Source organism: Colossoma macropomum, unplaced genomic scaffold (genome assembly GCF_904425465.1).
Source record: "Colossoma macropomum unplaced genomic scaffold, Colossoma_macropomum, whole genome shotgun sequence".
Classification (NCBI taxonomy): Eukaryota; Metazoa; Chordata; class Actinopteri; order Characiformes; family Serrasalmidae; genus Colossoma; species Colossoma macropomum.
Window position 1 is genome coordinate 191,279 of NW_023494817.1, and position 71,837 is coordinate 263,115.

At 40.3% G+C, this 71,837-nt stretch overlaps 1 protein-coding gene across 1 annotated transcript; it reads left to right on the forward strand.

Annotated features, from left to right (window-relative positions):
* The first annotated feature begins 36,926 nt into the window (after window positions 1-36,926).
* LOC118800139 lies at window positions 36,927-43,719 on the forward strand. Its single transcript, XM_036560297.1, has 5 exons — window positions 36,927-36,981; window positions 38,290-38,640; window positions 39,520-39,687; window positions 43,067-43,116; window positions 43,249-43,719. Exons 1-5 carry the CDS (start codon window positions 36,939-36,941, stop codon window positions 43,384-43,386), a joined length of 750 nt encoding a protein of 249 aa, XP_036416190.1. The 5' UTR covers window positions 36,927-36,938; the 3' UTR covers window positions 43,387-43,719.
* The last annotated feature ends 28,118 nt before the right edge of the window (window positions 43,720-71,837 follow it).

Genomic DNA, 71,837 nt, shown 5'->3' on the forward strand with positions numbered 1-71,837 from the left:
AGCACATCAGAGCAGCTGCGTGCACAATGCACACATTTTAAAACACTAAAAATATTATCCTGCATTGTGTTAAATTAAAGGGGACTGCGTAAAACTAGTGTTTGTTATGTTATGTGTTATGTTATGCAGTATCTGTAGTGCAGCGTTGAATCCCTCAGCTTGAACTCAGTTTGACAGAATTCACAATTTTGTATCTTTTGTGTTTTCATCCATCAGTGTTATTTCATTACGTTACCCAGCATGCACTACGCATGTACATCATACAACCATAGACCACTGTAGTCGTGCGTCAATCTGTTGTGCTCGTTATGCCCATATTAGGAACTCCGGGTCGGAGCTCCATTTCTCTATGGCCAGAATGAATAGGGCTTTTGAAAAATTGCCTCTATCGCCCCCTGTGTTAAATAAAAATGTTCAGAACCCGATACGTTTCATCCTGTGTACATTTTTCTCCTGAAAACCACTGGATCCTCTGAGGATTGTTAAAGAGGTTGTTAAAGAGCTATAATACTAATATTGCTACATGCGAGCTAAAGCTACTGCGCATCAATTTGATGTCACTAAGCTACACGGAACTAAGGCGGGCTGTGCCGGTGCTCTGACGAGCTGTGCTACCTTATCAAAATGTTCTACTGTAGTGCATATTCACAGGTATACCTGTAAATAAAACCTCTAGGTAGGATATTTTGGTAAAGACTAAAACTACTTATCAAAAATACTACCAGCATTAAAACTACAAGGCTGAATTTAGCTTCTTTTTCACAGCTTCTTGTTTGAATGTTCCTGTTCCACCTTAAATGGTGCAGCAGCTGTGACTAGTGGTTAGAACATTAGCAATCGAGACAAAATACTGACCTGTCGGTTCTGTGAAACAGCAAAAATAAGTTAATGTTACTCAGCTGTTCAACGAAAATAGAGAAACCTCCTCATATCAGGCCTTTCAACCCTCCCTGAAGCTTAAGTCAGCTTCTTTTTTGCCGGCTGCTTGTTCAAATTTCCCCGTTCCACCTTAAATGGTGCATCAGTTCAGAACATGGTGTGAAAAGTCGAACAAAAAGCTGGCGAATGTCCTGAGAAAATGTCCTCAGAGCAATGTTACCAGTATTAAAATAATAATTAGGATATTTTGAGAGCCTAAATCAGTTTATTAGGGTGAGCAGTGATATTGAGCTGAGTCTGTACCGGATCAGCCTGAGTGCAGAAACGTTTTTAGAACCAAGCTAAAAGAAAAGGTCTATCGTGTTTCAGTGAGTATCAGGTGAAGAACAAAGAACTGCAGGGAAACCTGCTGATGTTGTTCTGACTTCTTTTCATTTCCTCTCAGTCTGTACATGGAAATGTACACTGACAAAACCTGCTTAAGGAGGCTGCCAGTCTAATAATGTGAATTCAGTGTGCAGTAGCTTCAGCTCACATGTAGCAATATTCATATTTCAACTCTTTAACGACCTCGTAATTTAGAGGATCCAGTGGTATTCGGGAGAAGAATGTTCACAGGACAAAACGTATCAGGTTCTGAACATCGTTATTTAACACAGGGGGCGCTAGAGGTGATTTTTCAAAAATCCTATTCATTCTGGCCATAGAGAAATGGAGCTCAGACCCGGAGTTCCTAATATGGGCGTAAGAGCATGGCGTAGACTACAAAATGACCACACGACTACAGTGGTCTATTGGCAATCTCTGTTTGGTAGGGCTGGAGTGGGACTTGTTTTCAGATCGGGAATTATATGATGCAGTCCAGCCCACCCCAAACTCTACACACACTCACTGCATTGCCTTCATGCAAAATAACATTATTTTTAAAAACAGTGTGTGGCCACGACTTAGTAAGCATGGAAACAAGATAAATAAATTGTGGACACGACTTAATAAGGCATGGGAACGAGATCCTAAGGCGTGTCCATGACTTAGTAAGGCATGGTCTCGTTCCCATGCCTTACTAAGTCGTGGTCACAACTTCATTATCTAATTCCCATGCATTACTAAGTTGTTGCCATACATTAGGATCTTGTTTCCATGCGTTAATAAGGCATGTCCATGCATTATTTTTCATTTATATGGGGTGTCACCAGCAAGCTCTGTATTTTTTAAATTTTTACTTATTATTTATTATTTATACGCTACACTGAGATAACTAAGGTGCAAGACTCAGCTACAGTCAGCAAACTGGGGCTGTGTGGCGTCAGGTGGGAGCTACTGTTTTAACCCCTACGTTACTACAGATATACATATGCATGTAACATTTATAGTTTGCCTAAGCATTTTTTGCATACATGAGTTTATAGATTAGCTTATAGGTACGTTAGCCCACCAGGAATTGTCCCCACTCTGATTACCCGCTGTGCTACTGCTGCATGGTGATAAAGAAATCATGACTGCTGGCAGAACCACTGATGTAGAGGGTAATAAATGCCTGTGATGTGATATTAGGCTTCCTAGCTGTTACATCATCCTCCCACCTTCAAGATACATCAGGTTTTCCTAGGATTTGTAAATTTTGCCCTGAATGACCCTTTAGAGTTTGAAATTGTTAAAATGAGTCAGAAATGCCTTTGTGTTCTTCGTCTGTTGAACAAGACTGCAGGTTCTGCCTGAGTGAGATGCTGAATTAATATCTATGAATGACTTTTCAGGTTCTTTTTGGGCTTCTCTGTTGGTCTGAAGAAATTCTCTTCTTGTTCTTCTCCCTCTTTCAGGAACCTTTAGACTGTGTCTCCTTCAGAGAACTTCGACTGACCTCAGATCTGTCCATCCTGGAGAAAACATCACCCTGAACTGTGACATCACTGCAGATTATGAGATATCATGGTATCACCAGAGCTCAGAAGAGATGAAGCTGAAGATGTTGATAACTGCTGAAAGAGGGGAACTGGACAGGTCCTTTTCTCTCAGTCATAATGTGGATGAGGGTCACTATGAGGGAACTGAGGACACCAGTTCAGTCAGTTTAGTGATTATTGGAGTTAATCAGACTGATTTGGGTCTGTATTACTGTGGAGGACGAAATGAAACAACACTCATTCAGTTTGGAAAAGGGATCAGACTGACGTTTGGAGGTTTGTGATCTGTTAAATTTAGGCTACTTTGCTCTTATTTGATTTTTACACCTGCTCAGCTATAGATTTATATCTTTATTTTTCAGCCTTTACTTTATTAATTACCTACTCAATTTATTCCTTTGACGAAATCAGCGTCTGCTGTTTGAAAACAAAACATATAATTTGAAACCCCCTTTACATACAATTTACATAAAATACACTATAATCTATGCAGGTGTAACAACAGAGAGTGAAAGAATTATGAAAGATGTAAACCAGTATAATTAAAGCTCTCAACAGGCACATGAGCCATAAATAAATAAATAAAATAAAATAAAATATTTCTCTGTCAATATATACTGTCAGATTGGAAGCACAGCACCGAGGTCTTCTAGCTCATGCCCCCACATCTGCTGTAATATTTAAGAACACCAATGTGTAGACAGGTTGTTGTTACTACTGTTACTACACTATATGACCAAAATTATGTGGACACCTGACCCTCACACCTGTATGAGGATATTGGACATCCCATTCCAAAACTATGGAAAATACACAAGCCTGTTTATTTTATTATTAATTGTGGAACAATATATTGGTTTAACAATATGCATACTTTACATTTAAGTGTAAATATCCAGTGATAAGCAGCTAATACTTATATTTTAATACACTAAGCTGTTCTGATATTCAACACACAAACAGAATAATATATCACCACAGTCAGCCAAAAACAATAGTACAGGAGAAGGAAAAACTTTCAATAGAACTTGATGGAAAAATATGTATTTCCAAGTATGTTTGGACTGTTTCTGTTGTTCAGTTTAGCATGAAATCAGCAACCAGCACTATGGTAGTAATGCCAACCAATCAGTACTCAGTAGCAGTAATGCCAACCAATCAGCATTCAGTAGCAGTAATGCAAACCAATCAGCATCAGTCAATACTCAGCAGTAATGCCAACCAATCAGCATTCAGTAGCAGTAATGCTAACTAATCAGCTCTCAGTAGCAGTAATGCTAACTAATCAGCACTCAGTAGCAGTAATGCCAACCAATCAGCATTCAGTAGCAGTAATGCTAACTAATTAGCACTCAGTAACAGTAATGCTAACTAATCAGCACTCAGTAGCAGTAATGCTAACCAATCAGCACTCAGTAGCAGTAATGCTAACCAATCAGCACTCAGTAGCAGTAATGCTAACCAATCAGCACTCAGTAACAGTAATGTCGACCAATCAGCACTCAGTAACAGTAACGCCGACCAATCAGCACTCAGTAGCAGTAATGCCGACCAATCAGCACTCAGTAACAGTAATGCCGACCAATCAGCACTCAGTAGCAGGAGAACATTTATTAAGAACTCGCTCATGATTTAATATAATAGCAGTAATAAGAAGCGCTCAGGCTCCCCTTTAACTGGTTGTTTAAAACACAAACACACCAAGGTCACATTTTAACATATTCTCAACCAAAATCTCTAAGTTCTAAGTTTCAGGTCATTTGATGCCGCAACCATTAAGAATAAAGTAATGTAAGGTTAATGTTGTGTGTTCACTGGGCTTCCTTTAAAATAACTCTCTTGACTCTGTTGCCAGTTATCAGTAGTAGAGCTCTTAAAATGTGGTAAACATGCTAAATGTGTCCCAGTTCTCAATCTTATTTTTCTACCCAGATATTTCCTTTTAGTATATAGTCACTAATCCCACATGCCTGTACAGGAAAGAACACGTTCTCATGTCTGGTTTCAGTCTTTATCACACAGAACAGACCTTCCTCAGCACCAGTGATCTGTTTTTCTGTGTTTGTGTCTTTCAGAGGGGGATTTTCAGAGTAACAGCTCTTCACCACAGTCAGATTCTGAACCTTGTCCAGATCCTGTACCTTACTGGATCATCATTATAGTCCTGACGTTTGTCTGTTTGGTCCAAATGAGCATCATCTCCTTATTTGCCGTCTGTTACAGGGTGAAAGGTGAGAACTCCCACTTAACCCTCTACTGCACAGTGTTTCCATATGGCAACAATTGCTTTATCTTAATTTTACTAAGAAGTAGTAATATAAACTCTGGGCTTTCTTATTTGTGGAAAAAGAGTTTTACTTTGAAAGGACAAATACTTCATGACATCACGTGACCAGGAATTTTTATTATGCTGTTGTTATTACCATACATTCCAAATACCAATTGAAATTGTATTCATTTCCAATATTTGTAAATATTGGTTCGTACATTTCACTGAGTATAATTTGTTTTTGTTTGTTCTTGTTTTCAGTAAAATAATAAAAGAATGTTTTTAGAGAAAAAATACATTTTATGGTGCTTTTTTTATATTTTTACGGTGCTATGGTACAACGGCGCATTGTTGCCAAATGGCAACAATTTACCAAGTAACCCACTACATTTTTAGAAATATTTTTTTCAAATATTTCCATTATTTAAGCAATTTCAAATACCAAAAACACATTAAAACATTTTATCATGTTTAAGAAATAATCCATGCAGTAGAGAGTTAAAGACACACTCAGCCAGTGTATGACTGAATCCTTACATCAGTAGATACTAAAGTCAGGAAAGATTAAATGAAATTGAAACACTGACCTGAACTCATAAACACTGCATAGAATCCAGTGCAGACTGAAGCAGCAGAATGACATACGATCTTCACTTCTAATTCAAATCAGCTTCTGCTGCGTGAAATCAAACATCTTTACAAAAGTCCTTTATTTAAATATATGAAAGTGAAACACTGATTTTCTCATACATATATACACCGATCAAGCATAACATGAAAGGGTAAAAGGGGGCTAACAAAGTATCAGAGAAACAGATGGACTACAGTCTGTAACTGTAGAACTACAAAGTGCACCTATATAGTAAGTGGATCTGATAAAATGGACAATGAGCATAGAAACAAGGAGGTGGTCATAATGTTATGCCTGATCAGTGTGTAATTTATATGAGGCAAATTTTAGTTCATGCAGGTGCTGCCCCTGGGCTTTTTCACCTCTGGGCTGTTTCAGGACTTAGGTGGTCTCAGACCTCAGTCGTGTTTTTCATAGTATATGAAACATGTCACACAAACTCAGACCCTCTGAACGGTACTTTTATGAGCAGATTTCCCCATTTAATAATACAACGTCTCTCAGATCACCCACTCAGAACTGTTCCAAAAACTGTGTAGAGAGTATATTCACAACTTCCCTTATAATTCAGTGAGTGAGATGTAAACAGAGTGATTCAGAGTGGTTTGGTGTGAAACGGTTCAGATGTCTTTACAGTGGTGGTGATAGGAACCAGTGGTCGCCATGACTACAACACAGATATAGACATTTTATTTACTATCCAGAACCTCCAGTGAACCTACACGAGTCTTCTGAGTTTATATGGTGATGGAAAATCGTCATGTCTCCCCCTCTGAGGAGACTCTACTTGGACTCTCCCTGTCTCCACCCGTTTGCACACCTGTGAATTATTCTAGATCCAATAGGCCCTTTTCTGTATTTTTTCTGCTGGAAGTGCTCGTTGCAGGGCAAGTTTATTTATATAGCACCTTTCATACAGTGCTGTCATTCAAAGAGCTTTACAAATAAGAAAGAAATGAGACTAATGTTACACTGAATGCAGTTTGTGCTTTAAAGTTGCTGCTGCAGCCGCTTTCAGAGAAACAGTTTTCATTTTCTCCCTCACAAACGATCAGCGACTGAGAAACTGAGAGCTCAGCAGGGAGTAGATGTTCGTTCATTGAAGCCGAAGTTTGTGTAAAATGTCTACAGAGGTTCTAGGGACGACGGTGACCCGGCACGACACACTGGTATGTGTGTGTCTGTTTAGTTTTTTGTCAATTAGTTTTCTGTTAGTGAGTTGTTTCAACATCTTTTAGAGGTGGACGTCTGGTTCCTATCACCACCACTGTGAACAGTTCTGACTCTAGAATGGAGCATTTCACACCAAACCACTCTGAACGACTGTTTACCTCATTGACCTCTGAATTATGTAGAAACCCTGTAAAATCAAAAGACTGTTTGGCTTAGTGCATGTTTTTCAGAAGCAGCAGAATATTATTTTTATTCTCTTTCCTTCATTGGTTTTAATATTTTAAATTTAAAAAGTTTTTTAATTACATTTTTAGTTTTTATTTGTTAATCTTATTTATAGAGTAATAAAAGAGTAGTAAAAGGCTCATATTCCTTTTATTTCTCTTTATTTTAATTAGTTATTTTATTTATCATAATAATTTATTTTAATTATGTAAAATAATTGTGCTTGTTTCAAATAATTGCGACGAGGCGACTGTGCAATAATTGTGACGGGCCTATGAGGTGGTCTTAGTACGGGCCGTTTGAGGTTTGTTTTGTGGTCCATCTGATTCATGCATTGTGAAACCAAACGGCTCTAGTCTGCTTCATATTTTGCTTTCTGGCTAAAGAACCTTGAGGTTTACTGCATGTAAACAGAGACAATCTCATACAGAGACAGCAGTGCCGGTGTACTAAAGCCGGATCATGGGCTCACGAGGCCCCTCAAACTCTAACAATCAATCAGTTAATCACTCAATAAAAACTGAAAAGCGAGATTAAACAATGGTTCACATTCACTTTGAGCATTAAAATTCATTCCCTTTTGTGTTTTGAAGATGAGTAAAATGGTCTTATTAATATACACCATTCTATTGCACCTGCATTATAACATGTTTCTGTGTGTGATTTGCATGTAAAGACAAGCATGATGTCTTCATAACAGCCATGCTGTGATGCAAAAACAAAATTAGTCTTAGCGTAAACGCCAGCATCATGATCACACAATGATCCAAAACATCACATTTGATTGGCAACAACTAACTCCTACAATGATGTAAAGCTTGATGGGCCTGAAAACAGATCCCCTTCATTTAGATCATCTTTCATTAAGTTCACTGACACTATATTTCCAAAAGTGTTCACTCACCCATCCAAATCATTGAATTCAGGTGTTCCAATCACTTCCATGGCCACAGGTGTATATAACCAAGCCCATAGGCCTGCAGACTGCTTCTACAAACATTAGTGAAAGAATGGGTCGCTCTCAGGAACTCAGTGAATTCCAGCGTGGTGCTGTGATCGGATGCCACCTGTGCAACAAGTCCAGTCGTGAAATTTCATCACTACTAAATATTCCACAGTCAACTGTCAGTGGTATTATAACAAAGTGGAAGCGATTGAGAACGACAGCAACTCAGCCACGAAGTGGTCTGCTACGTAAAATGACAGAGTGAGGTCAGCGGGTGCTGAGGCGCATAGTGCGCAGAGGTCGCCAACTTTCTGCAGAGTCAATCGCTACAGACCTCCAAACTTCATGTGGCCTTCAGATTAGCTCAAGAACAGCGTAGAGAGCTTCATGGAATGGGTTTCCATGGCTGAGCAGCTGCATCCAAGCCTTACATCACCAAGCTGGAGTGACCAATCACGCTTCTCCATCTGGCGATCCGATGGACGAGTCTGGGTTTGGCGGTTGCCAGGAGACGGTACTTGTCTGACTGCATTGTGCCAAGTGTAAAGTTTGGTGGAGGGGGATTATGGTGTGGGGTTGTTTTTCAGGAGGTGGGCTCGGCCCCTTAGTTCCAGTGAAAGGAACTCTTAATGCTTCAGCACCAAGAGGTTTTGGACAATTTCATGCTCCCAACTTTGTGGGAACAGTTTGGGGAGTTTGGCCCCTTCCTGTTCCAACATGACTGCGCACCAGTGCACAAAGCAAGGTCCATAAAGACATGGATGAGCGAGTTTGGTGTGGAAGAACTTGACTGGCCTGCACAGAGTCCTGACCTCAACCCGACAGAACACCTTTGGGATGTATTAGAGCGGAGACTGCGGACCAGGCCTTCTCATCCAACGTCAGTGTCTGACATCACAAATGCGCTTCTGGAAGAACGGTCAAAAATTCCCATAAACACTCCTAAACCTTGTGGAAAGCCTTCCCAGAAGAGTTGAAGCTGTTATAGCTGCAAAGGGTGGGCCGACATCATATTAAACCTTATGGATTAAGAATGGGATCTCACTCAAGTTCATATGCGTGTGAAGGCAGACGAGCGGATACTTTTGGCAATATAGTGTATTTAGTCACCTGTACGTATCATCGCCATGAGAACCAAACCATGTACCTCCGTTTGGTTCACCCAGTTTGAAATGTGTTAAACCTTCATGACGAACAGACCAACAGAAATGGTCCAAAATTACTTCAAATCCTGTTGCATTAACTTCTGTTTAAAGGTGGGAATGTTTTTTCCTTCTCCTGTAACATTATCATTTTAGAGGTATGGGGTTTGTTGTGACAGTGATGATATTCAAAGCTAATAATGTTAATATCTGCTGGGGATTGTCCCAAATATTGGAGCCCCCCGCCACCCCCAGCCCCATCAGATGGGTCCAAAGTTTTAATGAGCATTTCTATAACCTAAAGTTACTCCAGCCAGTTTGCACTGAAGTCATTCTAGTTACTGAGTAATAAATAAGCCTTACTGAGTAATCAGTCTGGGATTTTAGGGGGTTAATACAATAAGGAATGGGAGCCCAAGGGATTTTACTGTGGCCAGCAAGTGCTCTGGGAACCACTAAAGAGAACCAGACTGAGAGAGTCCCCTTTAACTTTCACTTACAAGATGATACTAAAAGTCATTTACAGCTGGGTCACTTAAAAAGAACCACACGGAAAAACACCCAGAGAGTCAATCAAAGAAAACCCTTCATCTCTAAGATGTTGTTTTATTGTTATTTCTGATCTTACTGATGATATAACGAATGTCTGTGATGATATTATTGCCAATCACTCGTTTCTCAAGTAACACTTTCACCACACAGTTGTGGAAATTTGTGTTCACTCATTTTACGAACAGAATTGACTGTAAAATAACTTTAGGCAAGGCAAGTTTATTTATGTAGCACCTGTCAAACACTGCTGTCATTCAAAGTGCTTTACAAACGAGAAAAAACAGAGCTGTTTAAAAAAAAAAGAAATAAGAAAATAAAATAGAAATAGAATAGAAAATAAAAACCAATTAAAACAATAGATTTAAAAGAGAAAAACATGAAAAAATGACAATTTAAATTAGGATAGTAAAATAATCAGATTAAAAAAAAATTAAATAAAATGAAAATACATACACATAAAAATAATAAAATAAGATATAAAATTAAAATAAAAATATTAAAATAAAATAATATAAATAAGATAATAAAACAAAATAAAACTTTAATGACCAAGAAAGATGAACTGGGACAGATTCAGACAGCCCCTATCTAGACTTACAAACAGCTTTACAGTAACATGTTTTCTTATCATAATTGAGCAGTACTGTGATGACAGATGTGGCGCTATGGTTATTTACCTCTTGTTCATTTCAGCCTCGCGGTTTAGAGGTTACAGTGCAGTTCTGTCCCACAGACTACTTACACTGTAAATAATGACTCATTTCTACAGTAGTGTACTGTACTGTACTTTAAGTGCAGTTTTATACAGTATTTTATACAGTATTCCATGTTGAATTCTAGAAAAACATTCACAGCACAGACAGATCGCTGTAACGTCCTGTCTTGTTCTGTCCTTGTCTTTCTCTGTTTTAGCTCTGTTTTTTCTTGTTTCCCAGTGCCGTGTGTTTTTGTTTACATTTATCATGTGCCTTTGTTTTCTTGTGCCATGTGTTTTTGTTGTTGTTTTGGTCTCTGCCTCTTTCCTGTCCTGCTCCCTTGTTATCTGTTTCACCTGTCTGTTGTCTGTAGCTCTGCCCTGTGATTAGTCCCAGGTGTTTCTTGTTTCCCCTCAGTGTATTTATACCCCTGTGTTTGCTCAGTCCCTTTGTCTTGCACTGGATATGTTACTTTGTTGCCTGTTTTCACTGGTCTTGTTGTAGGTTTTGTAATGTAGACTTGTTAAATGTAGAGTCTGTTAAATGGGATTTAAAGAAAAGCAGTTTGCACGTCCAGCCTCATCGCCTCCTACGTTACAATTATATCATACACTGCAAAAAATGGTATCTTGGCACGTGAAATTATCTTAAATCTGGATAATGTATCTAATATTTCTCATGTTGAGATTTTTTTTACTTTTTTAGCAGTATTATAAGACTATGTAACTTATTTCTGTATTTTTTACTTGTTTTTAGTAATTTTATTCAGTGAAATTATCTCACCATTTTGGCAGATTATGACTATCAAAATTACCTGCCAATACAGTGAGATCATTGTATTTGGTAAAAGTACTGAAAACAATAAAAATAAGTTAAACAACCTTATAAAATGCTTACAACAACATCAACATGAGAAATATTAGATATGTTATTAGATATTAGATTTAAGATACTCAAACACCTTATTGTATGGCTACTGTAATACTACTGTAACAATATTGTAACAGTACATCACATCATACAGCATCATCGGCTTTACTGTAAAAATAGCTTTTCTGAAGCAGCACAGGATCATCATCTTCACAGCAATTTAATTTTGTTGTTCAGTTATTGTAATGTTAGAGCTGCTGAGCTGCATTCATATCTGTAAATAAGAGTAAATCCAAGTTTACAACTAGTTATCTAACAATAGCATAGCTAACTAACACTGTAGCATGCTAGCTTACCTAAGACAACCTGTACTAATATAAAATAAAGTAGGGTATTCAGACGAATTCATGGAGTTTTTGTTTTTCATTTTTTTCATATTTGTCAATATAAAGTTGACATAATTGTAGAAACTTAAGAATCTGATTAACACGGCTACAATAATGCCAGTTTAAAACTGAAACAACAGATTATATTCTCAGGACTTTCTACTTTGTTTAAATATACTTAAGATGCAATTCAATTACAGTTATCCACAACACTTTCATCTCCTAATATGTGTTTGTGCATATCAATATTCAGAACAGAGAATATACAGCTGTCAGTGTGTAGTCTTGTATATACTACATGCTTAAAAATACAGCACATAATAATAACAATTACAACACTAATAATAATCATAATAATAATAATAATAATAATATTTATTTATATAGCCTTTCATACATTAAAAATGCAGGATTTTACTGTATGAAAGGCTTCAAAAGTGCTTCACAATATAAAGTAAAAACAACAGTAAGAAGAGAAAAAAGATCAAAAAAATCAAAGCGAAAAAGGAAAAATACAATAAAAATGAAACTAATTAGTACAGTATGTGATTACTGTACAAGCATTACAGTATGAGTGCTGTATTAATTACAGTAATTATCTGGTGACTCTGCTGTTGGTAAGCTACTGTAAAATTACAGTGATTTTTACAGTATGAAAGAAAACTTATTTTTATTACTCTTCATTGGATTTCTATGCATATTTTCTGTATATGTGTATGTTTTTGTGAGTTTTTCTTTTCCTCTCTTTCAGGCGAGCGCTGCAGTGGCCTGCACTCCACTGAGAAGGTATCAGAAACTCTTATGATAAACACTTGTGGTAAAGCTGTCGGGTCGACAATGTCAAAGGCGACATCAAAGGATGTCATAGATAAAAGAGTAAATATTCCATGAACGCTCTATGTTAGAGACTTACTTTCATTTTGGCCAGAAGGGTTGCGCTGGTCTGGTGACAAGTCCATGACAAAGCGTCAGTGGACGGCTAACAGCCATGCTAACAACAACAATAATTCTTTTCAACACAGAGAAATGGATCACAGAAGACATTCAGTGTTGGATTTTTGGTTAATGATTTATTTCATAAAGGCTGGATTACAAAGCTTCTGAAAGGGAGACAATAACAACCGAGCCCTCAGTGGAAAGCTAAACGCTACCATCCCAGGAAAAAAAGAAAAAATGTTCTAAATCTTGCAGAGTTCCTAAGAAGTTGGTTTAATCTCTATTTAAACCGCTGTATCTGTTCTGATGGTCTTTGTCTCCTCAGGAAGTCCTGCAGTACAGCCTTGACCACACAGCAGTGGCCTCTGATGGACACACAGCGTCTGCTTTGGACATTATGACTGAGAGATACCCACCCTGTACCAGCGAGCCTTTCACCGCTGTGATTTTTGAAGTTCTGAATCTGAAATGAAGATTAATGTGGATGAACAAACATAGATGAAGAGAAGAAACTGAGGTTGCGAATGAAGCATAACAATATATGAAATGCAACAATAAATCTGAAAACATACTCATGAGCAAAAGTCTTGGTGTCCTTAGTAAAATTTCAATCTTTTTCCGGAATCTGTTTTCTGTCTCAGAAGAAGAGTCGCCACGAAAGGAGAAGAAGCACAGTGATCTTTGAGGGAGGGAAGTTCACTCTGGCATCATCTAACGAGAGAGAGAGAGAGAATATAAACTGGTACTAAAATTACAGGGCAGAGTTTCATGTTTATTCCAGAATTTCTTATGAACACAAAGCTAAAATGTTCTAAGCGTTGAACAGAAAACATTTTAGAGACAGACAACTTTGTAAAAGTTAATTTTTTTACCCTGTTCTTCAGTGGGCAGGACCCCCATGGACCCTCACAGTGCAGGTACTATTGGGGTGGTGGATCATTCTCAGCACTGCAGTAACACTGACGTGGTGGTGTGTTAGTGTGTGTTGCGCTGGTCTGAGTGGATCAGTGATCTGTGACCACTGATGAAGGACTAGAGGATGACCAACACAAACTGTGCAGCAGCAGATGAGCTATCGTCTCTGACTTTACATCTACAAGGTGGACTGACAAGGTAGGAGTGTCTAATAGAGTGGACAGAGAGTGGACACAGTGTTTAAAAACTCCAGCAGCACTGCTGTCTGATCCACGCAGACCAGCGCAACACACACTAACACACCACCACCACATCAGTGTTACTGCAGTGCTGAGAATGATCCACCACCCAAATAGTACCTGCTCTGTTAGGGTCCATGGGGGTCCTGACCACTGAAGAACAGGGTAAAAGGGGGCTAACAAAGTATGCAGAGAAACAGATGGACTACAGTCTGTAACTGTAGAACTACAAAGTGCACCTATATAGTAAGTGGAGCTGGTAAAATGGACAATGATGTGCAGATATGAGGAGGTGGACTTAATGAAGTGGCCAGTCAGTGTTGATATCTTGTTACACTTACAGCATTTCCTGTACGTTTAACCTCTACAACTTATGGTTCTTAGTCTTTTAAAAGATTTGCTTGAATAAGGTGAGATCTCCACTTACCAGTTACTGTCAGATGTTCATATGTACTTTGCTGGGGTGTTTCTTTGAAAGAATGAGAAGAAGACAAATAATTAATCTAAGAAGTGTTGTGCTGTTAAAAGACTTTAAGGGGTCTAACTCAGAGTCAGTGCTGAAACTTATATTTAATTAACAGCATTCAAAAGTAAGACAGTGAGTGTCACATCTCTGAACATGATCTTTGCACACTATACGAATCAATTGTGGCCTGATTTATCTATTCCCTACATTTGGGTTTGGACCAGTGGCGTAGCATCCGGGTACACAGGATATGCACTCACATACAGGCCCATGTTTTGGGGGGCTGTCACATTCATGGCTAGAGATTCCCCTCCCCACCTGCAAAGGTCACTCTCTCTTGAGTTTTAATGGCTGACTGCTCACCTGAGGCTTGTTTCCTCGTTACTTTCTCTATATTTAGCTCGTATTTTGGCTAGAGTCTTTGCAAAGTCTTGCCAGATTATATTCTGGAACGTTAGTTTTAGAACTTAGTTTTTCATGTTCGCTGACCTTCTGCTCGTTTACAGGCTTTTTCTGATTTTTTTCTTTTTGGATTTTGTCTTTGGTTTGATTGCCTTTGTTTGTACTCCTCCCTGGCTGTAATAAGGCCAGCTTACACTTAGATCCACTTTCAAGTCTGTTCCTTGACCTTACAGGGGCCTGTGAATCACCTCTTCTTGTTACGCTCTTAATACTAGAGATGCACCGATACCACTTTTTCCCTTCTGATACCGATACCTGATGCTTTTGTATTGGCCAGTACTAAGTACCGTTACGGATACTAAATCTATGTAACCTAACTCACCTATAACTCCTTATATTTAGACATTAAAATATTAAATAAAATCTGTGTTCTGCATCACAAATAAAACACACTCAGCTTGGCTAGATGTCATTTACTTGTTGGTATATTTATTAGATGCTGGCTCAAAAACAGCTGAATGTTGTTTCACATCCAGATTTCTCAGGTCGTTTGTCTCATACAGTACATGTGTCTCGTTCACTCACGCTGCAGCTCAGCCGTTCAGATAACCGACTCTGTTAGCATGTTATTATCACCAAAAACTGTCATTACAGATTCTGCCATGAGCATTTTTACTGCTACATGTCGTCCCGCACCGGCCACAGGTTGTTAAGTTCTGTCTACTGCCACGAGTACACGCATCAGAAATTGCTTTGTCGTGTCAGTCATATGTATCAGTATCCCTATCACTGATGCCGATACTGTGTTTAAGTGCCAGTATCAATGCTGATACCGTTACACTATTGGTGTTGGTGCAACACCAATTAATACATAATTGCTATTGTTTATTAATACATAATTGCTATTGTTTATTAAAACATAATTGCTATTGACCATCACTTTGGTCAAACTTTTTGTTCCCTGCAAATGCAAGTGCAAATAAGATCTCCTTTGTTCTTCAAAGAGTGGACACAGAGCTTCACCTCTTCAATCAGAAGCTGAAACTTTGAGCGCTTCCATGTATAACTCAGATGTTTGTAGCCCAGTTTGAGCTCCATTTGATTAGCAGTCAGAGATTCTGATCCTCTAGACCAGAGGTCAGTAACATGAGGCTCTTTTACTGCCCTGTTGTGGCTCCACAGCAGAATCAGATTTGTAGGTAAAAATAAAATAATCCTCCTTTACAGTAAAATAAAGCTCTGCTGATCGTTCAACACAGTTTAACAATAAATGGTCTTAAACTCTGGAGTTAATGTAGAACTGCTAATTCACCCTTTAACCCTGAAGATCAGCACAGACTGCTGGTCACCATAGCAACACAGACAACAGTCTCGCCTAGCTAGTAGTTAACAAAATGGCAAAGAGAGAGATTTAAGATGAACATCGATAATTTGGAGATGAATGGACTTATTTGCATTCATAATCACTCCAGCTGGTTTCCTGATACGTTTAATCTGCAACGAGAAACTGACAAACATTAAAGAGTCATGAAGCTGGTGAATGAGGAGCTTCAGCCTTGTAAAAGGTTGATAGTTTAGAGACATTTTACAAGAAACTGTTCTACTTTTGAGGAAAAGTTTCCTGCTGGAGATGCGAGGAAAGCAGCTACAGCTGAGCTAAAGCTGAAAGCAGAGCAAAGTGAGTCTTTGAACATCAGCACATATTGAGACATATTTACAGCCCAGATGGTAAAATGGACATAAAATGTGGCTCCCAAGGTGATTGGATTTTTGTTAAAAGGACAAAATGTCCCTTCTTAACATTTGGGTTGCGACCCCTGGGCTAGATGTTTAGGAAGACGTTCTAGTTGCTGGTACACAGCTGATTCAGCATCGTCTTTGTTATCTTGCCAAAGCCAGGGGCAATCATGGCTGATCAGAGAGTTCATGTCGTAAGCAAAGGTTAGCAAAAACGAACAGAGGTTGAATAAAATAATGTTGAATTTTTGCTGTCCGAAAAATCTTGTTTGGTGTGGAAGATATTATCAGTCATCATTATTACCATTATCAGATATTATCATTTACTGTCATCCTAACAAATTGTAGAAATAAACTGCACTTGAGCCTGCACAAAAAATTAGCTTTATAGTATCTACTCAAACCTGCATGATTTTCAGATATTTTGCCTGGACATTTCCTGTTCTGCAGATCTTATTCTTACCATCTACTGAGAGCTCTACACTCTGGAGGAAGACTCTTTTAGAACGGAGAGATCTCTTCTTTCGTCTCACCAGCAGGAAGCTTTCATAAACTCCTGCATCCTCAGGTCTGACATTCTTCAGCACCAGTGAACAGTTCCCCTTCAGCAGGTGATCTTCAGGAACGTCCACACGGTCTTCATACCCTTCACCCTGATACAGATCCCCACCCATTCGCTCAAACACTGTCTCAGAAATGGTTCTCCACTCAACATGAGGACTTTGGCTGGACACGTTTCTCCAATCACACGGCAGAACAGCTGAGGAACCCACTCTGGCAGACATGAAGATCCGAGGGGGTGCAGGAAGAGACTCTGGAGGGACAGCATAGAAACTGAGATTAATATTACCACTCCAGTTGCCCTGTTTAAGTTTATTTAATTAATAATTCAACTATATATTTATATGTTTATTGTCAGCTGAGATTGTGTTAAAACCTGCACTAAATCAAGTGATGATCAAATCAAGGTAGTTAATATATTCTGGATTGTAATTCTGAGATAACAACTTAACTATCTTATGATCTCACAATATTAATCTATATGTTTATTTTCAGCTGAAAATATGTGTTGAAACCTACACAAAATCAAATCATTACAGAAGTCCAGAAAGGCCGCGAGGTAGTTATAAATTTATGGAATGTTGACTTGAGAAAACGACTTAACTATCTTGTGATCTCAGGATGTTTATCTATTTATTTATTTTAAGCTTAAAATATGTGTTGAAATGTACACTAAATCAAGTGATCAAATCGAGGTAGGTATACATTTCTGGACTGTTATCTTGACATAATGACTTCACTATCACCGGGTCACCGGGACCTACCCCTGGCGCCAGGCCTGGGGGTAGCATCCCTTGGCGAGCATCTAGTGGCCGGGCAGCCCACGTAACCCGGCTGGGCTCAGCCCAAAGAGGCAACATGGGACGACCATGTGGGTCCCTCTCCTACTCAGGGGTTGCACAGGGTGAGAGGTGCCGAGCAGGTGTGGGGATACTGGTGGCCATGCATTTGGAGTTTGTCCTGGTGGACAAGAGCGTCGCCTCAATGCAAATTAAAATCGCAGAGAGGAAAACTCTGACTGTTGTGTGTGCTTATGCACCAAACAGGTCGGCGTATTCAGCCTTCTTGGAGCGAGTGGGCAGGGTTCTGGAAAGGGCCCTGCCTACAGACTCCATGGTCTTACTTCAGTGCTCATTTTGGCAATGACTGAAGAGGTGTGATTGGGAAGAACGGCTTGCCCGATCTAAACCCGAATGGTGAATTGTTATTGGACTCCTGTGCCAGGCATGGATTGTCCACAACGAACACCAAGTTTGAACACAAGGATGTTCATAAGTGTACATGGTACCAGAGCTCCTTGGGTCAAAGGTCAATGATCAACTTTGTTGTCATTTCATCTGATTTGGGACCATATGTTCTGGACACTCGGGTGAAGAGAGGTGCTGAGCTGTCAACTGATCACCATCTGGTGGTGAGTTGGATCAGATGGCAGGGAAGACTGATGGTCAGACCCGGTAGGCCCAAGCGAATAGTGAATGTGTGCTGGGAACGACTGTCAGAGGCCCCTGTACAGAATGATTTTAACTCCCAGAGGAGGTAGGAGACATGGTATCTGAATGGACCCTGTTCAAAACCTCCATTGTGGAAGCTGCCAGGCATAGCTGTGGCCAAAAGCTTGTTGGTGCCTGTCAGGGCAGTAACCCAAGGACCTCCTAGTGGACACCAGTAGTGAGGGAGGCCGTCAAGCTGAAGAAAGAGGCCTTTAGGGACTGGATGGCCCGAAGGACTCCTGACTCAGCAGATAGGTACCGACAGGCAAAAAAGGTGGCAGCGGCAACAGTGGCGGAAGCAAAATCAGGGTGGACAGGGTGTCAAGGTGTAGCCAAGGTCAGGAGGGCATTATGTGTGGAGGCCGAAGGGTGGTGTCTATACTATTTGCAAATGATGTTGTTCTTTTGGCTGGATTGCATGGATGCCTCCAGTGCTCACTGGAGCGGTTTGCAGCTGAGTGTGAAGCAGTTGGTATGCGGATCAGCACCTCCAAGTCTGAGTCCATGGTCCTAGCCCGGAGAAGGATGGCATGCTGACTCCATGTAAGGGTACAGGACTTGCCCCAGGTGGAGGAGTTCAAGTATCTTGGGGTCTTGTTAATGAATGATGGGAAGAGGGAACAATGCGGTCACTGTACCGGACTGTAGTGGTGAAGAGGGAGCTGAATCATAAGGCGAAGCTCTCTGTTTACCGGTCTACATCCCGACCCTCACCTATGGTCATGAGCTGTGGGTAATGACCGAAAGAATGAGATCGCAAATACAAGTGGCGGAAATGAGCTTTCTTCGCAGGGTGGCGGGCTACACTCTACTTGATAGGGTGAGGAGCTCGGTCATCCGGGAGGAGCTTGGAGTAGAGCCGCTACTCCTCCGCACAGAGAGGAGCCAGTGGAGGTGGTTCAGGCATCTGATCTGGATGCCCCCTGGATGCCTCCCGGTGGGGGTGTACCAGGCACGGCCTACTGGGACAAGACCCTGGGGTCGTCCTAGAACCCGCTGGAGGGATTATATCTCCAAGTTGGCCTGGGAGCGGCTTGGGGTCCCCGGGAATGATTGCGGGGGAAAGTTGCAGGGGACAGGGTCGTCTGGGATTGTCTGCTCTCCCAACTGCTACCACGACCCTATCTGGACTAAGCGGTTAATGATGATGATGATGATGAATTTTAATTAATTTAATTTAAAATAATAATAATAATAATAATAATAATAAAATAAAACTTCTTAAACTACTAAGGTCCAGACCTCTGTGTTTGATGCTGTTTATTTGGTTCATTAGCTTTGTAGAAGGTGTTCAGGTGGTGACTTACTGACACAGGTGGCAAACCATAAGATGGAACAATAAAGAAGGAAAAACATGATCATCAGCTGGAGGAGTGTGGAGGACTGAAGACCCTGACAAACAAACGAAATTAGGTTATAGCAAGAACTACTAATATTCATGCACAAAAGAATATCAGGAATATATGTGGGCCAATAAATCTAAGGTAGACCTGTCCAGGAGCGTTGGCTGGACCTGTAAAGGTCTGGGACTTAGACCAGTTCACTGTTTTGAGCTGTTTTGGGATATTGTCCCCCACATTTTTTAACTAACCTACAAATGTGCAGTTGGTACTTCTTTTTTATTTACCGTGAGGATCATACACCTCATCAAAATGTGCAGTGATTCAGCAGGGCTTATTGGGCCTTATAAACAAAAGTATTTAACGCTTATGTGGTGCTGGGGTCTGCGGGACCCATTTTCAGTGTTTACCAAAATAAAAAATGATGTGATTTATTATAATTTCAACCTCAGATTCTTGGTATTGCTGATTTTCTGTGAAGAACATATTAAATAACCCATTTTCAGTGTCTTCACTCTGTTCACCCCCCACACATTTATATTACACATGTGGTGTTGGGCTGAACCTGCGGGGAGTAAAAGTGTGGAGGTGCTGTGTCCTTCACTCTGTTCTCCTCCTACATGGCCTGCTGTTAGTGTGTGTGTGTGTGTGTGTGTGTGTGTGTGTGAGGGTGAACAACATGGACAGGCTGCTGACTGGCTACAGCTGCTAACGGAGAACCCTACGCTGGACACTTGTGATATTTTAAACATCTAGTATTTTTACACAAACTGTTGTGGCTGTATTGATTTAACAAAACAATAATGTGGTGGCTCCAGCAGACCACTGAGTAACAAACACATCAACACCACACATGGGTTAATATTAAAGACTTCATCTGGGTAATTCTGTGTTCTGATCAACACTGTTAGAGCTCTGCAGCCTGAACAGTTTTTACAGTGTCAGCCCAGGTCATTTTTTATGCACTCTGTAAAAACTAATTTGGAATTTGAACAGTAACCTTTACTTAATGTAGAAATGAGTTTACACTCTGCAGCTGTTCTGTTAACTGACTGTTACATGTTCAGTCTATAAGGTAAAATCATTACTGTTTTACAGTAGAGTTCCTTTTTTTTACAGAAATATCAGGCTCACACATTTTCTCTGATCTCTCTCTCTCTAACATATTTAAATCACATATTTATATTTTTATAAATCATTATATCTTTATTCTCTTCATAATCAAACTTCTAATCAACAGAACACTGAATTTAATCAGAGCATACATTTTCTGCTGCTGATCAGAAACTCTCTCTCCCTCTCTCTCTCTCTATCGCACTGCTCACTCACTCTCTCTCTCTCTTTCTATCCCTCAGCTCTCTCTCTCTCTCTCTCTCTTTCTATCCCTCAACTCTCTCTCTCTCTCTCTCTCTCTCTCTCTCTCTTTCTCTTTCTATCCCTCAGCTCTCTCTCTCTCTCTCTCTCTCTCTTTCTCTTTCTATCCCTCAACTCTCTCTCTCTCTCTCTCTCTCTCTCTCTCTCTCTCTCTCTCTCTCTCTCTCTTTCTCTTTCTATCCCTCAGCTCTCTCTCTCTCTTACACACACAGATGGATGCTGAGAGTGTTTAATGTAGTTGGGGTGAGAAGTGTGTTAATATGTTAACGTTAAAGATATTTGGAGCTCCTGAGCCGGAAGCTGGGACAAAACTCTACTCTAGTAAACCTGTAAAAAATAAGTGTAATAAGCTGCTGAAACTCATCTGCAGGAAACTGTAAACATGAGAATGTAAGTGATGTAAATAACTGACAAAGCTGTTCATCAAGAACATCAAGAACACTGCTCGAACCTCGAGGCAGATAACTTGACAAGAGACACTACAAGTAAACATTTACAGTGTATTATTTATCATTTCATACTTTATTGGTGTTCCCAGTACATCTGAAAATATTGAGTACAATATCTGAACATGTCTTTTTGTGTATATTGTATCTAAATCATTATGTATGTTATTATTAAAATATCAGCAGTTACAGAACAATATCTGTTAGCACATCTATAAATACATAAACAGTTTATGACATTATACGAAAACTGCTGCCACGCCTTCCAGCACAATTAAAACCCTCCAGCACCACTAACTTCATTAATCTCACTAAAATCACACGAGCCCTGAGCTCACTTAAAGCAACAGTACCCGTTAATACTGAGCTTTGTAGTACACAAAATTAGCATTTTTGTACACTTGTAATGCTATTGGTCCAAAAATACACATTTGTATATAGTAATATGCAAAAGCTTTGGTGCCTGGTCAGATTACATGAGCAATTTTTTGATTTACTTATTTTTTCCCATTGTGGTCAACTCCATTAAATAGAACATGGGCACCAACATTGGCAGAAAGATGACATATTTAAGGCTGTTCCCAGTATTTTCACTGTAATTTGATCAGGCGTGTTCACACTTCTGCATATGACTGTATTAAAACTGTGTACTTTAAGAATTAGATGCTGTGATCTCACTAAATATGATAAAAAAATAATAAAAAATTAGAATTCAGAAACTACAATTTAGCAGCTAGTACATAAGAGATTCGTAAGTTGGTGTTCACTGAGCAGCAGAACAGTGAGAATGTTCTAAGACCAACTGATATTAATCATAACATCAGTAACACTGTATTTGTAGCTGTACTTACCACTGACAGGAGATGTTTGTCCTTTTGCTCTTGAGAAGGGGGCTTGTGGTTTCAGTTCTCTTCTGGGGTTAAAAAAAAGGAAGGGGTGGTGTTATGGTGGGGGGGCTGCCTGTAATTGTGAAACTGAAAGGTGCGAGTGGTGGTGGTGTAAAGCAGTGCTTTCTAAACCATGTACTGGAGGCCCACTGTCCTGCTTTAATGCACCCACTTTAACTCACATGTGTTGGCAGCAGACAGAACACTAAAAAGTGCAGAGCAGAGCTTTGAGGACCAAGGTCGAGGAACACTGGTGTAAAGCTCACTACCACTGTGGGAGTGGGAACGTGTTCTCTGGCAGTCTGATGGACAAATCTGGGTTTGGTGGATGTAGAACACTACCTAGCAAAATGCACAGTACCAACAGTAAAGAACTAGAACGGAGATTGTGAGCCAGGCCCTCTTGTCCAGCATCAGTGTCTGACCTCACAAAGGCTCTTCTGGATGAATGGGCAGAAATTCCCACAGACTCTCTCCAACATCTTGTAGAAGCTTCCCAGAAGAGTGGAAACTGTTAGAGCTGCAAAGGGGGACCAACTCCATATTAATGCCTATGGATTTAGAATGGGATTCATAAAAGCTCCTGTAGGTGAATGGTCAGGTGTCCACATACTTTTGGCCATGTAGTGCACTTTAAATAGATGAATGGCTTGTCTCTAGAAACAGAACCAGCAGCAGGATTAAATAGACAAGGGGGCCAAATAAACTAGAATAGTGTATTTCCTGAAGAAAATGCAGAGTGATAGTGTGGTTGCTAAGGCGTTGTTAGATGGCTGCTGTGATGTATTTGGGGTTGCCAAGTAGTAGCTACATGTTGTTGAAAATGAGTGGGAGAATGCAGTGACAATGCAATGCAGTTTAATGAAGTAGGACACAGTTATCATACATTACTCATCACATATGATACATATTAGTTATATTATTTCTTATCATGGAAAGTATTTGCTCAACTATGACATGCACAGTGAAAGCAGTTTGAAAGGTGGGCTTACAGGACAAAGTCAGGATGCAAAGTGTATAGCCTTATTTGGAGAGTGGCATATTTAACAGTATAAAACACTGTACTTAATAGTTATTTAGTGAAATACCTGCTAATGGGCCACCACCTACTGATTAGTCAGAAAAATGCAGCCTGGTGTTGATAAAGGAATCAAGGGTAATTTCGGCAAAGTAGACTGAGTGCGTTGCTGTGGGTGAGTACTGCCTCCCAACTGAGACCCAAGGAAAATCTAAATAACACTATAAAGTGCGGCAATATCAAATGTTAGCATAGCTATTCATGAATAACATCACTTAGAGACCAACATCTCGAAGTTGGGACTATCAGAATGAGCTATTTCAGTCATTGTTGGAGCTACACAAGGCTGTGCTTACTCTAGCTTGGTCCATTTAGACAGATAAGATGACCAAATTGCGAATTAATGCATTGCAAATGGCTGCCCTTCTCATTGCAAGCAAGCTAAAGTGCATTTTGCTGTAGTCATTGATTTATTTATTCTGCTACATGCTGTATCACTCTAATTTTACCGTCATGTGATATAGCTACAAGCTGGCTATGTGGACAGGTTGCTGTTTTTCATGTAAAATGGGAGTGAAATGTGGACGTGTTTATTTTTGTTTGTGTTCATTTTAATTCTTTTCACACAGAGAACATTGTATCTCTAGAAAAAAGACTGAGACTGAGACTGTGGACACATAAGCTGGCCAAATGACACTGCAGAGAGCATAAACTGATCAACATCCACAAGCCTGTGCACACATGTTGACGTGGCGGATACCACACGTGTGTGAATGTGAGGTGAGAGGAGCATGTTTTACTGCAGATGAATGATTTCACGGAAAGCGAAACACAGCCATCGACAATGCAGCACCACTATGAGGCCCAGCTTCCTGTCATTGTTCTCTGTTTTAACTACAGCACCTTGAAAAAGTATTTGCCCCCTCCTGATCTTCTCTAATTTAAACATGTGTCACACAGAATGGTAACAGACCTTCATACAAAATGAATGAATGAATGAATGGATGAATGAGAACATGACGAAACATAAAACACAGATTTTAAATGATTGTTTCATTTATGGAAGGAAACGCCTGAATCACCCTCCCATGTGGAAAAGTGATTTCCCCCCTAAACTCACTAAATAAATGGCTGAGCCACATTTAGCAGCAACAACTGCAATGAAAACCTTCCTTTAACTGGAGATCAGTCTTTCACCGAGGAGGAATTTTGCCTTCTCCAGGGTGCAGGTACCTGTTTTTGCCACCTTGCCCTCTTGTCTTTCTCTTTTTCATGTTCCATCTATCCTTTTACTAGGACCTGCGCTTGGAGACTTCTTTTTTTTCCCTTTTATTCCATAGTTTGAAAGAAAACAGTTACAATTAACAGTGTCAATCCCGCAATATCTTATAAACCATCTAGCCCCTCTCCACCTTCTGAATCCCTAAGTCTCCCCAACCCCCTAACCCACCCTGCTCACCCTTCCCACCCTACCCACCTAACCCTGAATACCCACCCCCCCCCCACAGTCTCTGCCTGCCTCCCTCAACTTAAAAGAAAAAAAAAAATAGGACGTTCTCTAATCTGTATTTAAATTAGATACGCGTTTAAAATAGGAGATGAGTGTTGCCAGATCCGATCAAATAAGTCTGCAGTACCTCTCAGGCTAAATTTAATCTTTTCCAAGTCCAAGAAAAACATGACATCAGTTAGCCATAGAGGGTGTGAGGGTAGGGTGGTGGATTTCCATGCCAAAAGTATCCTTCTCTTAGCTAAGAGGAGGGCAAAGACAACTGCATCAGCTTCTTGGGGATGGGAAAAGAGAGATTCTGCCGGGACCCCAAATAATGTAAGCAATGGGCAGGAGATTATGTTGCATTCAAAGGCCTCAGTTAGTGAAGTAAAAACAGCCGACCAGAACCTCTCAAACTTTGTGCAGACCCAAAACATGTGTAACAAGTTGGCACGTGTTCCACCACAGTGAGGTCATGATGGGTCTACCCCTGGGTAAATGCCTGCCAATCTAGCATTGCAAAAGTATGCTCTATGGACCAATTTGAACTGTATCAAATTCAGACGAGGGCAGGGAGAGGAATAATTTATCTTTTTTAAAGTTTTGGACCACAAGTCCTCGTTAACCTCCCCACCGAGTTCCAATTCCCACCCAGACCTATTTGTCAAGGGCTGATCAATAAGAGACAAGATGCTGTTATAGACAAGCGAGATTATCCCTCATGAATTAACGGGCAAAGTAAAAAACTTTATCCCAAACCAAATCAGGGGTCATCCAGGGAATGGAACAAAAAGGGTCTGGGCGCAGTGACGAACCTGAAAATATCAAAACATATTAGTGCATGGAAGATGAAATCTTGAACACAGTGAAGCAAAGCTAGAGAAGGTATCATTGCTATATAAGTCCCTAAAAGTGCATATTCCCAGTCTATTCCAGGCGCTAAAGGTATGATCCAGGATGGAGGGTGTGAACAGGGGGTTTCTACCTATAGGACTGAGGGTCGAGGCTGTTCTAAAGTGGAACTGTCTACGGAACTGCACCCAAATCCTCAGCGTAGCTACAACTAAAGGGTTAGTAGAATGTCGAGAGGGGAAGAATGGAAGGGAAGAAAATACTAAGGTGTTCAGAGATGTGGACTGGCATGATAGTGATTCCAAAACACACCAATTGGTGTCCGGTGATTGAATCCACAATGCGATCTTATGAATATTGGCTGAAAAATAATAAAATAGAAAATTAGGGAGGGCCAAACCCCCCTCAACTTTGGGCCACAAGAGAGTCATCTTACTGACCCGGAAGATTTTACCACTCCAGATAAAATCTATAATAACCTTGTCAAGAGTCTTGAAAAAAGACTCAGGTAAGAACACAGAAAGACACTGAAATAAGAACAGGAATTTGGGGAGAATATTCATTTTAACGCTTTGGATTCGACCTGTAAGTGAAAGGGGAAGATTGCTCCATCTCTGAAAGTCCTCCTTCATGGATGACATTAGGGGAGTATAATTAGCCTCTTGAATGGAAGATAAAGAATGAGTGATATTAATACATTATCAGATTATTGTTAAATGCATGTAAACACGCTCATTGATGAAAGGAATAAATCTTGACATTTTACTGTCTTATCTGGGTTCAAGGTGTTTGGTCTGGCGGTTGGGTTGGCCTTTGGCCTTTTTTATGTACAACCTCTTTTAAAATCCCCTAAACCTAGGAGGTTGAAACACTTTGCAGAATTCCTTTAATTCAGCCACACTGGAGGAATTTTGAGCATGAACTGCCCGTTTGAGGTCCTGCAAGAGGATCTCAATTGAAAAATGCTGTTTCTTTTGAGCCATTCAGAGGTTACATTTTTTTCTCATGCTTGTTGTCTTGCTGACAATGGCCTTTAAACTTCAGACCACAGACTGATGACTGGGCATCCGCCTGCAGGACTCTGAATGAGATCAGATGTTATGTGTTCAGTATGGCAATCATCCCACAATTCTTTCATCATTCACTGCTGCTATGAGGTTCTCGTTGTGGAATGCTGCGTCAGCTTTTCGCCAGATGTGATAGGACCCCTATCCTGGCCAAATAAAATTCCCCTTTTGACTCATCAGTCCACAGAAAATGTTTTTCCCTGTGGTTTTGGCAGTGTTTTTTTCTGGCAGCTCTCCTGTGGATATTTGGTCTCCTCTAATGGGTGAAACTATGAATGCTGACCACAGTGCTGGAAAGGTTCTGTTAAAGTGATGTTTAGATTCAACTGAGTTTGTAAGGTTTAGCTGAACCAAAGTATCACCAAAATGTGGTTAATTGAGTAATTAAGGGGGCATTTACCTTTTTACACAGGGCCCGTTAATGTTGGATAACTTTTTTTCAAGAAGTAAAATTATTTTTGTGTTTACTCAAGTTGTCTTTGTCTTTTATTAAATTTTGTTTGAAGATCTGAAACCAAAGTGTGACAAATATGCAGAAAAAAGTTTCCTAGGCTGTATTGCTGTAGTTCCAGGTTATAGGGCTATTCCAAGCTAAAGGGCTGTAGTTCCAAGTTATAGGGCTGTAGTTCCAGGTTATAGGGCTGTAGTTCCAGGCTATAGGGCTATTCCAAGCTATAGGGCTGTAGTTCCAGGTTATAGGGCTGTAGTTCCAGGCTATATAGCTCTATTCCAAGCTAAAGGGCTGTAGTTCCAGGTTATGAGACTGTAGGTCCAGGTTATAGGGCTGTAGTTCCAGGCTATAGGGCTATTCCAAGCTAAAGGGCTGTACTTCCAGGCTATGCGGCTGTAGTTCCAGGTTATAGGGCTGTAGTTCCAGGCTATGCGGCTGTAGTTCCAGGTTATAGGGCTGTAGTTCCAGGCTATGAGGCTGTACTTCCAGGCTGTATGGCTGTAGTTCCAGGTTATAGGGCTATTCCAAGCTAAAGGGCTGTAGTTCCAGGTTATAGGGCTGTAGAACCCAGGCTCAAGGGAGGAACCCATCCTCCTCTGATCGAGCCGGATGAAGAGAGAATGACACAGCTAATGAGATTTTATGACCAGATACAACAAAGAAGCTTAGAGCTTGAACATCTTTCAGGAATATTCTGATTAATCCAGGAGTAAGTGATGCAAAATTAGAACCATCTCATAGGTTCTCTGTCACAGTGAGAGAGTTTAGTGCCAGACGCTGGTGGCTCCACTGTGGTCATTCTAGTCATCCAGGCTGACGAGCAGGAGAGCATCATCAGGTCAGGCAGGAGCGACAGGTAATCAATCTACAGAGATGGAGCTCTGGTGACTCTCGCAGCTCTGGTGGCTCCAATGCGACAACTAAGGGAAACGTCACGGAGGGGGCTCAATGAAGAGAGAGAGAGATAGAGAGAGACTGATTTCAGAGATAGAGAGAGAGATTGATTAGTAGGACAGACAGGTAGAAATTGATTTAGTGCCTGTAAATCCTGGAGAATAATTCCATGATTCTGGAAGCTCCTCGGTGTTCCCAAATTATCCATCAGTATCAGACGGGGAGGACAGTCAGCAGCTCATAGGGAGAGAGAGAGAGAGAGAGAGAGAGTCAAACAATTTGTAAGTTAAGTCTGTTTATGGAGAGATATTAGAGATTAATAGTGCTACAACTGATATCAGCAAAATGCTTGTGCGAACAGATCAGTTTTGAGTCTAGTTTTAAATGTAGAACAAAGGTTGGGAGATGATTCCACAATTCTGGGGCTACGTAGGAAAAAGCTCAAGCACCTGCTGTGCTCATTCTAATTCTAGGAACCGTCAGCAGGCCGTTATTCTGTGAATGGAGCGTTCGTGTGGGTTCGTATGACTGAATTAATTCACTAAGATACTGCGGGGCCATTTAATGATTTATACGTTAAGAGAAGGATCTTATACTCCACACCACATTTAACAGGAAGCCAGTGTAATGATCACAAGATCGGGCATATATGGTCAAACTTTTTGGTCTTTGTAAGGACTCTAGCAGCTGCATTCTGGACCAGTTGGAGCTCCAGCTTTTCCGCATCGTTTAGGGCTAGAACATTACGTAATTTAGTGATGTTACGCAAGCCAAAAAATGCAGTTCTAACAATGTTGCAAATGTGTATCAAAAGAGAGGCTGGAATCGAAGATGACCCCTAGATTTTTTACAGTGGTGCTTGGAATGACAGTATGGCCTCTAAATTTAGTTCATAATTGGAGAGATCTCTCTGCTTTGGGTCCAAGTAGTAGGACGTCAGGTTTATTTGGATTAAAAAGAAGGAATTTTTTGGTCATCCTGCTTTTGATATTTTTAACACATTCTTTGTGTTAATGTACAGGCTCCAGCACCCCCCATGACCCAGGAGGATAAGCGGTTTAGATGTGTGTGTGTGTGTGTGTGTGTGTGTGTGTGTGTGTGTTCATGTTAATTAATTTTATCTATCAAGGTGAGCTCATTAATTGTTGCATATCACTGCTGTTGAAACAAAACCTCATATCTCCAAAATGGTAACTTTACAGGAGAAGGAAAAAACCTACTTTACTTTTAATGTAAGTCAATGGAACCAGACTTTTCTTCAAGTAATTTTGGGTCGTTTCTTTTGGCCCATTCATCATGAAATTTACACACAACGTAAAGAACAACAGGCTTTTTGAAATTATTTAAAAAATTGAAAAAGGTCAAAAATGGAGATACATGGTTTTCTTCCAACAACAGCGATATGATGGTGTATATACTGGCTAGTTATGTTAGCTAGCTTTTTAATGAAGGAGCACACACCGGTGTTACCGTTTAGTACTGAAACGCAGCAGCGACACTCTTAACACTGACAGTTCTCTCTGTTACAGTGAGTTACATATGGCTACAGTGGCCAGAAAAAAACCCATACTATTATGTGCATATGCAGATTTTACAGTTCTGCTATGGCAGAAACATCAGTTTTACCATAATTCCTAAAACATGAAGCTTAAACGGGTTTATTTAGAGTTTTTCTTAAATGTTGAACTAGAACACTATTCCTTCAGTGCACACTTTTCATAGACACTGATTCATTTAGTTGATTTTTAAATTTTTCTGAAAAGATGTCCTTCATCCCAGAAGGATAAGCGGTTTGGAAAATGTGTGTGAAAATATGTAATCAAGTGAGCGAAGCACATACGCATGAGCACATATACAGGAAGTTTTAGCTGCCAACCTGCTGAAGTTGAACCTCTGTATAACCTCTGTACACATAGGTGTATCTTCTGTTTCTGAAGTGTATGTGTGTGTATGTGTGTGTGAAATGCGTCCTAAGGTTGAGCTAATTCTGTGTGTAGGTGTAAAGTGCATGTGAGCTTGTTCCAGCCTGCAGAATCAGACGATGTGTCAGATGGAGCTCCTTTCAAATTGAATCCTTACGACTTTGATATATCCATCATATGCACTATCCATTTCCAACTGAAACTGAGTCCAACAGTTCGTTCAGTACTTTATTTAGAAAGACAGCCATTTATAGTAAAGCTCATTTAAAAGGAATGCCACTATTTCCTGTAAATGTAAACCAGCCAAAGCCGGTTATACTTGACCAAAGGGAAAGTCCAGAATTGTTTTTAAACTGTCTAGATAACTTAGTGATAAAGATGTAGATAAAAAAGTCTTTTTATGAATCTGTCAGTAAAGTAAAGCTTACACAGCAGTTTCTGACTGAAAATCATGTCTGGCCTGTTTAGGCGAGGTCGTCTTCTTCTGAACAGTATTCGTTATTGATCAGTTTCCTGATAAGATGCTCTGACAGACTGCTTGTAAAGTTCACACTGCACTGTTCACATTCACAATCAGCCCACATGCTCACAAATCAGATACAAGGACAAATATTCTCTATAAAGTACACTAAAAAAAGAAATGTTGAATTTACTTAACGTTATTTCACATGTTTTCACACAACCATGTTAAGTATCTTCTAGCGTGCTCGACTGAGTCACATGTCACTCTCAGCAGTGGGTTACCTGTAACTGACAGCCAACAGCAATATGGCTCAGCGGTTAACCAAAGAGTATCAGAATGACTCACACGGTGGAAGGTAGGTGAGGGAGGAAAAACGAGATGTTTTAACCCTGAGAACCTGAAGCCTGAGCTTTGGGCAGTTTGCGAGTCTTCTTAAGTCAGGAAATGGTTAACTTACAACCACGATGCACAGGGGTATTATGTCTGTACATTAACCCCTTCCTGACTTATGAAGCCTAGGATAGAGCCATGGAAACCATGAGAGCTAAGACGTACACTTAGTAGTGAAGTAATGAGTAATCAGATTCATTGTTGTAAGAAGTAATAAGTAACAGTATATCACTGTATTTTGAGAGGTAACTTAAATGGATTACATTTCTGAGTAATTACTCCAACACTGGAGCGATCTAATCCAACATTACTATGTGATACCGACATTAACACTAGCATTATGTAGGTCTGCTGAGCCTGAGCAGCGCTGTACTATCTGATAAAGTCAGCTCTGGGTGTGTAGTGGCAAACCTTTAGCTTTCCTCCCTCTTTTGTGTTTCTCTGCTGCACTTGGATCACTTTATTTTTCTCTCCCAGAACATCAGATTGAAGAGCCTCCTCTCCATAACATAGATTATCACTTTATTGCATTTTTTCAAACTAGTCTGTCTTTACAAAGCTGTGTCATCACCAAACACCATTATAACCATAACCAGGGGTGAAGTTATATTAAAATGACAGAAAATAATCATTAGAATCACAAATAATAGCCAATGGCCCCACATATATTGGCGTACGTTGGCTCTCGGGGGCCATAAGTGGCTGCCTACCTTTGCCTAGTGCAGGGGTCGGCAACCCAAATGTTAAAAGGAGTCACTCCATCTTGGAGTGTCCATTTTACTGAAGTTACATTTTTCCATCTTGGCTGTAAATGTGTCTCAGTGTGTGCTAATGTCTTAGTATGGGCTAAAAATATTATATAAACAACAATGCAGCTTTACTTTGCTCTGCTTTAAGCTTTAGCTCAGCTATAGCTCACATCTCCAGCAGGAAACTTTACCATGAAAGTGGAATAATTTTTTGGAAAATGCCTCTCGAGTCGCTTCTCAATCGCCAGCTCATTGTTTGAATTTTCCCATTTATTTATATTAAATCTTTTCTTTTCTTTTCATTAGCTACTAGCTAGGTGAGATTGTTGTCTGCTTTGCTGTATGACCAGCAGTCTGCGTGCCAACCTTCAGGGTTAAAGGTCGGAGAATTAGCAATATTGAAGACCATTTATAAATATATAAGAAGTTTAAGACCATTTACTGAAACTGTGTTGGGAATGTGTGTTAGGAAGTTTAGCAAAGCTTTATTTTACTGCAAAGTAAATTTATTTTTGCCTAAAAATAACCTCCTGCTGTTGAGTCACATGAGGGCATTAAAACAGCCACATGTAGCCTTAGAGCATGTAACCCTTGGCCTAGTGTAAAGACCACCCCTGAGAGACAGGCAGCTGCATTTTCCAGCTTAATCCTCAATGTCTAGACACTCAACAAGCAATTGAATCACATAGTCTTTTAAAACCACAGTCTCTTAAAGAGTGTGTAGTGTTTATGGTATTTTCACATGTACTATCTTCAGCAAAGATGTGACATGCAAGATCTCACGCTCACTCCCTTTAAAAAGCAAGTGCACACCAGCAGCGCAGCACAGCGAGGTTTTCCTCACAGTGGTGTTTGACTGCCTTCATAAAAATAGCTGTGTTTGAGTATTTCGGTGGATGGACTTCAAACCTCAGTGAAACGTGTGGCAGAAGCGTGCTGCATGTGTTCTCTAAGGACCTTGGAGTGGTAAAAGCATTGAGGCAAGAATGGCACCAAAGCATGGACATAAACCCAGGTTCTGCTCAGAATCGTCCAGTGTGACCTGCACCCAGACCCAGACAACAGATCAGTGTGCATCGGTGGTCACTTCACAATAACCTCAAATCTTTTTGGCATTTTTTGGCACAGTTTGGCTGCATAAAGCTGCATTGTGGATCATAACCTTGAGAGGTCAAAGTTTCTCCCCAGAACCCGTAACATTACAGCAGTTTGCCATTCCCCTTCATTAATAGTCTACATTTAGGCAAAAAACCCAAATATCTGAATCCCAAAATGACCAAAAACTGAGTACCTGATGAACAAATATCCGAACAGCCGAATGTTGGGGTCCAGCTGTACAGCAAAGCTCTCTGCTATCTGGGTTGGAGTGGAAGCTTGAAGCAAAGCTAACTCCATGCGTTACACTCCACATGTGCCTCTCTTCTCCTCCTCGACTGCCTGTCAGTGTGAACGTTTAGACGTCCTGGCTGAATCTGCGATGTCTTTCCATTTGGTCACCTCAGACCCTGATCTGAGAAACATTCCCGCTCAGAGGGCTGAAATGAGTGAGTGTGTGTGAGTTAAAGACAGACAGGATCAGTCTGGCTGCTCTGTCCCCCACCTTATGTGTTTATGTCTTTTAAATGTAGAAATTAGCCTCAAATGTAAACTACGTACTCAAATAAAAATTGAACTCAAACACACCTTTTACAAAGAGAGTGTTGTTGCGAGTTTGTATGTAAATATATTCAAATGAATCTTTTCTATTAAGTTTATAACAACAATTAGCAAGACTTAATGACAAAATATAGATTATAAAGGATTTTCAATAATAACAATCTTCTGCACTTTTCAGATTAGTAGAAATAAGCTGGAAGTTACTTTGTGCTTTCTTTAAAATCATGAGATGTTATACAAAACAGCAGAATTGATTACCTGTAAGATAAATAAAGGCTTCAGCTTTTATTGAGTTTACTTTGTACAAGTTACAGAGCAGCATTAGTTAGGCTCTTTTAAGGTCTGGATCTGGTTTTGTCAAGTTTAGGAATAAAAACTCAACTTAAGCTACAGTTTTTATGCTGTGTGGGCCCTCAAACATTCAAACCCTCCAAACACTGGAAAAAAACAGAAAGAAAAAACAAACATTACAGACCTGGTTCGACACTCGGGAACGGAGAGACCCAACATGAACTGGTTGCTTCACCCAAATGAATGAATTAAGAGATAAAGAGAAGCTCCTTATTTAGGTTTGTAATGAGGTCAAGGGGAAAACCACTCGCCATAATGCTGATGCAGCAGGTGCAATATATTGTTCCTCTGTGCATTAATGGCTGTACGTGTCTCTTTCTTATTATTGGCTGCAGTTTCTCCTCCTTTCGGTTCTCTCTGGCCTGCCCTTGGCTGCGTTTTACTAATGATTGACATATATATATATTTTAAAACTATTACACAAACTTTACTGTTTATAATGAACTTTTGTAAATAATTTTAAGGATTCAGAAGTTTTCATTTTAGACAGGGCTACAATTTTAATAACAACATTCATTCCTAATCAATGACATTGATGCACAACAGTGCTTGACTTTTTCACCAGGGTGCTGAAAATTTTAAAGGGGTGCTACACCGATGGCTGTTAGGATGGTGCAGTAGTCACCATAGTCTGGCTACACGATGAAATCAGTACGGATATGATCATCATCATCATCATCATTATTTGCTCTTCAGTGTGTGGTAGGAATAAAGTGGTGTAAATGGAAGCACATGATTGCAAAGGCCTGTGAAAACTATGTAGGCCAAAATGGTAGATACAATTTCCAAATGCACTACTTCTGCAAGTCATAACCTCAGGCTTCTACCTCTTCCTGTTGTGCTTGGCACTCAATGGTAACACAAAACTATAGCAAGACTGTGTAGAGTTTCTAGCCTTTTTCCTCTGTAATGGCACTTTTTAATCCTAATTTAACTTTTATTTATTTTTTTATTTTCAACTTGATTTTTAATTATCCTAATTTAATTTCTAATTTGATTTTTAAGTGAATGGTTTTATTTTAAATCAGTTTTAATCATGTTTTAATCATTTCTTTTCTTCTTTACATTTTTGAACAACTGTATTCTGTTATTTGTAAAGCACTTTGAATGACAGCAGTTTATGAAAGGTGCTATACAAATAAACTTGCTTTGCCTTACACATCAACCAGAATGCTAGATTCAAACACTTGTCACTACAAAGCATGCGTCCAGTCACAGACACAACTTCAGCCCAATGAGGATGATAAACCAAGTTAAACATGACAGTTAAAATCACACAGCTGAGATGCACAAAGATGAAAACAAACAGCATCTAATTTAAAACCTAAACCTAGCCAATCTAGGCTAAAGCATACTGACACAGCGAGCATGAAAAATGTCTATGGACCATTAATGTCTTACCTTAAAAGGTTTATTACATTTTAAGTTTGCAGTAAAAGAGCATTGGAAGTACCAAAATTGGCTTTGCATGTGTAGAACATGACATATCCTACTCTATCAGGGACAAGGTCTCACTTTTCCAGCTCCCTCTGGTAGCTTTACATCTTTTGACCACAGCTGGAGCTTAAATTCAGACATCATGACACTCATAATTAACAAATAGTTATGATAGTAATGGTTGCTAAGCAGTAATGGGAGGGCTGAGAAGATAGGTGGATACCATCAACATATTCCACCCAAGGCTCTATTAGGAGTCTTGGCACCATGAACAATGAACAATACTGCTAACAATGGACTGCTACCTGTCCTTACCTGATTACAGAGCTGTGCACTGGTTGTCCTGGTGTTGTGAGAAAGAAGGCTGCTGACTGCAGAACACAAGACTAAAGACAAGATTCTCTATTTGCCACTGGAGAGCCATGACTATTAGAGCTAGGCATTCAATTTGGGCCGTAAATGTCAAAACTCTGTCAAAACGTGAGGAAAATCAAAGACTTTGTTTCTCAAAATAGTACGACTTTTTTCTCGAAATATTACAACTTTTTCTTGAAATAGTATGACTTTTTTCTCAAAATATTACGACTTTTTTCTCAAAATATTCTGACTTTTTTTTCAATATATTGACTTTGTTTCTCGAAATAGTATGACTTTTTTCTTTTTTTAGGTTTGAGGTGGGGAGGGGGGGTAGTGCTTATATATAAGGGAACACATCCGAAAATAATTATACAATGAACTAAGCTCTGGATTTTTACAGGCCTAGCCAATGCCGCTGGCACGGAGAGTCTGTAGTTTCTTCTTATAACTTCAGCTAAAATCACTATAGGATGTTAGTAGCTTATTAGCACTAAGCTAACAACAATTTGCATGAATATTATTTGGCTGTTCTAGATGAAACACAGACATCTGAAGCTGCTAAAACACATTCAGTGTTTTATTTGATGCTTGTGACAGACAGATCAGCAGAGGTTTTGTCTTTCAGCAGAGAGGCCTGGTATGGAGCTGCTGCCATTCATCAGTCATTCATCAGCATCAGTGAGTAACTCAGCTTGGAAAATCACCCAAAATCCTAAATTCATTGCTCTGCTTTTAGCCTTCATGTTCCAACAAAGGCTTAAAACAGTGCCATGATTCACACATCAGATCACTCATCAGACTCTGCCTCACCATCCAGAGTGACTTCATCCACCCATGACCACCAATCAGCCAGAGATCAGCTCCAAAATCACCCACAACCGACTCACTACTGTTATATTATCTCTCTGCTTTTAGCCTTCATATTATAAACAAAGGGTTAAAATAGCAACATGATTCACACCAGAGGAACCTGACCTCACTAGCCAGAGTGAGAGAAACCAGCTCTAACATCCCACAACCCAGAAACACAGCACAAACACACAGCCAGATCACTGTAAAATCTGTTGGTAGCTCTCTGCTTTAGCCTTCACATGGCAACAAAAGGGCTAAATAGAGCAAGAAATGAATGAAAAAATGAATGAATGTGTAGATGAATGATGTTCTTATGCATGTTTCTGGGCTGGTAATAAGGCTGGGGGTTTATTGGACGCTCTAAAAGAACTGGATGCAGTGACTTTCTGTTTTCTGTCTAAAACTGATTTGAAACTCACTCTAGGAACTGAAAGTTTGTATCTGACTAAGTATCACGCCACAGTGATCAAACGTATAAACAATCTGAAACTGCCACAGATTACTGGAGGATCTCAATGAGAAATGACCAAGGTCCTGTTTGTGTTTCTGACACAGCTTCTGTTTGGTGAGTATTCGTGGATTACTGGGTAGAAAAGAATAGTGAACAGTAACTCAGTAACTGCTGTGTTTATGTTTGTTATCTGACTGCGTAACTTACAGATCACAGCATGTTAAATATCTCTGCACCTTATTCCACAACCTCATGTCCAGAAATGAGTGCTGTGTCGGTGCTGCACTGTCCTGTCTGTTTACTGTGTCTAGTGTCTGTTTAATTTATCGTATTTATTGTATTGTTTCTACCTTAATTCTTTGTTTGCACGCTCATGTCTGCACGTTTGTACTCTGTACTGTTTTGCTCCATGTTGCACCGTGTTGTTCCTGGAGGAACGTAATTTCACTCCACTGTGTACATAGATGGAATGACAATAAAAGCCTCTTGACTAGACTTGACTTGAACAGCTGTTAGAGAATGATCTCACTGTGAATAGTATTCTAGCTGTGTATTGGAGGCCTCTGGAATGTGTGGGTGGCATTGTGACATGCCATAGCAAGACATATATTCCTAAATTCTTTTAGTCTCTGAGAGCCGTATTACAGAAACTTCTTAACTCTAAAATCTCATCTGTTTAGTCACCATGACAACTTCAGTATGGACTGAATTTAGGACAGAAGTTAAGTTCATAAGCTTATCATTAACTCCAGATAAGAAAGTAAGTAAGTATTACACAAACAGCCTAATTAGACTAAATCTTCTAAATACTGTCCTAACTTCTACTGAAAAAAACAGTTTTGTACATCGGTAGCTAAATAACATTTTAACATTACTTTGGCTACAAGTTTGTGCTCCAGCTGTGAACGCATCAGCAGTTGTGATAACAGCTGTTTATCAAGTAGTGTAGTATGTCTTAATTTGAGATGAGATGCTGTAAGATATGTGTTCTTAATTAGGATTTGAAACAAATTTGTGAAAAATCTTGTCCTGACCTTGTCAGATCTTAACTCCTATCGCTAATAAAAGACAGGATGTTTCTGTAGTATGGCCTCTGGTCAGTGAGACTGAAGGAGATGCTGAATGTGTCTTCTTGGAGAAAACGCTGGCTGAGGGATTTGGAGTAGGGATGAACCGTTTATGATTTTTTTAATAAGTCTAATGAGTCTAGTGTAGTTAGACTACGACATTTTGGTTCAGGTGTAGCAGTAGCATTCAAATACGAATGCACTTACCTGCCTCACCTTACTCAGCTCATAAAACTGCCCAAATATAAATATTTCATTATTTAATCAGAAGCTCTGATCTTGGCCGATTCTGATTGTGCAGTCCTGGTTTGGAGAGTGATGAACCTGCTGTCTTACGGTTCTTTTATTGTTATAGGAACGTTCAGACTGTGTATCCTTCAGAGAACTTCATCTGACCTCAGACCTGTCCATCCTGGAGAAGACATCGCCCTGCACTGTGACATCACTGCAGATGAGATGTCATGGTATCAACAGAGCTCAGAAGAGATGAAGCTGCTGGTTTCTGCTGGAAAAGGAAAACTGAATAAATTATTTTTCCTCAATCATAATGTGGATGAAGGTCACTATGATACAACAGAAAACACCAGTTCAGTCAGTTTAGTGATTATTGGAGTTAACGAGACTGATTTGGGTCTGTATTACTGTGGAGGACGAAATGGTTCAGATCCCGTTCATTTCGGAAAAGCCATCAGGCTGAACTTTCCAGGTTAGTGCTAATATCTTTTGTAAAACAGGGCACTATATCTGTTGTGCAATCAGTTTGAAAGTTGGCTCATTAACTCTTTGTACATGCTTTTATAACAGTTTTTGTGATTATCCAATAACTGTCCACCATTTTACAGACTTAGCACTAGTCAGTCATCTCAAAACTTCATTGGTTTGTCCATGAATGGGCTCTCTTCTAGCCACTGGAATTTCACAATTGGCCACAAGCAGGCAATGCTCATGTTTTTAGAAGTATATGCAAGTAAATTGGATTTAAATTATGCATTTCAAAATGCACTGTATGCCCACAGTTGGACATTGTTCACAATGAGCACATTTGAAACTAGTCCTAGGATTTTCATCCTGTTAGCTTGAAATAGTATTTAAACACACTGTGTGTAAAGGTAAATCATTACAAAAAATGTTTAATTTGTAATATCAAATTGGTATGGATAGATTTTTTAACTCACCAAATTTCTATTGCATTGGGCTGTGGAGGGCAGTGCACCCGTCAAACGTGTGACAGATGTTTATAGTGTCAGATGTTTATATAAATGTTTACTTCTTTAGTAAAATGAAAGAAATGATTTGTACTGTTGTGTCCAAACTTACAATGCTTGTTTAATGCATCACATTTTGTCAGCTGGCAAATATTGGTAGACAGATCAAAAGCTTGCTCAAATAAAGTGTTTGTTATTTCTAAGAAACATACTTCATCAAACACACTCATTTGCGTGTGAACGGTTGCGTGTTCAGGGTGTGGTTAAAACAAAAAGACGATATGAAAAAGCTGCCCAGTACTTTAATTTTTGATCTTACAGAGCCAACGTTCATCATCACCACACTCAGACGTCTGTCTGTGTGTGTTATTGTGTTTCAGATGATGGAATTCCTGAGTTTGACGTACCTGTTAACGTGTCTGAGCGTTCCCGGCTCTCTGCAGGATGTGGACTTTCCTGGATTATGATTATAACCCTAATGTGTGTCTGCATGTTCTGTGTCCTGATGAACATCATCTGCATCTGTGTGTTCTGCAGCAGAACGCAAGGTGAGAACTATTTACATGGTCCTAGAACCCTCTCATTTCTGACAGAGAACAATTTTCCAAAGATATATAATAATTAAATGAATAAATAAAAAAAGCATTAAACAAATGATTTTTTTTACAGTTTTGTACGTTCTAGGTATTAACTAGGAATGATGAGGTACAAGCTCCAGAGTTCTAGATTATTATTTAGGGTACACTCAGAAAAATCATTCTTTACCTGAACTTTATGGACTGTATTTCAATACAGTTTAAATTCATTGAATTTCTTTCAAAATAAGGCAATTTTGTAATCCAACACAAATTACTACAATTCGCCAAAATTAATCTGCTGTCAACTCATTGAAGTTCATTGAACTTGATTAACTAGTGTTGAATTAACACTCTTACGAGAGTTGGTTTAAAAGTGGTCTGTGGTGTCCAGACAGTTAACAAACACACTCAGCAACAGAGAATGTGGTAACACCAACAATGTCGAGGGTGGACAGTCAGACTCTATAAGTCATTAAAAACATTCCCCTAACTCAACAGAGATGAGTAACAGCAGATGGAATCCCACAAGATTCAAAAACACAGTTCTGAAATCACTGTGGCTGATTTCATGTTTGTGATGATTACATTCTTTTAAAACTACTACTTTGAGTACATTTTAAAAATGTCAGTTCAATTAATATCAACTTGATTTGTATTCTTAACATGTACAATAGTCAGTTGTGTTTTTTGAATGTGTGACATGATGGTGAGTTCAAAGATAATTTAACCAAATTACACTGAAATGCCCAACAGCAGAAATTACTTCTTTAATATCTCATAATTAGATCAAATTCACTGGAATGTCACACATTTAAACAGGAATGTAAATGAAAACAATCTCTAGTAAAATGGTAAACACCCAGTTAAGCCATAGTAAGAATCATTGCTTTCTTTCATAACACAGTTTTCTAAGTAGCAGGCAGGAACCTACAGGAACTACAGAGACTCTTTTGTCTTCAGATATCTTTGTCCCATCTTTTTACCCCATGTACCTACTTAGTATTCGAAAATTTTACTTTCCTGCTTAAAAAGTGTGACATTACAGTGCAAAAGGAAGGGTGTTTGTATTAACCCCCATGTCCTCCAACTACTATATTTAGGGGTTTTGGGTCATTGGCCCCCTCAAAACAGGTCACATTTTTCAAAGACACATATCTAATTGAACCATTTTCCCCATTTTGATCGGTTCATAGTATTACAGAGACGACACTAATGATCAATGACTAATAATAAATCGTGTTACCTACTTTATCTTTTGATTGTGAGGCAGTTTATAAGCATTTTGTTTGCAAATTACAGAAAGTAAAAGTCTGACTGAGACATACTTTGAATGGTTCCATTCGCTGTTGTTGATTCCCGCTGCTATGTCGATAATGAAGATATTCCGGTCGTTGTAGCTCATCCTTATTGCTGACGAAGCCCCTTTATAGCCAAGATGGAAAATAACAGAGATGAAGATCCAGCTGAACCTGAACCGACGCACTACAACCAAGCTGCAGTTACTTTTTCTTTGCTCTCCTGCGCGTTAATGTCTCGCTGAACTGCTTCTGCCAGATGACCAGTCATTTTTCTGTGGGCGGTAGTTGGCACCACCAGGGCCATCCTTCTGGGGGTGCTGTTACTGCACTCTCAGGGAAAGTGCCCCCCCTTGAGTGTGTATTACAAGGGAGGCTAAATCCAGTTGAAATGTGGTCTATTTTTATGTAAGCAATCCTTCTATTTATTTAATAATTAGAAAGGCAAAGTAGTATGCATCATTAAACTGATATTTTCCAAAACGTTAAGAAGAATTTAGGTAGTTGATCATCACTTGTGCTCAGCATTAGTTCAGTTTATTATCACTCATCCAGGTGTTTTCCTGCTCAGGTTTTAAATTCTGCTGGTGAACAGTTGTGTTTGAATATATTTGCTGCTGGTCTTCTGTGTCTCGTGGGAACATTTGAAAAGTAGAACCGATGTTTCATACCTTAAACTGCAGACACGAATCATGCAAACACCAGCTGCTTCCTGTTTGGGAAGGTGCACCATGTTGACTGGATTCATTTGCATAAAGTTTAGCTTGACTTAACTTTTGAACGCACCACACCCCCCAGACTCGACGCACCAGACCCATAATGCACGGAACCGTCTGACGGAACCGATGCTTTCTGTCGAACACAGATAAGATACGTTGCGCGAGGTTGCGCTGACATACCAGAACAGTGTAAAGGCAGAGCTAATGGTACGTCTTCAGCACCTTTAGTTAGGGAACATAATTATAACATATTCTACAGGGTGTCTCCAAGTATGAAATGAAGTTTGTCAGACAGTGATCCAATTTTAGATAATCTGTGGAGGGAAGGGGGAAACCTGTTAGGCCATGACACCAACATTAGACATTTCCTGATTTCCAAAATTGGATCACCCTCTGCCAAACTGTTTTCATTTTATATGAGAGTTGCCTTATTTTGGAGACACCCTGTATTACGGTTAAATTTTTAGGTTGTATTGACTAAACACACTTTATTTTGATTCCACGCTTTGTTTTATTGCTCTGTTTTAAAAGATGAGGATATGAAAAGGTACAAATGTGGGAAAAGCTTATTTAAGGTTCTCAGTTGGACCTTAAAACCACTGTAGTACCTTAGAGGATTTACATCATTTATCAGTGTATGTAACTTTTAATATACTAAAATATGTGTAAGTGTATGGTAACCAAAGCTAAATAAATTATTAATAATTATAATATACTCACCCAAGTCTTACCACCTCAGGCTTGGCTGTTGTTATGGCAAGGGGGCTATAACAACAGCCAAGCCTGACCAAGTGGTCTTGTACTGCCAGCGTGTTTCTCAACTGCCATAGCAGACGAGTCTCACGCAAAGACAGCATAAAAATATGATAAAATATCTCCTCTACTGTCCATATTTTCTAAGCTGTACTGACTCCACACACCCCGTCTCGTCTCCAGGCTTTTATTTTATTGTTCTGTTTAAAACATTCGGTTATGAAAAGGTACAAATCCGAACTTTTCACCTGGAAACACTTATTTAAGGTTCACAATCAGACCTTAAAACCACTGTAGTACCTTTGAGGGAACATTTAACCTGCACAGAACCTTTATTTCTAACAGCGCAAGAAGATCAAAACCAGTCCCTACATTCAGTTCCAACCTTCACAGCTTTCACTCCAATCAATGCATACTAGAGTGAATCCACCAGTAGATCCTGAAGTTGGTTTACAGAAGAGAGAAACAGATACATTGTTCAGGCCAATTTATATCATATTTTCAACGTATGCAGAGTAAATAAATAAATGTTATAATTTTGACATTTCTGACTACAATTTGGCGAAATTAACTGTCTTTCAGAAAAGTCAACTTCATGTAGCTGCTGCAGTGACACCAGAGACACAACTGAGGTATGAGGAACGTTTTCAATTTAATGACAATCTAGATCACGTTATTGTTCAAAAGTCTGAGCATAATGTAGATTATAACAAATCTGCTGGTTTTACGCTTTATGTTCCCTGTAACTAGACTTCTCTCCACAGGAAGAAGACCTGCAGTACACCAGTCTTAGACATGAAGCAGAGCCCACAGCATCTACTGCGAGAACCCCAGCATCTGCTTCGGAACGTGTGACCTATGCAAAAGTCTCAGTACAGGCCAGCAAACATTTACCAGCATGAGATGTTAGAATTGAGCTATCCAGGCTCCGCCCACTAATGAGTTATTTAGTAAGGTGGACAAGCTTTACAGAACGCTGGTGTAGATCCCGTTCACAACTCATTTAGAGCGAGCTGTTCATTTCTAATGATGTTTTTGTACGTGTGTGAAAGGCCCCACTGTAATGATAGAGATGTAGTGTTCAGGGATAAACAACTGATTGATAAGTAGAAACTTAACAGCTGGTTTAGAATTGGTAGCTAGAAAAACCAGCATAGCTGTTCACCAGTAAAACCGTATAATTTTATAGGAAAAGGCAAAAATGATCTTAACATTAAATGTATGTTAATGTGAAGAGATTTTATTCCAAGTGATTTTGAAGCATTTTCAATTGGTCTATTCATTGACAAAAATTGAGACTTTTTTGAGAAGTGATGATTTGTTTTTGATGCCAGTATGATTGTCAACTAGCATGACCAAGCGGGATGATCAGCTACACCAGCACCAGACCAGCATGAATCACTTTAGACCAGCATACCAGTTTATACCAGAATAAACCAGCTTTGACAAGCACTAGATTAGAATAAACCAATGTAGACCAGCATTAACAAGCCTAGACCAACACCAGACCAGCGTAAACCAACTTAGACCAACATCAGACTAGCATAAATCATTTTAGACCAACACCAGACCAGCGTAAACCAACTTAGACCAACATCAGACTAGCATAAATCATTTTAGACCAACACCAGACCAGAGTAAACCAACTTAGACATAACATAAGACTAGCATAAATCATTTTAGACCAACACTAGACCAGCATACACCAGTTTATTCCTGAATACACCAGCTTTGTCAAGCACCAGACTAGTATAAACCAGTTTAGACTACCATAAACAAGCTTAGATCAACACCAGACCAGCATAAACCAGCACCAGGCTAGCCTTAACCAGCACAGACCAGTTTGGACCAGTACCATACCAGCATTAACCAGATTAGACCAGTTTAGACCTGCTCCAGACTAGTTTAGACCAGCATAAACCAGTTTAAACCAGCACCAGACCAGCATAAACCCACTAAGGCCAGCAGCAGCTACAAAACAATGGAATTATGGGCAGAGCATAGATCTCAGTTTTCAGTGGACCTACCATTACCTGGTGTAGCTTGGGTTGCAGCGGACAGTACTGAGCATTACTGGACAGAGAGTTGTCTTTTTTACTAACTGATGTGCTGTTTATCTCCAAACGATCTGCAGATCAGAGGAAAATGTTCTGAATATAAGCTAATACCAAATTAATAAACAAGCATTAATGCACAGAAAAGTCAGAATAACCTAATGCATTAATAAAATACAATAAAACAAACGTGTACCTGCATGTCTGATTTAAAATGAATGCATATACATTCAATCTGTTCTACTGTAGATGTGAAGAGGATTATAGTAAAGAACAGAAAGCACACCCAGGGTTCATGCAGTGACCAGAGGAATCTGAAATAGGCCAGACAGCTGGACGTTTTTCAGTAGATGAATGCAGCATGCCAGTTTAACAGTGGATGTCATCCAGTCATATTACTACAATTGTGCATATGTACAGTTGGCTCTTTATTTATACACCTGTGGCATGCACCTGTACCCCGGACCCTGATGACGATTGTGAGAGCCGGCAGGAAGGCCAGGCCTGGGTGACAGAGTTTGGGACTCGCTTCCCGCCTTCGTGCATCTCATGGCCGTCATCGTTGTCATCCACTGTCTGGCAGCTGATGTCCTCCTCCCGTCGTCACTCGTGTCCTGCACGACACAGGATTTGGGCCCCGTCTTCCCTCCGGTTCTCGCAGTCGTCAATGGGGCCCATGCCAGGGGATGGGCGCATGCCACAACACCCTTTAAAGAAAATATTAGTAATTTATCTTTCTTTATGTTTATGTTATGCAAGACATCTCAGGGCAGAAGCAAGAATTCATGTCTTCATTAGGGAGTCTCTGATCTTCCACCAGAGCTATTTGTGGGCCCCTTCCAAACATTGAATACTACAGGAAGGATCCTTGCAACAATTGCATAAATCTACCATGTCCTCCTTAAAAAGCCAAACTCAAAACAGAAAGGTGCCACAAATACATCAGACAAACTCAGTGAGGCACAAGTCACATCAAGAGTTCCAGAGGTGTGAGTCCGAGATGAGAGTCTCGAGTCTTTGAGGTGTGAGTCCAAGTCAAGTCTTGAGTCTCTGAGGTGTGAGTGCAAGTTGAGTCTCAAGTCGAGTCTTGAATCTCTGAGGCGAAAGTCAGAGTCGAGTCTTGAGTCTCAGAGGCGAGAGTCTGAGTCGAGTCTTAAGTCTCTGAGGCGAGAGTTTGAGTCGAGTCTTGAATCCCTGAGGCGAGAGTCTGAATTGAGTCTTGAATCCAGTCTAGAGTGTCTGAGGTGAGAGCCAGAGTCAAGTCTCGAGTCTCTGAGGTGAGAGTCTGAGTCGATTGTTAAGTCTCTGAGGTGAGAGTCCAAAACGAGTCTCAAGTCTTTGAGGTGTGAGCCCAAGTTAAGTCTTGAGTCTCTGAAGTGTGAGTGCAAGTCGAGTCTCAAGTCGAGTCTTGAATCTCTGAGGCGAGAGTTTGAGTCGAGTCTCCAAGGCGAGAGTCCAAGTCGAGTCTCTGAGGCAAGAGTCCAAGTTGAATCTTGAATCCAGTCTAGAGTGTCTGAGGTGAGAGCCAGAGTCAAGTCTCGGGTCTCTGAGGTTTGAGCCTGAGTCGAGACTCAATGAGGTGAGAGTCTGAGTCCGTTAGATGAGGGTAACATCAACCACACCTGTGGATCAAAAGGGACTCAGTTTGATGCTCCTGTTTCAAAACAAGCTCTCAAGACCTGCATTTCACCTCATTAAAGCCACTATATTCTACACGGTTCCTCTCTGTGCTCCAACAGATCATTCTGACATCATCATGACTGCCTTGTGTGGAAACATTGACTCTCAATGGGGGCAGATTGTGGGCGAGGCCATAAAAAGGCAAGCTGCTGTGCCCTTCCATCAGCACTGCCCCAGTAAAGTACACCTGTACCTCAATAAAACAAGCTTTCAAAATGACTTCAGACTCCTGTCAGCCAGCACACCTTATAATACTTCACTAAGGCAGAGGACCCAATTCGGAGAACCATCGGAGAACCTAATTCATGACTTCACTCCAGTGGATGTTTCTTATTAGTTCCTTAGTTTGCACTGATTTAATGCCTTTACTGCACTGTATCACTTTACTGGTCAGCAAACATTACATTTAAGTCATTATTACAGAACATTTCTACATTTCTCAGGAAACTATTTGTTTTTTTAAACGTCTGTCTTGTCCTGCTCTTGGTTTTACAGTACTGTTTATGTCCCAGGGCATATGCTAGTGCTTGTCTCTTTCTCTTCCTTTCCTGTTTCTGTTTTTGTGTGGTGACATCCTGCCCAAAAAGGGTGTTCCTGTTGTGTGAGTATGATAAGATTAACTAACTTGGTATTTTTCTATGAGTTGTCCAACAGAGATTTAAATCAACATGTACATATTTTCTCAGGAAACACCGGCATGGCTGTTTAATCTTTTATCTCATTGAGTTAACTTCTGGTTAGTCTGAGTCAACTGTCGGGTCTTTGAGGTCCTAGTCTGAGTTGGTTTGAGTCAACTCATTAGGAATGATCAGTGTGTTTTCTTTTTGATTAATGATTTGATTATGATTTTGATTAGTTTGGGGTTGTGGTTTGTTATTTTAGCTGGAAATAAAGGCACTGCTTTCCTGTTATTCACACCCAGTGTGAGAAACTGAACCCCATTCTGGTATCTTTATGTTCAGTTTTAGTTTGAACCATGTACAGTCATCTCTGACTGCAGAACAACGTATCTGACTGTAGAACCACGTATCTGACTGCAGAACCATGTGTCTCTGACTGCAGAACCACGTACCTCTGACTGCAGAACTAGTGTCCCCTCTGTCCTGCGTATAGTGACTGAGAAGATCCAACAAACTGCAATTAAAAACGAGCTGCAAACGCAGAAAACAATTTTATAAACACACTGTAAATACTGAAAATGCTGCCATTCACTGGTAAAAGGAAGTTAACCTTTATTTGAGCAGATTACTGACATCACTGTATCTTAATGGGCGTCTAACTGTAAAATGAAACTAGTAATACCAGTTTAACTACTGCATAGCTACGACAGTCAGATAGCAAACTAGCCAGCCAGGTTGACCATGAACTCGGGATGTGAGTGTCCGAGTGTCTGTGGTCTTCTCTACTTCTGTCAGTGATTTTCCATCTTAGACATTCCATCCACTTTGAGTTCTGTTGTGTCGTGACGCACTTCTGTTGTGTCGTGACTCACTTCTGTTGTGTCGTGACTCACTTCTGTTGTGTCGTGACTCACTTCCATTGTGTTGTGACTGGCTTTGCAGCATTTATGACGTTGCCTGTGTTTTCTTTACTTGCACTGTGTTTGTGAAGTGCAGTTCAGGTGTAGCCGTGTTGATGAAAGTGTTTTCTGTGTTTGCAGTGTGTTTATGAGTTTGCAGAGTGTTTTTAATTGCACTATGAGGGTCTTCTCAGCCACTGTACACATATGATCAAATAATCACTCATATGAGAAGCAGCTTTAATGGATCACTCAGTTTTATTTGTACAGCACTTTACAAAGAAAAACAGAAGAACAGAACAGAAAAGAAACACATTTCACAGAATCAGAGCTGCCAACATCAACATTACAGCCAATATCATTAATGTGCATCATACCTAAAATAATCCTGATCCAGTACAGTGTGTATTTCATGGCCATTTGCATAAAATATGTTTAAAGCATTTATCTTTATATTTATAGAACAGACAAACTGAAAAACATAATTCCTTTAGGATGTTTTAAGTGATCAAAGGTGTGGAAAGACACACCCACACAGGTAGGAATAAAAACAGTGCTGGCTTTTACAAAGGATGTCACAAACTACATAAATAACAATAAAAATAACAGTAATATGACGAAAGCTGAGAAAGATCAGATTCTTCCTGTATTCTTGAGTGTAATAGTCACAAAAACTATAATCCTGAGTTTAGACAAATATAAACAATAAAGATTAAAATGCTACATTATTTCCACAATCATAAGTCAAATCTGCATCTCTGATTCACTGAACTGTCTGCCCAGTACAGCTTTAGCAGTTAACATGATATAGATAAGTGTGACTTCACTCACAAAGCCATGTTTCATATACAGTTCATACAGTACATTGTAAACAAAGTTTTACTCTCAATAAAAGGGCTCTTTACTGTCTCTGTGCTCTGTATAAAACTTAACAGTATTGAGTTTAGTTAATAGTGAAGAGCTGTGTCTGAATCGTCTGCACTCTCTTACAGAGAATCATATATGCAATGATGCACCGATATTTCAGACCCGGGAGATCTCGATACGCAGAACACAATCAACAATAGAAGCAGAGTGGAAAGTCCCTGCGGGTGCACTGACGCCATCTCAGATACAGCTCAGATTATCAAACAATGGAAACATTCACAGACGACAGACAATAAACAGAATAACCGAAAATAACGGAACTCGACGGCTTAGATGATCAACAGTTCTCCGTTATTGAGGCTTGATACACGGAAAAAAGAACACAAAAAAACAAAAAAAAGAGGTTTTTAATATAGAAAATGGTTCTATATCGAACCATGAACACTCAAAGAGCCCTTTGCATGATTAAAGCCTTCTTCAGATTGATAGAGGACATGATGTAGATGGTTTCACATAGAACCTTTTTAAAAAGGTTCTTCTGTTGTTAAGCTTGTTACAATAGAAGAACCTTTTGCATGATTAAAGGGTTCTTTGTATCATGAAAGGGTTCTTCAGATTGATGAGGTTCTTTGAGTGTTCATGGTTCTATGTAGAAGTATTTTCTTTACTAAAGAACCCTCAAAGAACCATCTTTATAAGAGTGTAATAGACGTTCTTGTCTAGGATGAGCAACTATTCTATGATGTTCAAGGTGATGAATTTTGCACGTACTGCAAACATTTTATGCTAATTGTTTTTGTTTATTGTCAGCTCAGTTTTATCCTGTTAAAAGTACTGACTATAATAAATAATACATAATATAAAAAATAAAAGTCCCTGTTACTCTGCGGTTCTTTATGTTTCTTTGAAAATCCTCACTTTTCTGAATCTTTCACAGAGTCTGCTGTGTTCAGTCATGCAGCACATTTCTCTGCATTATTTAAACTTAAGCAGCTCTTTCATGGAAATGAAGGTGGCTGATTCTCTGCATTGTCTAACTAAGCAGCTCTTTCATGGAAATGAAGGTGGCTGATTCTCTGCATTGTCTAACTAAGCAGCTCTTTCATGGAAATGAAGGTGCCTGATTCTCTGCATTGTCTAACTAAGCAGCTCTTTCACATTAAGCAGTGTTTCTGATACAAACTCACTTCATATCTTAGCTACAGTTTAGCTAAAATATAAATGCATTTATCTGCACCTTATTTTATATCTGCCACACACTGAGGAGGGAGATATAGTACAAACATACTTTATGACACATGGTATGTCACAGTTGCACTTCTTGATGGCTTTTTTTCTATTCCAACCTACCAGACCTCAAAAACACTCAATACATTTAAACAACATTATCAAAAACCATGAATACAAATTATTAATATTCAGCGTTTCCCATACTGCACTGCACTACATCCAAATAAACAGGCCTAACTGTTCTCTCTTTGTAATGAAACACACACTCGGCCAGTTTTCTTAAAGTACTGGCGATATTCACTGAGCTCAGAAAAACCCACTGTGACATATTGTGATGTAATTTATCACGATAAATATCACCATATTGACCAGCCATAAATCAGTTCCCACTTACCATAAACTGCAACCATGTTCAAACCATACTGTCAGATTGTCACGCCTCAGGAGGACTCAGACTACATTGCCCACAACCCCTCGGGAGATCATATGACTTTGGATGGTTGTGCACGCACCTATCAGCGCTCACATTCACCGGAATACTAAATACATTCACCTGTGTTTATTGTCATATGACCCACTTAGTATAGTTTATAAGCCCGGGCTTTAGTCTTAGTCATTGTGAGGTATTGTTTCTGCTAGAACTTGCTGAGCGTTTCTATTATTCTGTTTGCTACGACCTGTTATGACCTACGTTTTGTCTCTCTGACCTTGATTTTTGCCTGTCCCTTCTTGTACTTTTGCTGACGGTTTTTGGATACGTGTTTTGATTGTTTGGCCTGGTTTTTTGACTACGATATCGGATCACTCCCTTGGATTTGTTTGTTTTGGTTATGATCACTTCGGTGATCTTGTACTGCTTTCTGGTTACGACCCACGCATGTTTTTTGACCTCTTCTTTGTCGCCCTCGAATAAAGCTTGGTGTACGCTTTTAATCCGCAAGCGTCTGAATCCTGTTGCATCGTCACACAGATCGCTCTTAGTCAGAATCCCCCACACAGGACCCCATAAGCCTCTCTACCACAGCAAGGTGGCGATCTTTAGAGAGGTCACAACAGAACTGACCATACGTCCAAAAGTTTACAGACAGAAAATTTGATAGAAACGTTCTATTATGTGAAAGTTCTTTACACATTTAAGGGTTCTCTTTTTAATCTCTTTAAACTCTTTGTGGCACCTTGATATTTAAGAGTAAGTGTCGGTGTAACCAAGATACCGGCTCTTCTGTTGTGTTTCCTCTCAGAAGAGATGGAAAAGGAAGCTTGAAAGGAGGGAAAACGCTATGATCTGTGGGTAATGACTGTTCACTCCAGCGTCATCTGTAGAGGGAGAGAAAGAGAAAATGTAATCACTGATCTGAACAGAAGGAAAATCATAATTTAAGACTATATCACGAACATTCAGCTCTGAGAAAACTAGAGCTCTAGAAGATTTGCTGAATGAGAAACAAGTCAGTTCTAGATTGCTTAGAATGAACCAAAGAACCTTAGTACGTTAATCTGTTCAGAGCTGTGTGGTAACATTAAAAAGACCTTCAGTGGTTCATATGAATATGGTTACTTTAATTAGATCTTCACATCAACATAATTTAGATCAGAATCTGATCCTTCAGATCCCCCTTAATGATTTCTACACACAAAGATATAATTACATCCGATTTAACTTCACAGCTGGTCAGATTAATTACATTACTATGCCACTGTAGGTCACTGTGTGTTTGGGAAATGCTGTCGGCTTGATATTCACTCACCTGTCACAGCTACCCTGTCATTGATGTCTTTCTTAGGTGTTCCTTTGGGGAAAAAACAGAAAGAAATAAATGTTATCATTCTGTTCAGCACCATGAGAGCCTGTTCTTCACAGAGGGGCTACAGGTAATCTAGTCCAGTGGTCCTGCCCTGCACGTTCCTGCTGTTCTCCTGCTCTAAAACGTCCACTTCAGCTCAAGAAGGGCTTGTAAAGAGTTGATTAAGTGGAATTACAGCAGAAAAACCACAGAACTACAATGCAAACTTACTCCAGGATCACAGGTTGAAAGCACAGATCTCGTTTCTAGATATGTACAGTCAAAAAAACACTGACCATTATTTCTGCATTGCAGTGCTGGAGTGCCAGTCTAACACACCCATATAATACTTTAGAATCAGCTCTGAGTGAAAACAGTAATAAAGGTAGGTGTGCTGAGGGACTATGACTGAGAAACTCTGATCTACTCTGATCTACTCAGCTTTTACCAGGCAGATTTACTAAGAGAAGCACTAATTACCCACAGTCTGATAAGACTTTCTGCTGGTCGAGGTTTCATGTGGTTCACACGTCTTTTGTATAAAAGCCCATTTCTGCCAGTTATTTGTGAGATTCCAACTGTTTCTCATTAGGGTGGAAACATTTCTTTTGAGAATTTTAATATACCAACATAACATAATGATAATATATGATAATAATGATAATAAGTCGGAAAAAACGAGTCGAGACTATGTGGTTTCGACATAATAAGTAGTTGTTTTGAGAACATGAGACAAATTTGATATAATAAGTCGGAAATTAGAGAAAACTTTTTTTGACTTTCTGTTTTGAAACGTTTGCTTTCAGCTCGTGGGAGGAGCTGAACCTGAGCTCCGTGCTGGAAATCCCTGTTTAGTTCCACTGAGCGTCACTCAGGTTGTTGAAGAGCTGCGTGATTTTGAACCGCTTAACACCGTGCAATGCATAAAAGAAACCACAGCATTCAAGAAGTGATGAGCTTCTTTAGTAAAGCTGAGATCGCAGAGCCACAGGAAAGTCAGTAGGTGCTTAAAATATTGTTTGTAAATATCTAGTCTAGAATAAGTTCTGCAGATCTTATTCTTACCATCTACTGAGAGCTCCACACTCTGTAGGAAGACTCTTTTGGAACTCAGAGATCTCTTCTTTCGTTTCACCAGCAGGAAGCTTTCATAAACTCCTGCATCCTCAGGTCTGACGTTCTTCAGCACCAGTGAACAGTTCCCCTTCAGCAGGTGATCTTCAGGAACGTCCACACGGTCTTCATACCCTTCACCCTGATACAGTTCTCCACCCCTTCGCTCAAACACTGTCTCAGAAATGGTTTTCCACTCAACATGAGGATTTTGGGTGGACACGTTTCTCCAGTCACACGGCAGAACAGCTGAGGAACCCACTCTGGCAGACATGAAGATCCGAGGGGGTACAGGAGAGTCTTGAGGGGGAGCATAGAAAACACTGAATTTTAGCACTTTGTAGAAGCAGCTGATGTTATTAGAAGATGTGTGGAGTCCAGTCAGACACTCACCAGCACAGGCGGCAAGACACAAAATGAGTGTAGTGTAAAGAAGGGAGATCATGGTGTTCAGGGTCAGTTCTGGACAACTATGTGCAGGTTTTCTGGAAAACAAACAAAGGTAGCATGTAAGTGAAGGGGCACGTTATAGCTGACAATGTAAAATATCGCTGGACCTTGTATCTCCTAAATGATAGGAAAAAGGAAAGGAAAATACATACTTTACTTTAATGTAAGTCAGTGGAACCAGACTTTTTTCCCCCCCAAGTCATTTTGGGCTGTTTCTTTTGGTCTTACAATGTAAAGAGGAACAGCCATTTTCAAATTATGTCATAAAATGATAAACAACAAAAATGGAGATACAAGGTTTTCTTCAGCTACATGATTACCAGTGAAAAGTTCCAGTGTAAAGCTATTTTAACTTGTCTTGCAGCACTAAGTCACCTCTCTTAGTGTTGCCTCACACTTCCTCACGTTATTTATATATATATATATATATATATATATATATATATATATATATATATATATATATATATATATATATATATATTCTCTTTCCGATGCCTCCTCCAGGGTTATTTCAGAACCTATGTCTGGTACATCTATAGATACTCTGCCCTCTGAGGTATTCAGACCCCTGATGATTCAATAGCACGTCAAAAACTTTCCTAGACCACTGAAGGCAAGATCCTGTTTCTCAGGCCTGCTCCTGAGGATCCTCTATGCTGCACAGATTCAACGATTGCCTGACTCAAACACCATCCAAAGAGTGGTGTAGTGGCATCTGGATAGGTGGGTATACTGAGCCTTCTTAGGGACCAAACTGTTCACCAAACTGGACGCCATCCCGACACACTGTGAACACAGTTTCCCCAAATACTCCATAACTAAAGTATTTGAATCTGGGCTAAAAGTCTTGGGTAAAACAAGGATGTCAATACAAACATACAATGCAATGCTCTGCTAGTCTGCTGGTGTTCTTCACTAGTGTGTGCATGTCACTCTGTAACAACCATCCCCTTTTCTAGAGGGGTTTCCATCTGATTCTTTTACATAGAAAACAAAACCTGGATGGAAAATCCAAAAATGGAAATAAGTAAAGACGCATCACATGTTTCCACCTGATGATAAACACAGCGGCAGATGAAAATCATCAACACTTCTTCTTGACTGGCACTTGAAGGGGTTCAGTGGGCAACAGTGAAGGGGAACAAGTCTCTGAACAGTTAGAGCTACAACATATACAGCAGACGGGGTCGTAAAACTGCTCTACTGGGATATAATAAAGGTTCGTTTCCCTCCAATTACAGTGAGCGAAACTGATGTACTGTATCACGCTCTACAGCTCACGGCCCCTTCAGGCATTAGTGAAACACGACAGTTGATGCAAACACTATTCATTTTAATTTTCTTTAACTGACTTTTACCAGAAATTCGCTTCAAATTTGGGGTCTTACATGGAGGTGTTCACACCAGTTCACAATCCTTGACATTAACGAGTCATATGACAGGCGTCAATCACCCACACAAAATTAAACATCAGGGAAATTTTCTATTACGTTTTTGACCTTCAACGAAACACCTAAATAACCTAATGAAAACCCCTTTGGTCTACAAATAATTATAACTTGAGTTAAAGTAGAGACACCCAAGGTAAAATATTACTGCAGTAAAAGAAGAAGTTCCTCCCTTTAGACCTCCACTTGAGTAAAAGTACAAAAGTATTTGACTTCAAATGTGCTTAAGTATCAAAAGTAAAAGTACTAATAGATTAATTATGAATGTCCTATTATCATTTTTGTAACAAGACTCGCTTCATTAACTCATTTTAGGTGAAAATACTCCAGTGTCTCTCTTGGTAAACCAGTCTTTTAATAGAATGTCATTAATTAGTGACGCTGATGTCTATTAAAATTATCATAAGCACAAAACACTGAAGGCCAACAGTTTCCATCAGGTAGAACTGAGTGGCTCTGAAATCACTTTAGAATTACATTAGACTACAATGTGGATCCAACTTTAAACACCTTTAAATCCCATTAGGAAACCATCAAATGCATTTAGAATCAGCCACTGCTCACCTGTTAAACCATTATGATCATCCACTCTGTGATATCAACCCATTTAAAAGCCAAAACACATTACAGAACCATCAGAAACAAATAGAAACACTTAATGGTTTCTATGTGTTTTTTCAGTTGAGTTTCTTTCCAATGGAAATTTGCTTAAAGGTTTCCATAGTTTTCTGGAGAACACCTTTAAATCCCATTAGGAAACCATCAAATGCATTTAGAATCAGCCACTGGTCACCTGTTAAGCAATTAAGACCCTTTACACTGAGATATCAGCCCATTAAAAAAAAAAGAGTATGTTATAAAAACCATCAGAAACCATCAGAAACCACTAAATAAGTTATGTTTTTTTTTTTTGTTTTTTGTTTTTTTCAGAAAGGCCACACTCCCTCAGAGACTGAGTCATATTTAAAGCATAAACAGAGGTGATGTTCTCTCTTCTTGCCCTGAATCTGATACCCTCGCTGTCGTTCTTACCCGGAGAGTAGAGTTTTCCGTGTGTGGAGGTCTGGAAGAAGTGTTATCCCACATGTCACACTGACTGAGTTACGAGTTTCAGCCGTGGGAGGTTTTAACCAGCAGAAAATGAAAATGAAAGAGGCGGGATTTCCTCGCTGAGAGTGCGCCTGGCTGTATTCGCCCCACCACTGTTCAGAGTACCGTGGCCGCTACTGAGTCCAGGACGGGCAGATAAAAACCTCCGCGCTGACCAGCACGAACAGACAGAACGGCAGAGCCAATCAGAACCTCAGTTTCAGATGGGAGGAGCTGTAAGATCTGCTGTGGTTGGTGCGGACCTGTCCAACCTTTTCTGTAGTTCGGTTTGGACATTCAACTCCACTCGAATTCAGACCTGTACCAAACAGCTGAACCGCGCTGGTTTATGGAGGAATTCAGCACCAGAGCGTTTTTTTCCACTGCACACTACTGCACTGTCGGCAAACCTGCTGCTCCAACACTTCACTCTTCATGGGCGCTCCTGTCGCTCCTGCACCGACAGCTGCTGTAAAGACCAAGACAGAAGCACTGAAATAATGATATGCGTTAGATTTTGGCTCCTGGACTGTGGAGCGTCTTTTTAGGCAAGCCTCAGTGACCTGATCGGTTACGCTGAAACTGGTATCCACACAGACGATAAGCGTCTCTGTTTTCTAGTTTCTGTTTTCATGGTGGTGAATGTGGGAGGAACAGAGCGCGTGCGTCCCTGCAGAACTTCTGATCAAAGAACAAACACCCTCGTGTACACCCACCCAGCAGTTATCAGGACAGGAACTGAACACTGTGCAGCTGTTCTTCTCCTCTTTTGGTCTTAAATACAGAAGCTCCAAAGTCCGAGATGTGACCAATCACAAAGCAGGACAGACATAGACACCATCAAAACAAACTGAGCATGCAGAAAAAATAGTAGTCTCTAAATATGAATGGCTACAACATAAGAGAGTAAAAACCCTTTAATCGCTTTAACTGAAGTAAAAGTACTATGAATTTAAAATACTCAGGAGAGTAAAACTCCATCAGTACTGTACTGAAGTACATGTACCTGGGTAAAGGTCACTAGTTACTCCCCAGCTCTGAGTAGGTTTATAAAGACATGTTCTTAGCATGAAAGGCAGTTTTAGTCAGTGGCCTATTTGCATTTCGTCACTCAACCAGTCGCTATTTTTTATTTTTTTCTGGAAACATTATGTTTCGCCCCACCACTTTGGGTGGTCACCCCTGACACTTCACATCTGAAATATCCCAGGTGGTTTTTAGACCCCTCCGGTGTTACTCGCCCTGCTGAAAAAGGACGTAACACCAAAATGGTTGTGCTTTCTAAAAGGAACTGGCTGAATGATTTCCAAAGAAGACCACTGGTTTCCTGTAGAACACCTGTAGATCACATCAAGGAAACCATTCGATCATTTACCTGCATCACCTGTTAAACCATTAGGGTCCTTTACACTGTGATATCAACCCACTGAAAAAGCCAAACACATTACAGAACCATGAGGAACCGAGAGAAACACTGAATGGTTTCTATGGGATTTTTCAGCAGGGTTGTTTTGCATGTATGTGACAGAAATGTGTGATCACATATATGCATGTACACACAGGTCACATGCATTTCCACAGTGTTCACATGATGTGTTTACTTGTGGATTAACCTTAATTCTAAGTTCTGTAAGTGGAAAGAGTCGACTCTTCTGAGCTGATTCACTGATCTGAATCACTGACCGCACTGAACAGGCTACTCTAGTGTTTACAGTATCTCTACTACAGTACAGTAGTGTTAGACCCTGCAGATCATCTGTCCACTGTATTTAACTGGAGAACTAGCATCTCTGCATGGTTTAGCTGCAGCTACACGGTTCAGTACAGCCCTTCATTCATTCCCACTGGCTCAGAGTCAAGTGAATCAGTAGATATGCTTTATGAACACTGTTACTGCATGTAAATGTAATAAAGTATTTACCTTGTTGTGCTTTTGTTAGTGTCCTGCTGATGCTGATGTCCTGCCGTGCTGACTGCTGTAATCCCATCATGCTCTTCTTCTTAGTAAAACCTTTTCAGGGAAGTACTACATCTATATACGGTCAGGAACTCCCCCTAGAGCTGCAGAGAGGACGTATCTACTGAAGATTTAAAGGAATGTAATCAGGGGAACTCCGCCTAGAGCTGCAGAGAGGAAGTATCTACTCAAGGTTTGAAGGAAGCTCTATGTAATGTAATCAGGGGAACTCCCCCTAGAGCCTGTAGACTGAATGTCTCTACTCATTACCTCATGTTTACATTTCATCTTTAAATACCAGCCATGCTGTTTGATTAAATCAGATTATCCCGATTAGAAAAAAATATTTTCCAATGTATTTATCAGATATATTTTTGCAATACGTGTTAAATATATTTTTTTAAATGTATTTATTTGTATTTGTCACTATATTTCTTCAGTTGTGTGTAGTTTTAACAGAGATTACAGATATAAATAAACAGTAGTGACCTGATTTAAACATTGTACGTATGTGGGAAGAGACACAATGTATTTCACATAAACAAGATATCAAATCAACCTGCATTTCACGGAGTATCAATTATCAATCAACCTCACTGTCCAGAGTGAATTTAGCCACCTATGACCATCCATCAGCCAGAGATCAGCTCCAAAATAACCCACAACCCACTCCCTACTGTTATACTACATCTCTGCTTTTCTTCATATTATAAACAAAGGGCTTTCAGTTTACACTGATTTTGAGTATTAAAAATATCTGATATTAAATACGCAGCTCAGTTTGTAATTAAAAATAAAGCCAGTCTTGCTGTGTATCAGAGTTTTAGCACTGAGCACTGAGTCCACCTTATGGTAACTGTTTATTTTTACTCATAATAACCAACAGAATTAATCACCATCACAATTATTGCTCTTTCAGCTCAGAGACACTCCACACTAACAATTTCTGAAAAGATAACTACAACTGAACTTGATTTCAAGATCTTTGTAATTATAAAATACTACATTTAGCAGGCACTGGGTACATTTTTGATCAGAAAGGACACAGATCCATAAAGATATCAAATTTCTGTCAGCATTTACATGTCAAACAATGGCGTATCTAAGTAGCCCAGGGTCTCCTGAAAATAACAACATATGGCATGTGTGACTGTCACATATGAATATTTTATAATTGCAATTGTAATCGACCCAAAATACCAAAAATCCCCCAAAATTTTAGGTTTCTAAGGGTTAAAGCTTCATTTGATCATATTTAAAATGAAGATACTGGAATACAAATTCATTTCTAAAGGTATCAGACAGTGAAGTGCATCAGACAGGATTTTGGCTGTTTTCATACATTTTCAAATGGATTTGATAAACATATTTACATACATTTATTTCTGTATAGTACGTTTCTACGTGTAATATTTCTGCATACATTATAAAATATATTTGGGTAATATGGCAATATATTCTGAAATACATATTAGTGTTTGGAATGTATTTCAGAATCAGTATCGCTCTTTTCAGTATCACCACTGCAGTGACCGGTCAGAGTTTACACAGCGGAGAGTGGTAGTCATACTGTAATTATTATAAATACAGCATGGACTCCCCCAGTAGGGGACAGTGGTATTATTTATAATAATTACAGTATGACTACCACTCTCCTCTCCCCTCTGTAAACTCTGAAGTCCACTTATGACATTTGTGTGGTTTTATGTCACAATTAGTGTTTACATGATCATTTTACAGCCTCTCTTTATCACTTATTATTAAACAGGCTGTTTTCATTACTGTGCCTTCAAGACTATATATATATACACTTATTAGCTTTTAATAAACAAAAATAAAGCAATAAATATGACACTATCTGGAACATGAGTAAATTTTTCCCAAATTCTACACTAAATAGATGTGAATTTAAATGATATATAAATGTGTGTGTGTGTATGAAAAATGGACTCATATGTTTTAGATTGTGTCAAGTCTAGATGCTGAATTTGTGCTGCTAATTGACATATTTAGCACTTTTTGTCCTCTAATTAGTCACTTATAATACAGAGCGCGTCTTGAAGTATCAGTGACATGTTAGCTCTAAACTCACAAACTCCAGATGTTATGTACACTATCTAGAACCTGTAGGAATCAAGTGCTACTAATTACACACGAATGCAGTGTGAATTTAGAAGATAATTCATTCTCAATCATTTGCATAACAGGGTTGTGACAAAGTGTTTATTGTGCATTATTACAACTAATATTACAACTAATATTACAACTATTTGTGATTTTCACATGACAGACCTCCAGTTATGTACTGTTTATAATGAATAAAGCTTAGAGCACAGTGAATAAAGCGTGTATGAGAGTCTAATTCAGGCTTTACTGATCAAAGAACAAGTATAAAGAATAAATCCCACAATACAAACTGCTGTAAGAAACTATAAGATTACCATAACAGTCTATAATATTCCTGCAGTCTTCTGAAGTGTTTTAATCTATCTTAATTTACTATAATCTGTCTGAACCTTCTATAAAATTATTGTATTGTAAAGATAGTAATGGTGGAATTACTATAGGTCTTTTTCATAAGGGAACAGCTTCAGGCGCCCTAATCAGTTCATGTTTCTCCATAGTAAACGTGACAGTTGAGCTGCTGAAACAAACAGCTTCCACATCTCAGACTGGCTGACCAGTTTGTTTTTCATGTGAGTTTGATGGTTTAGCTGCTCTACCAGCATGACTACCTTTCCCAGACTAGCCATTTAGCCCAGTGCATCTGGATGTCCTCTGTAGGGCAGTTTGTGGGTGTATCTCACACTGATCTGTATTTAAAGGACGAAGGGAGAGAAAACTGTCATCAGTGAAGCAGGAGATCATTGAGAGTCTGTGTGACGTCATACTTTTAATGACAGTTCAGTGTATTAAGTGATGCTGTTCAGCAGGTTAACCTTGTCGTATTTCCAATATATTTCCAATATACTGGAAATAAGAACAGTACCACTTTGAGAATACTACCTTAAAGGGGAATTCCACCAAATTTTTTTGAGATTTATAGTGGTTAAGATATAAACAAAGTCATTCAGACTGATTTTTACCAACACAGATTTCTTTACAGTGGTGGTGAAAGGAACCAGAGGTCCCTGTGTCTACAATGAAAATATAGCCATTTTATTTACTATCCAAAACCACCAGTGAACCTACACGAGTCTTCTGAGTGGGAAAGTTGATGATGGAAAAATTGTGGAACATCTGAAAAAAACTGTTTTCTTTGGGGACTATTTTCCCCTAGAACATCCTTCATGTATCCCTTCACCACAACTGGGTTAAAATACACTGATTAAAATACATTTTAGACCAAACTTTTGTCACAAAACAATCATAAAACAGTGTCTCAGTCATCAGGCAGTGAATTCATAACCATTTCATGTAGTAACTTTCTGTGAGGGAGCTTTTAGAGGTGGACGTCTGGTTCCTATCACCACCACTGTGAACAGTTCTGACTCTGTAAGTTTCTCTAGAGCAGAGTGTTTCACACTTGTATGTTTTTGAATGGAAAGTCAGCATGAACTGCTGTCACGTTTCCATGACAGCGGGTTACCTGATGGTTACGTTATCGTCATGTTATTTAGAGTTATGCTGATACACTGGAAGACTTTGAAAAGACTCTGAAAAGACTAAAGCAGGAGTACCCAGTCCTGGTCCTGGAGACCACCCTGCAGAGTTTAGCTCCAAACCTAATCTAACACACCTGATCCAGGTAATCAGCGCCTTAAGGGGCATCTGACTATAGCTGCGTTCCAAAACCGAGGCTGCAGCCGAGGTAGTGCGGGTCCTCGGTGGGACTGTCCTATGAAGACTCCTCCTTAGTAGCCTGTTGGTCACACAAATGGATCAGTCCTAACGAGGCTGACGCCACCAGAGCGGCGCCAAACTCGTGAGGGAACTGGTGAGAGAAAATGGAGCCGCTGCTTTGAGTTTGTTGCTTTTTCATGTCTTCACAGAAATGGAGGAGATGTTGTTATGTAGTATAATAAACTACTTATATATATATTCATTCTCCACCATTTTCATGGTGCTGTTTTTTTTCTCCTTCACGTCGTTCGTGTGCAGAGAACTGTGGGTAACCGAAGGCCTGGAAGGACACATCTGATGTGTCCTTGAAATCACTCTGAACGTAGGCTGCATTTCTAGGCTGCATACCAAGGGTCCATCACTTTGGAACGGCCTGCTATGACGAAGTGGCCGAGAAATGCAGCCTAGACTTTGGAACACAGCTAATCTGAGCCAGGTGTGGCAGATCTCCAGGACCAAGACTGAGCACCCCTGGACTAAAGTCTGACACCCTCTCACATCTAGAGACAATGCCACAGAGGTTTTAGTCACACACTGTGATTTTGCAAAGACTGGGGATCTTGCAAGGTCACTATTTGCAAGTCTGCAGCTAGATTTTTGTGAGAGCATTTCCCATCATGCACATGGTGGGAATTCACAAGCAGACAAACCCCTTTTCCTTCTTCACTCTATAGTAGCACAAATGGATAAACAAAATAAGAAACCCGTGTAACAGAGAACCAATAAATGGAAAAAATATTTACATCTATAAATTAATGTGATTACTGTTTTAAAGTTGAGCAGATTTGACTTTTTTTTACAGAAATTTCAGGCTCTCACGCATGCATTTTCTTTCTGTCTCTCTCTTTCCCTCCCCCTCCCTCCGTCTCTCCCTCCCTCTCTCCCTCTCTCTCTCTACCTCCCTCCCTCCCTCCCTCCCTCTCTCTCTCTACCTCCCTCCCTCCCTCTCTCTCTCTCTCACTCACTATTTGCACGAGCCAAGACTTAAAACTTACCATAATATTAAACATGGTTGATGTTGTCGCAGCAACAACACGAGAAAAAGACTGAGTTAAGACGGCCGCCCTGACCACCTTACAATAAACGATCGAGACGACGGGAGCGCGACGCGACTCTAACAAGACCCTCAGGATTTTATTCCCACGCTGACATCGCTTGGAGAGTCTTTGGTGCAGCGCCTTAGTTGCATTAGCTGTGACCAGTTAAGACATGAGGATCCGCGGGGCGGCCGAGTGGAGTAAAACAGAGACTGAGACTAAGTGGTGTGAACTAAGGACTGAGTAAATTTACTATAAACCGGGACAGCCCCGTCCTGATTTACGTGTTCCTCTGCGAACAGAGGCTTCAAAGAAACACGTCTTCCGTCACCGGGAAAGTCCCTGGCTGCACCCTCCAAAATAAAAGTCTTCCCACACTGCAGAGTAATTTCCTTGTTATAATACCAGGCGTCGTTCTGAGTCGTTTACCATTCACGGACAGTCATAGGTCACAGAGGGGAGGGTAGTAGTCACACACCCCCCCCCCCCCACCCCAGGGGTGTTGGAAGGGAATGGAAAGATAGGGCTCTTCCCAGATCACTGTAGTGTGGTTCTGGGTTGTCCCAGATTTTTTAAAATAGCATCTTTCATACACTGCTGTCATTCAGAATGCTCCACAAACGATGAAGTACAAAGTCTTTTAAAAAGTAAAGTAAAAAACAGAGAAATCAAAAACATGATTACAAACAATATTCAGGGTGTCCCAGAAACCTGACATCATTTGAGGTGTGAGTATCTGAGTAACTACGTGTCCGGCAGACGAAATTAAACAGGCTTCATGTTGAACAACACAAGATTTATTTATCAAAATCCGAACAAGAAATTCAGAGGGATGTAGATTTATAACCCATTTCACAGCTTCACAAGTGTTCAATATGCGCACCGCCTGTGACGCGACACACGTCCAGTCGGTGGTCCAGCTCCTGCCGAACACGCTGTAGCATGTCCTGTGTAACCGTCTCCAGCGCAGCTCCAGTTGGTGCATTTTTATTGAAATATATGCTGCTCGTTTGACTGTGTTCAGCAGATTCTAACACACAAAATGCCTTTTCATTTCTAGTGAATGCCATTCAACCTGAAAAAAAAGACATTAAAGATTAAACTTGGTTAGTTTTTACACATTTTTTAAAAAATTGAGATCATCGAAATGATGTCAATTTTTTTGGACACCCTGTATTTTAAAAGCGAAGAATCATTCAAATTAAAAACCAAAATAAAAAATATATTAGTATAATAGAGCTGTTACAGGAGAGAAGTGCAGTAGAGATAACAGTGTTTAAAGTGTATTTTAAAAGGAAAATGTTAAGCCTGGTTTTAAAGGTGTACAGTGTTTAATGCCCTCTGTCAACTGGTTCCCTTTAGGAGCAGCATAGTAGCTAGAAAATCATAATAATTATAATGATAACAACAACAACACTAATAATAATAATAATAATAATAATAATAATAATAAATTGCAGGATGAACATCAGTATAGGTACAGTGAGCGTATAGTGGTTGAATATTTCTGAATACTATTAATAATATCAGATGTTCTCTTGGTCAAAAAAATAGTCACTACAGGTTCTCTGTGGGGGTACATGCATTCCCTGGGAGAACCTCCTGAACTGTAGTGGATGCCGTACTGGCTATAAGTGTAGGTGTGGGTGTATCAGTCATCTTCTGCCCGCAGAACTCGGTAACTGTATCACTGCTTTCTCCCTTACAAATGTGCAAAGTTCACATATGAAAACAATGGGAGGAAATCAGGCTTGAGAAATTCCTGTTAACATCTTCCTTGTTCCTTTAACTTCTTCATATTCTTACACAACATACTTCTAGAGAAACAGGAGTAGTTGTAAGGAAGAAGACTTGGATGCCCCCCCAAAACGAAGTTTGAGAATAGCCACGTCAGTGAAACTGCACTGATGCATAGAGGAAATTCATTTGGGAAAACAGTTGGGTTTTTTAAGCCTGCAGGGACTTTAAGATGAACAGAAAAAGGAGCTGATTTTTTTGCAGGTGTGAGTTTCATTTGCTGGTTCTTTCTCCCAGCCAAACTGGGCTGATTTGAATGTGGAGATGTGGGGGAAATTATGAAGTTTTTGGGTAGTTTTTCATCTGGGATACTTTCTGAATGTACCGCGGCCGCCGAAAAAGGTCCAATACTTCAGAATCAGAGCCAGAATCAAGTTTTATTGGCCAGGTTTGTATACACATACCATAAAGGAATTTGATTTTGGTTACAGGAGCTCACAGTGCACAGTATCAGACAAAAACTTAGATGTAGTGAATAAAATAAAATAAAAATAAAATAAAATACAATAAAATAAAATCCAAAAAAATACAAATAAAATACAAAAAAAAAAAATAATAAAATAAAACAAGTATTCCTAAAATCATTCAATCACTCATTGTAATGTGCGACCAGAGAGCAGACGCTCGCGGATGTAAAAAAGTGATGAAGATTTACTAGAGTTATTGTCGTTGGTACACAGGCACAGCAAAATACACTGAAGGCGATCAAACACAACAGGGCTTGGCAGATCAAAGTCCAGAGTACAGGCAAAAGTCCAAAACCAGATATCAATCCAACCAGGCAACAGTACAAAAGGGCAAATCCGAAAATCCAAGAAACAAATCCAGAAACACAAGGTCATAACAGGGGAGCTCAAAAAACCAGAATGAACGCTCAGTAGTTTTCAAGAAAACAATACCTCGCAAAGGTCCTATGCTAAGCCCGGGCTAATATACTAAACTAAACAGATCACATGACATAAACACACAGGTGAGAGTGATCAGTATTCTGGAGAGCTAGAGCGGCGATTGGTTGCTGCTGCTCTTCCTGGTGTCATGTGATGAAGCGGAGGATTCTGGGAATCGTAGTTTGGAGGCTGGCTGGCCGAATACGTGACAGTACCCCCCTCCAAAGAGTCCTGGCTGGCCTTGGAACGAGGGCAACCAGGACGACCACCCCGTCCCCCACCAGTCCTCGGAACAGGGGCCGACCCAGAGCTGCCGAGGCACTGGACCGCCTGTGAACTCTCACGTGGTCTCTGCAGACGAGCTGGAAGGGATGCGGGTAGCCCTCTACGTGGGCGACCCCTGGGACGCGGAGCAGGTTTCTCAGGGTGCTGGCTGTGAAAATCTGCCACGAGCCCAGGGTCCAGAATGTCCTTGGCCGGCACCCAACACTGCTCCTCAGGTCCGTAGCCCTCCCAATCCACAAGATATTGCAAGAGACCACCTCTTCTTCTGGAGTCCAGCAGCCTACGGACAGCGTAGACCGGTGCCCCTTCTATCATTTCTGGCGGGGGAGGTGTAGCATCCGGCGACACCTCGTCCAACGGCCCTGCAACAAACGTTTCAATAAAGACACATGAAAAGAAGGTGATACTCGAAATCTAGGGGGGAATTCTAATCTGTACGTCACGTCATTTATTTTCTTAACTATTTTAAATGGTCCAATGTATTTAGGGAGTAACTTCCTACTTCCCTCTCTATGGCGAAAATCTCGTGTAGCCAGCCAGACTCGGTCCCCAGGCTGATATTCCGGGGTGGGTCCTCTGTGCCGGTCCGCCTGTTCTTTATGTCTTTGGAGAACTTCAATCCGGCGGTGCGTCTCCTCCCAGACCTGCTCACTCCGTTTCATCCAGTCGTCGACCGCAGGGACCTCTGTTTCCATCCCAGTCCATGGGGCCAAAGGGGGCTGATACCCCAATACACACTGAAAAGGGGTCAAACCTGTCGAGGAACTGATCAAAGAGTTCTGTGCTATTTCAGCCCAGGTTAAAAATTGATACCAGTCAGTGGGGTTGTTGTGACAAAAAATCCTTAAAAAAAAAAAGTTCCTGATTCATCCTTTCACACTGTCCATTTGCTTGAGGATGATATCCAGAAGTTAAGCTCACAGAGACTCCAATCTGCTCAAAAAAGGCTGACCATACCTGTGAGGTAAATTGTGGCCCTCGGTCAGAGACAGTGTCCTCCGGGATCCCGAAAAATCTAAACACATGGTTAAACATAGCTTCTGCCGTTTGGAAAGCCGTGGGCAAGTGAGGAAATGGAACAAAACGTACCCCCCCTGGAGAATCTATCCACCACAGTCAGAATTGTGGTGAAACCTTGGGATTCGGGAAGTTCAGTTATAAAATCTATAGCTAAATGTGACCAGTGTCTGTCAGGAACTGGAAGGGGCATCAACTTGCCTGCGGGTAAAGTCTTAGGGGTTTTATATTGTGAACAGACTGAACATGATTGCACGAATGTATGAATGTCCTTACTCATTGATTCCCACCAGTATCTATTTGATATTAACTGATGGGTACGTGTTTCTCCCGGATGACCCGTCACAATGGAGGAGTGTGCCCATGTAATTAAGCGATCTCTACATTCTAGAGGGACATATTTCTTCCCTGGGGGACACTGACTAGGCACTGAAGCATTAGTTAGCGCAGCGTCAATGGCTTCATCTATTTCCCAACGTATAGCTGATATAATAAGGTCTGGGGGTAAAACGGTCTTGTGGCTATCAGGGTCTAACTCTTGACTTGACTCTTGGTGTTCACGCTAAAGCGCATCGGCTTTTGTGTTACGAGACCCAGGCCTGTAGGTGATGGTAAAGTTAAAACGGGCAAAAAACAATGACCACCTAGCTTGTCCGGAATTCAGTCTTCGAGCGTTCCTGAGATATTCTAAATTCTTATGGTCAGTAAGCACCGTAAATGGATGGTTAGCTCCCTCGAGCCAATGTCTCCATTCCTCTAGAGCTAACTTTACCGCTAGTAGCTCTCTATCCCCAATTCCATAATTTCTTTCTGCTGCTGACAATTTGTGTGAAAAAAAGGCGACTGGGTGCAACTTTAGTGGTGATACAACTCTTTGTGACAAAACTGCCCCCACCCCAGTCTCTGAGGCATCTACTTCTACCACGAATGGCTTGGAAGGATCAGGGTGGGTGCCAGCCAATTAACCACTGCGTCGACCTTGTGATCATCCATGAGAACCCCTTGACTACTGACTACATAACCCAAAAAGTTAACAGACTCAAGATCGAATTCACATTTCTCTCCTTTTACATACAGATTATTCTCGAGAAGTCTCTCCAACAGTGCTCGAACCTGCAGCACATGGGTCTCTTTGTCTGGGGAATAAATCAAAATATCATCCAGATAAGCAATTACAAATTGACCTAGCATGTCCCGTAGTACCTCATTAATAAATGCCTGGAACACAGAGGGCGCTATAGAGAGCCCGAAGGGCATCACGAGGTACTCATAGTGCCCCCTAGTGGTCATAAAGGCTGTCTTCCACTCGTCTCCCTCTTGGATACGTATTAAATTGTAGGCACTTCTGAGGTCTAATTTGGTGAATATTTTAGCCCCCTTTAACTGTTCCAAGGCTACAGGCACCAGAGGAAGCGGATAGGGATATGGCTTCGTAATGTTATCGAGTGCTCGATAATCGATACAAGGCCGAAGTCCTCCATCTTTCTTCTTAATGAAGAAGAAACTAGAAGAGATTGGGGAGGTAGATGGTCTAATAAAGCCTTGTTCGAGCGCTTCTTGAATGTATACATCTAACGCCTTCTGTTCTTCCTGGGTTAAAGGATAAACTCTGGCCTTAGGGAATGTATGGTCTTCAATCAAATCTATGGCGCAGTCATGGGTTCTATGTGGGGGTAACTTGGTGGCATTAACTTTGCTGAAAACCTCTTTGAGGTCTTGATACGCAGGGGGAATGTGGAACTGGGTCTTGTCTTCATCGGGGCTTTCTACTGATGTGGAACAAACCGAGAGTGAGGGGGATACAATGCAGGTTTGCAAACACTTATCTGACCACTTAGTAATTGTGTGATCGGACCATGAGATCAAGGGGTTGTGTTTCTCTAGCCACGGGAGTCCTAAAATGATCTCGAATTCAGTTTGCTCTAGGACTAAAAAAGACAATGTCTCTTGATGAAGGGCACTGGTCTGGACGGCTAGGGGCTTGGTGATCTGGGAAATTGTTCCGGCTCCTACCGGTCCTCCATCCAGTGCTACCACCTTCAAGGCATTAGGCAGTTCCTCCACAGGAATGTTGAGTTCCTTCACGATCTTGGCTTGAATAAAGTTTCCTTCCGCTCCGGAATCTAAAAGGGCTGAAACAATAACAGAATCGGGATGATAGTATATACTGATAGGTAGCATAAATGATTTAGAGACCAACCCTTTTGTGGGAACACTCACCACATTAGCACACGGAGTAGACTCCACGTGCTTTCCAAGGGTTGGCGCCTTGCTAGTTTGTGGTCTCACAGCACAATCCTTGATCTGATGACCAGACTTCCCACAATATAGACAAAGGTGATCTCTCATCCTGCGTCTCCTTTCTTCCGGAGTTAGTCGCGTTGATTCACATTGCATGGGTTCAGGGGCTTCCAGTGACTCCGTAGTACTTGGTGATCTGATGAAACTGCGTCTGACATTCTTGTCATACTTCTTCTTGACCCGATGTTGTAACAGATGATCGATTTTAATAGCCAGATTCACTAGTTCATCTAAGGACAGGTCGTCATCCTTACATGCTAGTTCGTTCAAGATGTCGAGTCTGAGTCCTTGTCTAAACACAACAACCAATGCAGCCTCGTTCCAACCACTACTGGCTGCTAAAGTCCAAAACTCCAGAGCATAATCCACTACGGAACGAGCCCCTTGCTTGAGCTGAGCCAACAATTCCCCACTAATTCTCCCTTCATAAGGATGGTCAAATACAGTTTTGAATGCACGTAAAAATTGCACATACGAAAGGCGGTGTATTCTATTCCAGCTTGCGGTAGCCAACTCTAAAGCTTTATCCGCTAGCCTGGAAACTATAAAGGAAATCTTCGCCTGGTCATTACTAGCGGGAGAATTATCAAAATAAACGGAACATTGGAGTAAAAACCCTCTGCATTTATCTGGGTTACCGTCAAACTTATCAGGCTTACTAACTGGAAAAACAGCAAGAGAGTTCAGATCCTGAGCAGCTGGGCTAACCTCAGTTTCAGTGACGTTCAGAGTCTGTAACTGACTGCTTAAACCTTTAACGCTTGCTACGAGCTGGGCTAGCTGAGAGTGTTGTTCAGCTTGCTGTTGAGCTAGCGATTCAAGTGAGTTAGTTACCCCAGAAAGAACTTGCTGATGTCTGCCGAGTAGCTGTCCTTGTTCCATTAGTGCCTTCTGAAAAGCTTCTAAATCCGCCATCTGCATAAGCGGCGAGGTATTCTGTAACGTGCGACCAGAGAGCAGACGCTCGCAGATGTAAAAAAGTGATGAAGCTTTACTAGAGTTATTGTCGTTGGTACACAGGCACAGCAAAATACACTGAAGGCGATCAAACACAACAGGGCTTGGCAGATCAAAGTCCAGAGTACAGGCAAAAGTCCAAAACCAGATATCAATCCAACCAGGCAACAGTACAAAAGGGCAAATCCGAAAATCCAAGAAACAAATCCAGAAACACAAGGTCATAACAGGGGAGCTCAAAAAACCAGAATGAACGCTCAGTAGTTTTCAAGAAAACAATACCTCGCAAAGGTCCTATGCTAAGCCCGGGCTAATATACTAAACTAAACAGATCACATGACATAAACACACAGGTGAGAGTGATCAGTATTCCGGAGAGCTAGAGCGGCGATTGGTTGCTGCTGCTCTTCCTGGTGTCATGTGATGAAGCGGAGGATTCTGGGAATCGTAGTTTGGAGGCTGGCTGGCCGAATACGTGACACTCATAAACACACACACAGTCATGCCTGTAACCTTTACATTGCAAAGTATGTGTCATTATATTAAAGTGCTGAGTTCAGCAGCAGTTAAAGGGTGTATAGTGGCAAAGAAAGGGATCAGTGAGGTAACAGTCAGATCAGTGGGGTAACAGTCAGATAAGTGGGGTAATAAGGCGGGTAAGTGAGGTAACAGTCAGATCAGTGGGGTAATAAGGCAGGTAAGTGAGGTAACAGTCAGATAAGTGGGGTAACAGTCAGATAAGTGGGGTAATAAGGCGGGTAAGTGAGGTAACAGTCAGATCAGTGGGGTAATAAGGCAGGTAAGTGAGGTAACAGTCAGATAAGTGGGGTAATAAGGCAGGTAGGTGAGTTAACAGTCAGATCAGTGGGGTAATAAGGCAGGTAAGTGAGGTAACAGTCAGATAAGTGGGGTAATAAGGCAGGTAAATGGGGTAATAAGGCAGGTAAGTGGGGTAACAGTCAGATAAGTGTGGTAATAAGGCAGGTAAGTGAGGTAACAGTCAGATAAGTGGGGTAATAAGGCAGGTAGGTGAGGTAACAGTCAGATCAGTGGGGTAATAAGGCAGGTAAGTGAGGTAACAGTCAGATAAGTGGGGTAATAAGGCAGGTAAATGGGGTAATAAGGCAGGTAAGTGGGGTAACAGTCAGATAAGTGTGGTAATAAGGCAGGTAAGTGAGGTAACAGTCAGATCAGTGGGGTAATAAGGCAGGTAAGTGAGGTAACAGTTAGATCAGTGGGGTAATAAGGCAGGCAAGTGAGGTAACAGTCAGATAAGTGTGGTAATAAGGCAGGTAAGTGAGGTGACAGTCAGATAAGTGGGGTAATAAGGCAGGTAAGTGAGGTAATAAGGCAGATAAGTGTGGTAATAAGGCAGGTAAGTGAGGTAACAGTCAGATAAGTGTGGTAATAAGGCAGGTAAGTGAGGTGACAGTCAGATAAGTGGGGTAATAAGGCAGGTAAGTGAGGTAATAAGGCAGATAAGTGTGGTAATAAGGCGGGTAAGTGGGGTAATAAGGCAGGTAAGTGAGGTAACAGTCAGATCAGTGGGGTAATAAGGCAGGTAAGTGAGGTAACAGTCAGATAAGTGGGGTAATAAGGCAGGTAGGTGAGGTAACAGTCAGATCAGTGGGGTAATAAGGCAGGTAAGTGAGGTAACAGTCAGATAAGTGGGGTAATAAGGCAGGTAAATGGGGTAATAAGGCAGGTAAGTGGGGTAACAGTCAGATAAATGTGGTAATAAGGCAGGTAAGTGGGGTAACAGTCAGATCAGTGGGGTAATAAGGCAGGTAAGTGAGGTAACAGTCAGATCAGTGGGGTAATAAGGCAGGCAAGTGAGGTAACAGTCAGATAAGTGTGGTAATAAGGCAGGTAAGTGAGGTGACAGTCAGATAAGTGGGGTAATAAGGCAGGTAAGTGAGGTAATAAGGCAGATAAGTGTGGTAATAAGGCGGGTAAGTGAGGTAACAGTCAGATAAGTGGGGTAATAAGGCAGGTAAGTGAGGTAACAGTCAGATAAGTGGGGTAATTAGGCAGG

Coding starts and splice junctions, on each gene's coding strand:
- LOC118800139 (XM_036560297.1), top strand. CDS start 36,939: ATGACCAAGGTCCTGTTTGTGTTTCTGACACAGCTTCTGTTTG. Junction 39,688..43,066: donor GTTCTGCAGCAGAACGCAAG/GTGAGAACTATT, acceptor ACTGTCTTTCAG/AAAAGTCAACTTCATGTAGC. Junction 43,117..43,248: donor ACACCAGAGACACAACTGAG/GTATGAGGAACG, acceptor TTCTCTCCACAG/GAAGAAGACCTGCAGTACAC.